Source organism: Phyllobates terribilis, unplaced genomic scaffold (genome assembly GCF_046119375.1).
Source record: "Phyllobates terribilis strain yellow unplaced genomic scaffold, ASM4611937v1 Scaffold_9__5_contigs__length_417890890, whole genome shotgun sequence".
Taxonomy (NCBI): Eukaryota; Metazoa; Chordata; class Amphibia; order Anura; family Dendrobatidae; genus Phyllobates; species Phyllobates terribilis.
The window spans coordinates 220,445,224-220,517,312 of NW_027362769.1; the positions used below are offsets into that span (position 1 = coordinate 220,445,224).

Genomic DNA, 72,089 nt, shown 5'->3' on the forward strand with positions numbered 1-72,089 from the left:
AAAATAAATGATGGTCCAACTAAACGCAAACCGGATGGAATAGCATGCCGCTGCAAGATGCTGTGGTAGCCATGCTGGTTCAGTATGCCTTCAGTTTTGAATAAATCCCCAACAGTGTCACCAGCAAAGCACCCCCACACCATCACACCTCCTCCTCCATGCTTCACGGTGGGAACCAGGCATGTAGAGTCCATCCGTTCACCTTTTCTGCATCGCACAAAGACACGGTGGTTGGAACCAAAGATCTCAAATTTGGACTCATCAGACCAAAGCACAGATTTCCACTGGTCTAATGTCCATTCCTTGTGTTCTTTAGCCCAAACAAGTCTCTTCTGCTTGTTGCTGTCCTTTGCAGTGATTTCCTAGCAGCTATTTTACCATGAAGGCCTGCTGCACAAAGTCTCCTCTTAACAGTTGTTGTAGAGATGTGTCTGCTGCTAGAACTCTGTGTGGCATTGACCTGGTCTCTAATCTGAGCTGCTGTTAACCTGCAATTTCTGAGGCTGGTGACTCGGATAAACTTATCCTCAGAAGCAGAGGTGACTCTTGGTCTTGGGGACACTTTCAAAGTTTGCCCAATTTTTCGGACTGACTGACCTTCATTTCTTAAAATAATGATGGCCACTCGTTTTTCTTTAGTTAGCTGATTTTTTCTTGCCATAATACAAATTCTAACAGTCTATTCAGTAGGACTATCAACTGTGTATCCACCTGACTTCTGCACAACACAACTGATGGTCCCAACCCCATTTATAAGGCAAGAAATCCCACTTATTAAACCTGACAGGGCACACCAGTGAAACGAAAACCATTTCCGGTGACTACCTCTTGAAGCTCATCAAGAGAATGCCCAGAGTGTGCAAAGCAGTCATCAAAGAAAAAGGTGGCTACTTTGAAGAACCTAGAATATAAGACATATTTTCAGTTGTTTCACACTTTTTTGTTAAGTATATAATTCCACATGTGTTAATTCATAGTTTTGATGCCTTCACTGTGAATGTACAATTTTCAAAGTTATGAAAATACAGAAAAATCTTTAAATGAGAAGGTGCGTCCAAACTTTTGGTCTGTACTGTATATATTTGCGGCTGAACAGTGAGCGACACACTCAAACTGTTTTTGTCTTTTTTTAAGATACAAATGGCCCAAAAGTGGATAATACAGAGGTTTGAACTGTGGAACTGCAAAACCACACTTCTGTTTCTCTGGCCTACACCAGACTATTTTCAACAGATATATTTGTGTCTGAAACATCAGGGAGAAGCTATTAGTTTTTTTTTTACGGCAAAAAATGCCAAAAGCAGGATAATAGAGATTTTTTACCGTGGAACAGCAAAACCACAGTTATAATTTACTAGTGTATACCAGACTTTTTAAATATATATATTTGCGGCTGATCAGTGAGCGACACACTCAAACTGTTTTTTTTACATACAAATGGCCCAAAAGTGGATAATACAGAGGTTTGAAGCGTGGAACTGCAAAACCAAACTTCTGTTTCTCTGGCCTACACCAGACTATTTTCAACAGATATATTTGTGTCTGAAAAATCAGGGAGACACTATTAGCTTTTTTTTTACTGCAAAAAATGCCAAAAGCAGGATAACAGAGATTTTTTACCGTGGAACAGCAAAACCACAGTTATAATTTACTAGTGTATACCAGACTTTTTAAAATATTTATATTTGCGGCTGAAAAGTGAGCGACACACTCAAACTGTTTTTTTTTAGATACAAATGGCCCAAAAGTGGATAATACAGAGGTTTGAACCGTGGAACTGCAAAACCACACTTCTGTTTCTCTGGCCTACACCAGACTATTTTCAACAGATATATTTGTGTCTGAAAAATCAGGGAGACACTATTAGTTTTTTTTTTACGGCAAAAAATGCCAAAAGCAGGATAATAGAGATTTTTTACCGTGGAACAGCAAAACTACAGTTATAATTTACTGGTGTATACCAGACTTTTTTAAATATATATATTTGCGGCTCAACAGTGAGCGACACACTCAAACTGTTTTGTTTTAGATACAAATGGCCCAAAAGTGGATAATACAGAGGCTTGAACCGTGGAACAGCAAAACCACACTTCTGTTTCTCTGGCCTACACCAGACTATTTTCAACAGATATATTTGTGTCTGAACTGTCACAGACACACTTTTTTTTTGGGAGGGGACACCAAAAGGTTAATAAGACGGGTATTTGTACAGTGTGAAGGAGGAAAAAAAAAGAGGATTTAGATGAAAAAAAAAGGATTTTTCCTGGCCCCCGAGACCTGGAGCTAAGTCCAGCAATTTCAGCAACAGGAGCACACAGGACTGTAATGCAGCGTTTGCTGGTATAACCACTGCGTCTCCTATACAGCCTGTCTGCCTGATATCTGGGATGGATATTAGTCCTGAGAAGGACTGTTTGTTTGATCTGGCAGCCTTTACAGACCCTACACTAACTATTTTGCAGTATATATCTCTCCCTAAATCAGCAGCGCTGTCCCTACACTGTCTGATCCCAGCCATCTGTGTGCAAGATGGTGGCGCCTGGTTTTAAATACTCGAGGTGACACTGTGCGGCCAGCCAATCAATGTAATGCCCACAACCAACATGGCTGCGGCATTACAGTGACTGGCTGGCAATCCCTGCATGTTCATTGGCTCTGTAAAGAGCGCCAAACATGCAGGGCGGAGACCCGAGCTCCCGCCCGAGTGACCCGGAAATGCTCGGAGCTCGCCGAACATCCCAAGTAGCGTGATGCTCGGGCGAGTACCGAGCAGTGTCGAGCTTGTTCGCTCAACACTAATTACAACAATATACTTGTTTCTTCAAGAGGGACCGTGGGCAGATATTACATTACATGTATAGAACTGTTATTTGCTCACTATACGTTAATGTTATTTGAGCTCTTTTAATATATGATTTAGGAAGAAAAGATATCATTTAGCCATGTAGATATCATTGAAGAAGTGAATCAGTAGTTGGTTCCTCTGGGAGTATATTCTTTGTTCACACTGACCTATCCCTTCCTTTATAGCTAATAGTCATCACTGTGCTGGTGGCTTCAAAATGTATTGCAGTCATTCATTATTTGCAGAAAAAAAGAAAACGAGTTTATTGAATTCTACAGAAATGACTGAGGCCATCACCCATTCTGGATATTATTTCTGCTCCTTCCATTTATCTCGCATTATGAGATGTCATATTTCAGCTCTGCTTGCACATTCTAGAAAGTTTTATCTTAAAATAACTTCCGTGAGATAAGTATGGCTGATAGCTTGGAAGACATTTCAACTCATTACAATGTCAGAAACCGACATAGTGTTTTGTGTGACAAGGGCAGCACATTATTTGTCCCCAGGCACTAATAAGTAGGGTGCCTTGCATCAGTTTATTTCATTTTCTGTACAGATATACATGTATTGTCTAAAGTTAGTACTGGTACCCCAAAGCCAAGTAGTGTGACTTACAAAAAATGGGGTATGGGTGAAAACTGCAAAAAAAAAAAGGCAGCAAATAGTGCCACGATGTATGTGAGAAAGGTGGTGCAAAAAGTGGGGTAAAGTTAGAAAAAAAAAACGCTCCAATTCAATTCTGGTGTAAATTGCTTTTGAAAAGTCACAAAATTTTGGAGCAACTTGTAGTTGTGTGAAAATTTTGCGACTTTTGGCATTTTCAATGGGAGCTGGGGCATGATGAGGGGCGAAGCGAGGACTTGATACCTCAACTCGTCTAATTCATGACAAGCTGTGATGTTCCGCAAAAGTGCATGCCACTTCTCAGACGCTCCAGGTTCATGAAGACTCCACCACACCCGCTCATCAAGAACAATGTTAAAATAGCCAGTCTTGATGAATTGGGACCAAAGTGTCTAAAGTAGGGCAGCATGGTGGCTCAGTGGATAGCACTACAGCCTTGCAGTGCTGGGGTCCTGGGTTCAAATCCCACCAATGACAATATCTGCAAGGAGTTTGTATGTTCTACCCGTGTTTGCGTGGGTTTCCTCCAGGTTCTCACTCCAAAGACATACTGATAGGGAATGGAGATTGTGAGCCCCAATGGGGACAGTGCCCATAATGTCTGTAAAGCACTGTGGAATTAATGGCGCTAGATAAGTGAGTAAAATAAATAAATAAATAAATAAATAATGATGAGCCAAATTTATCATCTAGCATGAGCCATTGTAATAAATAGTTTACCAGATATTACATGTGCCCCAGTGTCTATACTATACTGTAGATACTACAATTGTAAACAGGTTACTTGGATGCAACAGCACAGACAAGGAGGAGACAGTGGTGCTTAACCTACACTATTTATTTGACCAACGCAAAAAGAAAATCTATCTATAAGTGTCTGTGTATGTTTATATATATATACATACACAAGTAACACTACATTATGGGTAACAGCAGCAAGGTTAATACAGTATGTTATGACTAGTGTTGAGCGATACCTTCCGATATCAGGAAATATTGTATCGGATTGGATCGGACCGATACCCAAAAAGTATCGGATATCGCCTATTCCGATACCGGAAACCAATGCAAGTCAATGGGACACAAATATCGGAATGAAAATAAACCCTTTCTTTCCTTGTAGGTTAATTCTACATGAAGTAAAACAACTAAGAATAATGTAGAATGTATTACGCGAAAAGCCGGCAATTCTGCAACGGCATACACCGGTACCCGACAATTTAGAACAGAAAGAATAGAGAATCACACATAGATTAGATAGATAGAAACATGTCAGTCACATATATATGAAGTACAGTGACAGTGTTGCTTACTGTACTTGTCATTTAGTGTAAAGGATTTATTTAAAAATATAATAGTGTTTTCATGCACCGTCTCTTTAAAAAAGCCGGCCGGCAATTCAGCATCTGTACCCGACAATTTAGAATAGAAGGAATAGAGAATCATACATAGATTAGATAGATAGAAACATGTCAGTCACATATATATGAAGTACAGTGACAGTGTTGGTTACTGTACTTGTCATTTAGTGTTAAAATAAAGGATTTATTTAAAAAAAAAATTGGTGTGGGATCCCCCATAATTTTAGGCTCTAGCGGAGGTTAAGCAGACGGCTGGGGCAGATGTTTGAAGCCTGGGAAGTGGGTAATACCAATGGAGCTTCCCAGACTACTAATATGAGCCCCCAGCTGAATACCTAGCCTTTACTAGCTATTAAAATGGGGGACCCCCTGAAAAAAATGACGTGGGGTCCCCCCTAATTTAATAGCTAGCAAAGGCTAGGCAGACAGCTGGGGGCTGATATTAATAGCCCAGGAAGGGTGCCATGAATATTGGCCCCCTCCCAGGCTAGAAACACCAGCCGTCAGCCGCCCCAGAAATGGCGCATCCATAGGATGCGCCAACTCTGGCACTTAGCCTCGCTCTTCCACGCTGCCCTGGTGCGGTGGCAGGGGGTAATAGGGTTGGGGTTCATGTCAGCGCCAGCTGCCATGAAGCCCAGGTTAGTAATGATGGGCGTCTATAAGACACCCCCATTACTAACCTACAAAGGGTTAAAAAGAAAAAACACACTACACCCAGAAAAAAATAATTTATTTGAAATAAAACACACAATTTTATTTAATTCTTAGTTTACTAAAAAAAAAAAGTTACCTGTCCACGTTCCTGCGCTGATCTCCCATGCACAGCTGTCACATCTGGAGATGGTGACAGCTGTGCATGGCTGCTGTAAGCTCACACTGCCGGGAACACGTCCGCTCCCGGCAGCGGGAGCCACTGACTGAGGTCACCGGAGTGCATTCAGGCAGCGCAGCTCCGGAGACCTCCTTTACGGCACTGCTGTACCGTGGGAATTTCTCACGATACAGCAGGGCCGTAAAGGAGCTAACCGGAGCAGCGCTGCCTGAACTCCGGCGAACCCGCTTATGCAATGACGGGGCTGCTTTACGGCCCCAGCATTCTAGCGGCGGCAGCGGTTCAGAGCGGTCACACTCTATGTGGCTGCTCTAAACTGGAGATCATCGTGGGACACTCGTGGACTACTACGGAGGGGTAAGGATAAGGTTGTGGTTTATTATTTTATATTTTATTACAGGAGATCGATGGCTTCGGGGAATTAGGTGTCTAGGTGAGTATAGGTGTAGTTTTTTATTTTTTACTTTATTTTAGGTGGCGATCGGCGGGGACAGGTAATGTATGAACTAATTTATTGTAGGCAACCACTGGCCACCAATGACATGTATTTAAAATTTATTGGGGACACAGTAGGGCAATTTAAATAGCAGGATCAGGCTGATGGGAACTACTGCTCCCATCGAGCTGATCCTGCTGGCACGAGTGGACGGGGGACAGACATAGGCCGATGGGAGTAGTAGTGTCACATCGACCTATGTCTGCCTGCACGCACACACCTGCAGACATCGCACAGACACCGCACACACTCGCAGACATCGCACAGACACCGCACACACCCGCAGACATCGCACAGACACCGCACACACTCGCAGACATCGCACAGACACCGCACACACTCGCAGACATCGCACGGAGACCGCGCACACCCGCACACATCGCACAGACACCGCACACACCCGCAGACATCGCACACACCCGCAGACATCGCACAGACACCCCACACACACTCGCAGACACACGCACAGACACCCCGCACACACTCGCAGACACACGCACAGACACCCACACACACCAATCATGACGGGCTGATCGTCTGGGAGGTGAGGCTGACCTGTGCGGCCGTGGGAAAGTTCATGTGAGTTCATGCAATGCAGTCAAGCATGAACTCACGTGAACCCTCTGATCAGCATCACCTGATACCTCAGCTGTTCATTTGAAATAACCGGCGGGAAAGCGCAGCACAGAACGGGAAAGCTGGCGGTGAAGTCTTTTCACTGCCTGCTTCCCCACCCGGGTCCTTCGCTCCCCGCTTCTTGGTGCTGCGCTCCCCGCCCGGTCCTAACTTACGATCGGGATGGGAGGTGGCGAGGGGAGCGGAGGATCGGGGTGGGAGGCTGCGGGGAAGCAGTATGGGGCTGTGTGATTGTTTAAAAGCCGGCGGCTTTTTACCGCCCGCCGGCTTTTAAACGATCAGGAGAATTCTCCCACGCTGGGATGGCATTCTGATGACAGGCTGGATCTCAGCTGAGCGCTGCCATCCAGCTTGTCATACTTCAGAGACACTGCAGAGCGCAGGCATTATGGGAACTTCCGATTCCGGTATTCGATATTGTAAAAGTATCGGAATTAAGTATCGGAATTCCGATACTGCGAATATCGGCCAATACCCGATATTTCAGTATCGGAATGCTCAACACTAGTTATGACACTATCAGAACACAGCGATGTGACTAAATATAATAGGGGTAGATTAAGAGTAGCCAGGCCCCCGGACAGTTTAGAAGGCGTGGGCCCCCCCAGGGACCCAATGTATCACGCGGCATGTCACATGATCCCCTTTGATAGGTCATGTGAATAACACACAGATGCTCTGGTTCTCACCTGTAGATGGAAAATTAGAGAATTTTTTTTTCCATTATGTACAGCCCTATACATAACATAGCACTATATATAATAGAGCAGGGGTGAGAGATTAATTTTCCCGAGGGGCCACATGAGAGACCGTGACTGTTGCCTGTGAAGGCCTGAGCTGTGAGAAAGATCTGTGACTAATGCCAGTAGAAGACTGTAAGCAGTGCCAGTAGAAGATCATGAACAGATCCGAACCAGGCTCGGGAGACGATCCGGATGTAGCAGAGGATTGTTCCTATGGGCCGTTAATTCCAGCGTAGACGTATGGTACCTGGTGTGGGCTGGGGCCGCAATTCAGAGAACAGAGACCGCCAGTGTGACAAGCACACTGTATACCCAGTGACTCACATATCTAGGACTTGCGGCCTAGCGGGAAATGCTGGTGACCCCCGCTAGGGCCAGTGTAACAATCAGAGGAGCTTACAGAGACTCCAAAGGGGACGGGTCTAGTACTAAGAGTGACACTCGTTAAGCTGAGACATAAAGGCATTAACAGTCGTTTAACTTCTAAATAATAAGAACATTATGAACGAGTGTACAGTACAGACCAAAAGTTTGGACACACCTTCTCATTTAAAGATTTTTCTGTATTTTCATGACTATGAAAATTGTACATTCACACTGAAGGCATCAAAACTATGAATTAACACATGTGGAATTATATACTTAACAAAAAAAGTGTGAAACAACTGAAAATATGTCTTATATTCTAGGTTCTTCAAAGTAGCCACCTTTTGCTTTGATGACTGCTTTGCACACTCTTGGCATTCTCTTGATGAGTTTCAAGAGGTAGTCACCGGAAATGGTTTTCACTTCACAGGTGTGCCCTGTCAGGTTTATTAAGTGGGATTTCTTGCCTTATAAATGAGGTTGGGACGATCAGTTGTGTTGTGCAGAAGTCAGGTGGATACACAGCTGATAGTCCTACTGAATAGACTGTTAGAATTTGTATTATGGCAAGAAAAAAGCAGCTAAGTAAAGAAAAGCGAGTGGCCATCATTACTTTAAGAAATGAAGGTCAGTCAGTCCGAAAAATTGGGAAAAGTGCAGTTGCAAAAACCATCAAGCGCTACAAAGAAACTGGCTCACATAAGGACCGCCCCAGGAAAGGAAGACCAAGAGTCACCTCTGCTTCTGAGGATAAGTTTATCCGAGTCACCAGCCTCAGAAATCGCAGGTCAACAGCAGCTCAGATTAGAGACCAGGTCAATACCACACAGAGTTCTAGCAGCAGACACATCTCTTCAACAACTGTTAAGAGGAGACTTTGTGCAGCAGGCCTTCATGGTAAAATAGCTGCTAGGAAACCACTGCTAAGGACAGGCAACAAGCAGAAGAGACTTGTTTGGGCTAAAGAGCACAAGGAATGGACATTAGACCAGTGGAAATCTGTGCTTTGGTCTGATGAGTCCAAATTTAAGATCTTTGGTTCCAACCACCGTGTCTTTGTGCGACGCAGAAAAGGTGAACGGATTGACTCTACATGCCTGGTTTCAACCGTGAAGCATGGAGGAGGAGGTGCAATGGTGTGGGGGTGCTTTGCTGGTGACACTGTTGGGGATTTATTCAGAATTGAAGACATACTGAACCAGCATGGCTACCACAGCATCTTGCAGCGGTATGATATTCCATCCAGTTTGCGTTTAGTTGGACCAGCATTTATTTTTCAACAGGACAATGACCCCAAACACACCTCCAGGCTGTGTAAGGGCTATTTGACCAAGAAGGAGAGTGATGGGGTGCTACGCCAGATGACCTGGCCTCCACAGTCACCAGACCTGAACCCAATCGAGATGGTTTGGGGTGAGCTGGACCGCAGAGTGAAGGCAAAAGGGCCAACAAGTGCTAAGCATCTCTGGGAACTCCTTCAAGATTGTTGGAAGACCATTTCCGGTGACTACCTCTTGAAGCTCGTCAAGAGAATGCCAAGAGTGTGCAAAGCAGTCATCAAAGAAAAAGGTGGCTACTTTGAAGAACCTAGAATATAAGACATATTTTCAGTTGTTTCACACTTTTTTGTTAAGTATATAATTCCACATGTTCATAGTTTTGATGCCTTCAGTGTGAATGTACAATTTTCATAGTCATGAAAATACAGAAAAATGTTTAAATGAGGTGTGTCCAAACTTTTGGTCTGTACTGTATATAATAGAACGTTACATACAGTCATAGGCAAATTATAATGAGGGCAATCTGGGAGCCAAAACTAGGAGTGGGTGATAAATGCAGAATTGGTGACTTGTTTCTATTATACCTTTTCTCTGATTGTTCTGACGCACCCCTGGGCCTGTGTCGCGCAGCGTTGCGCACGCGGGAGCTTACCCGGAGCCGGATCTGTTGAGGGTTGTAGTCTCGTGGCGGTGACCCGGTCTGTGCCCAGGGAGTCAGACTAAGTGGCGCTGTATTAGCGGTAGATGTTGGACGACTACGCCACCCGTTGAATGCAGCGAAGGAGCTGCCGCTGCAGGGCAGACCGCTGAGGCCGGTGGTAGGATTGTGCAGCGTGATAGTATCACCCCCAACGGGAGGGGTATGGCCTCAGGGCAGCCGACGTGGATGATGGGGTAGCAGGAATCACTCAGAGACGATGCGGTGTAATTCAGGGTCTTTACTGGGGATAAAGATAGACCCTCCCGGAGTACTGGCTAGCGATCGGGGCCTGGTCAGTCCTTGAGCAGATGGGATCTCCCCTGGCCAGGCGGAGTTGTAGGCCTCCCAAACTGACTGTACTCTTCTGGCTACCTTGCTAGAGGCGGGTATAAGTAGCCCACGTCCCTGAGTGTACCGTGTGGTGCTCACCCGTATGGCCGGTGACTCGGGGCCTTCTAGTGGCGTCCGCTCCACGACGGCGGTGCTGGTCCCACGCGTGTGACCGTGCCTTCGGGTTTCTTGGCCAGAGGACCTGAAATCCCCTGCCGGGCGGTTTCTGCTGCTGGGTAAAGGTTAGTCCCCACAGCCTTGGACTCCGGGTCCGGTGATAGCTTCTCAGTCAGGGCGAGCTCTGCAGCTGCCAGCCCCTGACTCCTTATAGCACTGCTCCCACAGAGCTCCTGATGTTCTTTTCCTAGATCTGCTTCTCTTCTCTGTCTCTACTTCTTCTCTACTCACTAACCCTGCCTCAGCCCTAGGTTTATATAGGGGAAGTTCTTCCCCTCCCAGGACTGGGCAGGAGGTGTGGCATGCACAGGATCCCTGACCAAGAGACCTCCCACCTGCTCTCAGACATAACATTGCTGTTACTGTGGAAACCAGACCCCTGGGGTGCCACAGTTCCTCACCTAGTTTTGGCTCCTACTCCTGAGAAAAAATACTGACCGAATACTGACCAAATACTGATAGTGGGGCCATGGCCTAATGATCAGAACCCCAGTGATCAGGAGTTTCAACCCTGTACCATGGATAGGGGATGAATTCCAGTCTTGGTAAAAACTCTTTAGCTATGTTCACACTAAGTTTTTTCAGGAGTTCAAAACACACAATTTTATAAAAACAGAAACCTGTTCAGGAAATTCTCTGGTTTGGGGGAGTTTTTGGAGGAGTGTTTCTTTCCCTGAAGTTGTTTTGATGAGGTTTTGCAGAGTTTTGGAAGTTTTTTTTTCTGAAGCGATCTTTCCAGCCTTTTGATTGTACATTGACTAGTTAGTAGTGTTGAGCGAGCTTGCTCGTTTAACCCTTTAACCTAGCATGCTCGGGTGGTTACCGAGTAGCTTCGGTGTGCTCATATATTATGTTCAAGTCCCTGCGTCTGCATGATTCATGGCTGAAAGACAGCTTCAACACGTGTGAGGATTCCCTAATAAATAAGCAATCCCTGCATGGGTTGAGGAGGTCTAACGGCACACTGACCCTAATATGATCAAGTAATCAAGTATTGTGTCTAACAAATTAAAGATTACAACATCTATAATCATAATAATAATAATAATTTTTATTTCTATAGCGCCAACATATTTCAGAGCACTTTACATTTTAGTACATTAATAAATCAACAGAACAGCTGTCAGTACACGACTACATTACCAGAACTATTATCAGTAGTGATAAGTAAGTATGTCTCATTAATACTTATGGGTGCTCGCCGAGTATTTTGGCGTGCTCTGCATTTCTTTCACTGTTGCCGCAGTGGCATGTGTCACGGCTGTTAGACAGATGTGACACATGCAGAGATTGCCTGTCAAAGGGTTAATGAGACATACTCGCTCATCACTAATTATCAGCACATAAATACATCACCAGAACCACCGTCAGTACATGAATATATTATCAAAACCACCGTCAGTACATGACTACATCACCAAAACTACAGTCAGTACATGACTACATCACCAAAACAATCATCAGTACAGAAATACAGCACCAGAACCACCGTCAATACATGAATACATCACCAAGGTTAGTACAGCGATCACTTGCAATGTAGTTAGCCCCAGCATATACACTTATATAGCATGAAACTGTAACTCCCAGTATGTCCTTAACAATGGTAAAGAGATGATTGCAGTTGTTGTTACCAGTCATAATCAGACTGCAGACCATACAGGAACCACAGTACTGATTAGCTGCAGACAGTAGCCCAAGTAAACATTTAAAGAGTACCTTAACTTTTGGGAAATATCGTATATGTTTTAGGTCCACTAATTCTGAGCAGATTTGTGTGGCAACGTGTTCTGAGACCCCAATCAATTGCTCTAAAGACCTCTTAGAAGTGTACAGCTCAGGAGACAGGACTATGACTTTCTAGTGCATCTGCTATGCTCTGTGTGCTCTCCTGTCTCATGAGCTGCCCTTTTCTAAGAGGTCTTTTGAGCGATTGTTGGGGGGACTCAGGACTGGGTTCCCCACAGATCTGTTCAGAATTAATGTTCCTAAAACATATAAAATAATCTCTCAAACTTTAGTTAGGGCTCTTTCACAAGTCAGTATCTCCAGTATGAGTGGTGACAGTTTCCACACGTACCGGAGACACCGACACACACAGACCCATTCAAATGACACACCTCAGTGTGTTTTCACAGACCGTGTTTCTGTGTGCTCTACACGGAGACAAGTCCGTTTTTTTGCAGATACACGGTTTACAAAATGTACCACACAGATGACATCCGTGTGTCATCCGTGTGACACGTACCGGTACAGTTAGCTCTGTTCCCAAGCACCGGTGCTGAATGCTGCCCACATTATGGTTCCCTGACGGTGCTGTGATCAGCACCAGCAGGGACTATGATGAGGGTAGTAGTAGTCTTCTCCCGGTGTCCACCTGTGTAAAAATAAGAATAAAATAATAAAATCCATGTACTCACCTCTCCTAGGTGTCCCCGCTGTAATCCATGCGACCACTGCTGTAGAGGAGCCGGGGAGAATGAGCGGCTCTGGAGCTGCAGCTCAAGAGTGGTACTCTTTAAGGTGAATTTACAATACAGCCAATTCGGTCTACCTAAACAGGCTGTCAAATACCAGATGCAGAAGCAAAAACTTTGTTCATAAGGTGAAATTTTTCAGCTTACTTAAAGGAAGATTGTCACCTACAAAATGCCAATTAAACTGCATAAACCTTTATAATAGGGAATTTAGCCCAAATAAAAATCATACCAGGTGTATACAGTTTAATGTAACATTTGCTGAAAAATCCACGTTTATTTAATATGCAAATGAGGGTATGTTCACATGACGTCATTTTCAAGCAGTTTCCAACATGGAAAGCTGTCTGGAAAGCTTTCAAAAATTATTCAAAAAAATGAACATATGCACGTCTATGAAAAACTACTTATTCAGTCTTTTACTATGTCTTTCCACCACTGCAGGGCTTGGAAAGTCTGGAGCAATTAAAAGAAGTAACATGTTCATTTGGGTGACATCCGGACAGAAGCCCCTCGCTCTTAATGTACGTATAGTAAAAAGCCGCCACAAAAACTATGACAAACCGCTGGCAGATCCACTCCAAGAAGAAGCTGCCAGCTTTTTCTGAAGCGGCTTTGACTGAAAACTCTGGTGGCTACGCCACATGCACATAGCCATGAATAGCAAAATGGATTTCTCAGAAATTAATTGGAAGAGTTTTTCATGAGTTTTTGAAGCAGTTTTTAAGGGAGATTTTGAAGAAGATCCTCACTATAAAAAGTCCTAAAAAAAAATCAGTGTAAGACTATGTGCACATGGAGTTTTTCTAGGAGTTTTTGGAGCCGTAACGGAGCCAAAACTCTCCAAGTCCTCCTCCAAATCTCAAAATTCCTCAAAAATGTTAAGTTTCCGCTCGATGTGCACAGAAAGACTTTTTGCTCATCTTTTTGGGAGAGAGAACTGAGCAGAACTTCCACATATCTGAGGAATTTTGCATTTTTGAGTAGGATTTTACTCAGTTTCTGTTTCAAAATCTCCTAAAAAAACTCTTTATCTTTATGCCTAAACATACCCTTTATATCACACGTAGTTATCTAAGTTTCGTTCAGTAGGTAAGTTGTGGTCTGGGCATTATATGGATGCTAAAATCTGGCTGTACTATAGGCTATAAAACTGGCTTAAAAAATACTTCAGTTGTTTTTTACTTGCTTGACTGCATTTTTCCCCAATTTAAAATAGACGAGGTATTAATGATGACGTCTCCGGTCCCATGTGTATTCTGTAGGATTCATCAGCAGAACTTAGTCAAATGTATCTGTAAATCTCAGGCACCTGCACTGAAACATGACATAACTTCACAGAGACTAATTATCTAAACCATTTGCATGTCGAGTATTTGAGCGTCTCCTCACGATACACAAGCACAATTTAGTTTATGGTCGTGAAGGAGATCACAAATGGGTAAACGTTGTCCAACAAGTCAGTATTATGATGGGTTACTGCAATACTGTCAGCCCTGTAAACTTCGATGCTCGAACCTTCCTGAAGTTTGTATCAAGTTTAATCCTTGTTCACGTAAGTCGCATTTTTTTCTTTAATATTTTGAGGAAATGTGTTAAGGATTCTGTATCATCTCGTAGACATCGTTTGAGTTTATTATCTAGACTTCACCAGTTATTATTTTCTATTATTATTTTTTTGCAGTATTGTTAAAGCTTTGGATTCTTTTAGTTTTTGGATCACCCTCTTTCAGTGTGTTTTATCCTTTGCTTTATCACTGAGCTTAAAGGGGTTGTCTACTTTGTCTTTATTTTGTTTTAACAAATGTGCTGGGGACATGATTTTGTGGCACTTACTAATATATTAAAGTATTAGGCTTTCTCTCATCCGAGAACATTGGGCCGATTATACTAATCACACTCTGATCAGAGTTTGATCAGAGTGTGATCATAGCGTGATTCAATTTTCTTGACTGCGGAGAAGATGGAAAAATACATTTCTCCATCTTCTCCATTGTGTCACTCCGTTGAAATCAGACAGCAGTCGGATGTCAACCGAATGTGGTCCGATTTTTTTGAAGGACCCATTGACTTGCATTGCCGACTGCGATCCAATTTACGGATGCAAATCGTGCATGCTACAATTTTTTTTCCTTGGAACACTCGGTCCATTGAAAAACTCAGACAAGTGCACGGCCCCACAGAATAACAGTGGTCCACGTGCGATCCGATGTTTTGTCAGATCGCACTCGGATCAAAGATACAGTTGTCAACATGAGCCCTTACAGGTTGTTCTCCGCCTTACTTCTTAGTAAAACCTTCTCCACTGACTGCACAGCTCGTCCTGTTCTCAAGGTAGGCTGCTGATGGAGGAGCAGGTGATCAGACCTGTCCATCACCCTCCTCCAGTGGTCAAACAGTTTACATAGGAAAGCCGTTTTTCAGTTGGACGAGGCTTATGGCCAGGTCTGGTCACATGCCCATCCAATAAAATCTAATACCATTTTGAGAACAGAAGAACCGGTAATATTTATACATCAGTGAGTGCCACAAAATCGAGCTGTGGATCGGGCAGTGTGTATCAGCTGTCACTTTACCCTTAAACATTGAAAAATTATTTTTTTTTAGGAGTCACAGATTTTGCTGGTGATTCTTAGGTGATGTGCAGCAAATTGGGTTTGTTGCAAATTTTGACATCCCCATTTAACTCAATATGGAAAATATGTAGAAAATCTGCAATTGATTTAAAACATAAATTGAAGATGTTGTGGATTTAAAATTTGCACCATAGGTCAATTTTCATGTGGATTTTGCCTGTCTTAGTAAACTCTCTTCCACTTTGCTGCATATTTTTTTTTACTATATATTAACTATTAACTATATTAACTATTAGTAATCATTTATCACTAAATACAGTGAGGTTTACCGTATGTGACAGTAAGCATTTACTTTATTTACAGTAACTCATATGATGTCACAGATGTGATGTCAGAGGAATTTCCCCATGTGCAGGGAAGCCCTTTGGACTATAGGCAAATTGAATCTCACTTCTGCTCTGACATTCAGTGACAATTCTGTGCAGCAATAATATGAAAAACAGCTGTACAAGTTACAGAAGTTTCCATATAGCCAGAGCTTTAAATCCACCTGCTTTATATTGTGTTGGTTCTCCATGTGCTCCCAAAATAGCTTTAATTCATCCAGAACACTTCTGAAGGTCTCCTGTGGTACAAAATGAACAACTCATGCCACTTAGGCTCCACTGTCATATCCTGAAATAAACATAAAGAGATGAAAATACCACCTGGTTCCTAAGTGGCATTAAAATATATATTGTATATAAAATATATATATTACATGGAGAGACAGAAGGATTTGCATGAGCGACATCCGGAGAAGATCTGTGGTTAGTTCTCCAAGATGTTTGGAACAACCTCCCTTCCGAGTTCCTTCAAAAACTTTTGTTCATTCTGCTTGCATCTTGTTAATTGATAAGTATAAACTATTACTTCTATTTTTGAAAGAATCCTCACTTTCCTATATGTATATATATATATATATATATATATATATATATATATATACGCATATATATATATATCACACATACAGGAAGGTGAGGTTTTAAAAATAGAAGTGTTAATAGTTTATATTTAGCAATTAACAAAATGCAAAGAGAAAGAAAAAAAGATTTTGAAGGAACTCGGCTGGGAGGTTGCGCCAAACATCTTGGAGAACTAACCACAGATCTTCTGTGGATGTCGTTTGTGCAAACCTTTCTGTCTTCTGTCTTTCCATGAAATCCCAGACTGGATGATATTGAAATCAGAGCTCTGTGCAGGCCTTGTGTTTAAAGATTTGTAACCATTCAATGTGACAAATGTTATAACAGAGTGTCTAAAGGGAGGGAAATGGTTTTTCACATGTCTGTTCTCCAAATTGAAAATTTGCATGGTGAAATATACAGTATCACACCATGTATTATTTCATAATTAGGCAAATGTGCCATTCTGGTCTGGTTGTTGGACAATCCTAATCAATATTGTACTTAAGGCTAAATGGGCTCTGGGCTGTTAACTATTTTTCCCAAAACACATAGAGCCCGATTCATCAAGCAGTTTACACCAGTTTTCTGGCATAAAGCTGCTTAAAATGTCACAATTTTTTGTGCATCTTGCAAGCTTTACCAACCGTCCCTGCCACCTTTGTGATTGATCATGGCCAACATATTCATCATAATTTATGCCACAAGTGTGCATTTGACTGGAGTATACTGTTGCGATGCTGCACGGCAATTGAAAGATGAGCCAAATTTAGTAAGCGGCATTTGTGCGCCTTAATGAATTTGGTGCATTTTTCCTCCAGCACAATTTTCATCAAGACTGGCGTATAGAATAGCAGTGCTGATGATTTAGCACCATACTGTCTCTATACTTTATACGTAACACCTTAATAGAACTTATACCGATTTAAAAAAAATAAATAAACAAACAAACCAATAGGGCTTTATATCTTAAAAAAAGTAAAAAAAAAATATTCTCTTTCATATTCAATCCCTATGAATTTATGCAAACACAAATATATTTGCCATAATGCAGTTTTCATCATGACAAATCATTTTATATTATGGGATATAATGTGTCTGGGCATTGTATATGAATTTTTCTCATATCACAAACACTATAATTAGTAATTACTATGGTTCTCATTTATTAAAATTACCCTTATTACCCACAGCATCCCAATCATAATGCAGCCATTATTTTTTTCAGAGTAGTAGAAGAAATGATAACGGAACTTTGACTGCCTGAAACAACAGCCTAGTTGCCAACACTCCCAAATTTAACGGAACTGTTCAAAATTGTTAATGGCAATCCTGGCGAATATTTGTCCAAAGCTCTGTCCTGCCGATAAGGGTTGGCCGAAATTAATAAAGAGATAAGCAAATTGATTTGCCGGACAGGTCAGTATTCAGTGGGTACTGGACGGGAGCCCTGTGAACCTCCTCCTACCAGCCAGAAAACCCGGCTCCTTCAATAATGTCATGGATGTGTCACTCTTAAATAATAATGTTGTGCTACAAATTAATAAAAGCACCGGTAGGAGGAAGTTCACAGGGCTCCCATCCGGCAGCCATGGCCACTGGATCAGAGTCCTATGAATTGCTTTGTTCACCTCTATTCACCTTGTCTCGCTCCCATCCAGCATTCATCGCTGCTGCCTATGGGGTGGAGATGTTTGTTTGCAGTTAGAATTCCTGCTGCCAGTCCGCACATAGAAATGTTCCTGGATGAATCGCACAAGTTGCTATCGGTCTCACACATAGGTTGTTGTTCAGTGACAAGTCCCAGTCTGCTGCAATGTGAGGACCCCAGACAAAGCTATAGCAGGCGAAACATTCTCGTAGGAGTTTGTGCGACAGTGTGATGGATTGGCAGCTGTTTGCCTGCTGTACCATGTAGCATGGACTAATGTAATGGTCAGGATATGGAAGACCACTGCATATTCTGTGTCAGGTTATCTATTCTTCAGAACAATATGTTTTTTTATTTCTACTTCTAGTAAAGAATGGATAAAAAACACTTTATTGCTATGTATAAATCACATTGGAGCTATTCCACAGATATACAAAGTATGTTTGTTTGTGTGTATAGATATGGCATATCCCACCTCTAGAATAGGGGTTCTGTACCCCCATCTCATGGTATATGTGATTTGATAGTTGGAGGTGTATGCATGGCTCCCTCCATTCATTTCTAACAGTGGACGAAGCAGTTACCTCCTTATGCACATCCCGGGATGGCCATGATAGAGATAGATGCACATCCCACCTCTGAGGGGGAGCACCTACTGTACCAGATATTTAAGTAATTTCCTGTAGATAGGTCATAAATCTCTTAGATGATACATTTTAAAAGCATTAGCCAATTTTTGTTGATGACTCATTATCAGGCCAACTGCACTAAAGTTCATAACTAGTCCCATTCAGAAAAGTCTGATAACTGAAATTGTGGCGCCCATGAGGGTTCAGTCGCCACAGAGGTACTGCATCTCAACCAGAGGTGTGGTGCCCCACTCTCAGGTAAGGAAGGAGTACTGCCCGGGACCCACCCACCTGCATCCAACATTACACCATTCCAGACCAGCAGGCGGGGCAAGATGCACTGGCTTATTGCTGAGCCCTGTCCCTGGTTGGAAGTGGGGGGAACCATGTAGTGGGTGTGGGTGGAGGAAGCAAAACAAGGGAGCACCTTCAGTAGGAGTATAAAAAGGGAACCATCTTGAGGGAGACCGTCCAGTCTGAGAGGAGAAGGAGTGGGAGCAGGAGCTCTGTAGGAGCTCTGCTCAGAAAGAGAGGAGAGAGGAGCGGGCCTAGACTGAGAGGCCCAGGAGGACAGGCTGGAAGAGGACGGGAGCAGAGGGAAGGCTCCATGAAGAGAGAGGGTCCCAGGGGCATGGCGAGTGCGGAAGCCACCCGTGTGCCCGAATCTACAAGAATGTGGAGGGATCAGGCCTCAAAGGGGACCGGCCCCTAACTAGTGGAGAACAACCAGGCTCAGCTAGAAACCGGAGGATACTGTACTTTCAGGGTGCAGCTGCTCACTACCGCAACTATATCGCCAAAAAGGTGGCCGCATAGGATTCATGGGACTGCACGTTGCCCGCCAAAATCCAAGGCTACCGGCTTGGGACACTGGTTGCGAGGCGCAGGGCAGGAGGGTGAGAGCCAGCGCAGGAAGACGACCAAGGAAGGCACACAGAATGGGGTCCCGTTAAGTATTCCTGAAATACCTGGGAGATTGCTGAACCCCTCCCTTGGTGAACACAGGACGGCGTGGGAGGTTACCCTGGCGCTGGTAACCTGGAGTCTGACAACTGTGAGTAAATCTGAAGACTGCACCCCACTGTGTCCTAGAATTATTATCTGCGCCATCACCTGCATTACACTGCACTAACCACATCTACCCTATAGTATCACTACATCCTGCCCTGGAGCTAAGCTCTGCCTGTGGAGAGCTGAACTAATTCTGCTGCATCACCATCAGCTCCAGAGGGTCTGTACCGCAGAGGCGGCCCCATATAGCCGCATACCACAGGTGGCATCACAAACAATATATATATAAAAACTATATTCCCCTTTCAATAATCCCCTTTTATTGACCGCCCTGGGTCATGGACGGGGTCACTGTCACTGTGACATCCCCAGCACCAACCGGCCCGGCACCGAGTACCCCACGGCCCAGGGCGCACGTCAAAATCATAGAGTGGAAATATCAATATTCTAGATTCCAAGTATTCTGAATATTAGTAACCCTAAACATCTGTTTGGATTGACACCGTGTGGGTAAAATGTATAGTGACCCCTGTTTGCCGATTCCTTGCTTGCTTATTATGTACAACAAAGTGTTTTAGGCAACCAAAAGAGCCAAGGGCTGCATAACTGCACTTCAGTCATAGAATGATAGAATGTTAGAGTTGGAAAGGACCTCCTGGGTCATCGTGCTCAATGCAGGAGTCACTAAACCATCTCAGATGTCTGTCCAGCCTCTGTTTGAAGACTTCCATTGAAGGAGAACTCACCACCTCTCGTGGCCGCCTGTTCCACTCATTGATCACCCTCACTGTCAAAAGTTTTTTCTAATATCTAATCTGTATCTTCTCCCTTTCAGTTTTATTCCATTTCTTCTCATGTTTCATGTGCAAATAAGAATAAGGATGATCCCTCTACACTGTGACATCCCTTCAGATATTTGTAGACCGCTATTAAGTCTTCTCTTAGTCTTCTTTTTTGCAAGCTAAACACTCCCAAATCCTCTAACCGTTCCTGATAGGACATAGTTTACAGTCCTCTTACCATCCTGATAGCGAATCACTGAACTTGCTCCAGTTTTTCAATGTCTTTTTTAAAATGTGATGCCCAGAACTGGACACAGTATTCCAGATGAGGTCTGATCAAGGAGGAGTAGAGGGGGATAACTGTTCCTTGTAGGACATAGTTTTCAGTCCGCTCACCAGTCATATCTCTTTAATACTTACACACTCCATAAAAATCATTGCGCCTGCTGTTAGTTCTACTTCTAATTTTCCTTTTATTATTTTGCATAGGGACTACAAATTACCCAGTGACGCACAAAGAGGTCCCGCCAACAAGTGACGGGCGCACAATCATATATGAAACAAAAGGTAATGAGGAAGATGAAAATATTTTGGAATACTTCCAAAATGTCTTTGACTAAAGATTTCAGTTTGACGTGTATGCATGTTAGAGTTGGAAGGGACCTCCAGGGTCATCGTGCTCAATGTAGGAATCACTAAACCATCTCAGACAGATGTCTGTCCAGCCTCTGTTTGAAGACTTCCATTGAAGGAGAACTCACCACCTTCGTGGCCGCCTGTTCCACTCATTGATCACCCTCACTGTCAAAAGTTTTTTCTAATATCTAATATGTATCTTCTCCCTTTCAGATTTATTCCATTGCTTCTCGTGTTTCATGTGCAAATGAGAATAAGGATGATCCCTCTACACTGTGACATCCCTTCAGATATTTGTAGACTGCTATTAAGTCTTTTCTTAGTCTTATTTTTTGCAAGCTAAACATTCCCAAATCCTCTAACCACTCCATATAGGACATAGTTTACAATCCTCTCACCATCCTGATAGCGAATGTCTGAACTTGCTCCAGTTTTTCAGTGTCTTTTTTAAAATGTGATGCCCAGAACTGGACACAGTATTCCAGATGAGGTCTGACCAAGGAGGAGTAGAGGGAGATAACTGTTCCTCGTAGGACATAGTTTTCAGTCCGCTCACCAGTCATATCTCTTTAATACTTACACACTCCATAAAAATCATTGCGTCTGCTGTTAGTTCTACTTCTAATTTTCCTTTTATTATTTGGCATAGGGACTACAAATTACCCAGTGACGCACAAAGAGGTCCCGCCAACAAGTGCCGGGCCCACAATCATATATAAAACAAAAGGTAATGAGGAAGATGAAAATATTTTGGAATACTCCCAAAATGTCTTTGACTAAAGATTTCAGTTTGACGTGTACGCATGTTAGAGTTGGAAGGGACCTCCAGGTTCATCGTGCTCAATGCAGGAATCACTAAACCATCTCAGACAGATGTCTGTCCAGCCTCTGTTTGAAGACTTCCATTGAAGGAGAACTCACCACCTCCCGTGGCCGCCTGTTCCACTCATTGATCACCCTCACTGTCAAAAGTTTTTTCTAATATCTAATATGTATCTTCTCCCTTTCAGATTTATTCCATTGCTTCTCGTGTTTCATGTGCAAATGAGAATAAGGATGATCCCTCTACACTGTGACATCCCTTCAGATATTTGTAGACTGCTATAAAGTCTTTTCTTAGTCTTCTTTTTTGCAAGCTAAACATTCCCAAATCCTCTAACCATTCCTAATAGGACATAGTTTACAATCCTCTCACGATCCTGATAGCGAATGTCTGAACTTGCTCCAGTTTTTCAGTGTCTTTTTTAAAATGTGATGCCCAGAACTGGACACAGTATTCCAGATGAGGTCTGACCAAGGAGGAGTAGAGGGAGATAACTGTTCCTCGTAGGACATAGTTTTCAATCCGCTCACCAGTCATATCTCTTTAATACTTACACACTCCATAAAAATCATTGCGTCTGCTGTATGTTAGTTCTACTTCTAATTTTCCTTTTATTATTCGGCATAGGGACTACAAATTACCCAGTGATGCACAAAGAGGTCCCGCCAACAAGTGCCGGGCCCACAACCATATATAAAACAAAAGGTAATTAGGAAGATGAAAACATTTTGGAATACTCCCAAAATGTCTTTGACTAAAGATTTCAGTTTGACGTGTACGCATGGTACTATTCAGAAACAGGCATATTGATTTATAAAAAAAAAAATACTATATGCCTCGTAAGGATTGATAATGAGAAATACAGACTGATTTCATAACACATCCTCACGATCATAAAACTGCCAAAATCCTGTTTAATTGGCCAAAACATGATAAAATGTTAGCAAACAATTACGTGTGCACAGTGTCGAACTGGGGTGCCAAGGGCTCACCAGTAACCAACCGCAGGCTCCACTTTTCAGCTACATGAAAATGAGACATTATCCTCAATCACAAATTTATATAACAATGAACTGGGTAGATTAATAATTAATAAGATGCTGCCTTTGTCTGTAGTGGTGGCCCACTGGAGGATTCTCGCGTTCTCCTGTGGGCCAGTCCAAGCCTGTAAGTTCCTTCCTATCCACAAGTCTACTAACCTTAATGACATCATAGATCTTCCCGTACCAGCTCTGCTCTGTGTAATGCGATCCCTCAGTTGGGCTGAAATCCACCACTTTCATGCAGAGTTTCTGAACAGTTTCATAATTATCCTACTTTATACTGTAATAATTCATTAGTTGTAATGGCAACAAACATATTTTCTTTGCGTGTTGATAACGTGTTTTGGCACCAATCCGAGTACTGCCACGCTGGATTTATCCCAGAAAATATGGCACATATATGCAAACTGATATCATGTAATTATGACGGATTCCTGTGTATTAAGATTTTTTATTATATATTTTTTAGGTCCCGATAATCCTTTGGTTACAAGTAACTCAAACTACATAATTTGGCTGGTGTTGGTTCTGGTTGTTGTGGTGTCAGTAGTATTAATTGTGACGATTATGCTGCACAGAAAGCGGAAGCTGCATGCAGGTAAGGAGACTTATGTTAGAACCCTCCTGTTTGTTTTTTCCATCTTGTGTTTTGCAGTCACGTGACCATCTGCCTTTATATTCCAGCTCCGCCTTTTTGGCTGTGCTGGACTTCAGTGTTGTTCGACTGTTTTGCTAGCCATGTGCTTCTGTGCCTATACCTCTCAATTCGCTTGATCCTTTTGGGACCTCTAGTACCTTTTCGTCAGTTTATCTTTTGTGTTCTGCAACAACTTTCTCTGTTCAGGAGGTGTCCCATTTTTGTCCCAGTTCTTAGTTCTTTTAGGGAACCCTTCCCTTTATTCTATAGGTCTTCGTTCAGACTAGCCTAGGACTAAGGCGGGTCTGTTCGCTAGGAACAGGCAGCCCGCTACATCGTAGGGATTCAGCTTAGTCTTACTGTAGGGTAAGCTTTCCCCTTCTTTCCTTAGTACTTGTTTACAGATCATAACAACTTACATTTATCATGCTATCTACAAATTGTAGCACATGAAATGTAACTTCTTGCTGAATGGCCTGATAAATTGTCATAGCTCAAAATTAAAGGGTTTTTCCACAACTGGACCACCCCATTTCAGTGCCCCCAGTATGTTGCATAAAATAAAAAAAAAACATAAATACCTCCCCGACTGGTGCCACCACTCTAATGACGGCTCTGCGTCCTTGGCTATTTAGTGACATTGTGTATGTCATGTGAGTGCTGCAGCCGATCAGCTGATGGAAATGTGAAGGCTGAAGGCAATAAACAATAAAACAAAACCTAAAATAAAAGCAAAATGAATATATACCCTGCTGTAAGTAAAAAGCAATAGTGAATATAAATAACATAGGATACTTAGTAGTGATGAGCGAGTATGTTTTGTTAACCCTTTCGCCGAGTATGCTCGGGCGAGCACCGAGTAGTTACACCTGCTCGATGTTATGTTTGAATTGCTCCCATGTGCATGATTTGCGACTGTTTGACAGCTATAATACATGTGAGGAATGTCTATTTCTTACACATTCCTCACATGTATTAACCCCTTAATAACATCTGACGTACTAATACGCGTCTGTGCCCTGGGACTTAAGAGCCAGACCCGTATTAGTACGTCATGGCGATCGCGCGCCCACACAGGCTGTGCGGGCGCGATCGCCGCCGGGTGTCAGCTGATTGTCACGGCTGACACCCGATACTATGTGCAGGGAGCGGTCCTGCACCGCTCCCAGCACATTAACCCCCGCGATGCTGCGATCGAAGTCGATCGAAGTCGATCGCAGCATTGCGGGGGCAAGGGGAGGTGATCGCAGATACTCACCTCCTCTTCCGGCTTCCAGCGCTGTCTGAAAAGGCTTCCCGGGTGTTGCCATGACGACCCGATGTCGTCATGACAAAATCCGGGTCACCAGACAGCAGGAAGATTGTTTGGACATGCGCAGTGCATCTCCAAACAATCTTCTCCCTGTCTGGCGCTGACAGCCTGCATGGCACAGGGATGGTGCTGCATTCCTGTGCCATGCAGGCGATCAGAGAAAAAAAAGTGAAAGTCCCAGAGTGGGACAAAGTAATAAACTATATAAGCTTCCAGAAAGTGAAAAAAAAAAAAAAATTGCAAAAATATAAAAAAAAAATAAAAAAAATAATCCACCAAAAATAAAAATATAATGTACCCATCAATAAATATTATTATAAAAAAAAAACAAAAAAAACAATAAAAGTACACATATTTGGTATCGCCGCGTCCGGAACAACCTGACCTATAAAACTGTCCCACTAGTTAACCCTTTCAGTGAACATGGTAAAAAAAAACCGAAGCAAAAAACAATGCTTTATCACCATATCGCCAAGCAAAAAATGGAATAACACGCGATCAAAAAGACAAATATAAATAAAAATGGTACCGCTGAAAACGTCATCTCGTCCCGCAAAAAACAAGCTGCCATACAGCTCCATCATCCGAAAAATAAAAAAGATATAGCTCTCAGAATAAAGCGATGCTAAAAAATATTTTTTTCTTTAAAATTGCTTTTATTATGTAAAAGTGCAAAACATAGAAAAACGATATAAATGTGGTACCGCTGTAAACGTACTGACCCGAAGAATAAAGCTACCTTATCAATTTTACCACACGCGGAACAGAATAAAAAAAAAAAAAAAAAAGCAATTCCTGAATTGTTGGTCTTTGTTTATTCTGCCTCCCAAAAATCGGAATAGAAAGCGATCAAAAAATGTCACGTGCCTGAAAATGGCACCAATAACAATGTCAAGTCATCCTGCAAAAAACAAGCCGTCACATGACTGTCTGCCAAAATCTGGAAAAATTATAGCTCTCAAAATATGGCGATGCAAAAGCTAGATTTTACAAAAAATGCGTCTTTTAGTGTGTGACAGCTGTCAGTCATAAAAACTCCATATGATTCTGGTATTGCTGTAATCACACCGACCCGAAGAAAAAAGTCGTCTAATCACTTATACCGCACAAGGAACGGCGTCAAAAATAAACTCTTGGGTTAGGATTGGGCTAGGGTTAGGGCTGGGTTTGGGGCTAGGGTTGTGCTAGGGTTAGGGTTGTGCTAGGGTTAGGGTTGTGCTACGGTTAGGGTTATGCTAGGGTTAGGGCTGGGGTTAGGGCTGGGGTTGTGATGGGGTTGGGATTTTTTTCAAAAGTAAGAAAAAAAGATGACGATATGGCGACTAGTGTTGAGCGCAAGTGCTCGCTACTTGAGTTTGCATCGGGTGCTCTGGTATGCATTGAGTATCGTGGGTATTTGAGTGACATGCTCGAGTCTCTGCCCCATATGCTTCGCGGCCAAAAAAACTTTACGGGGATTGCCTGCCATGCACGAGCGATCCCCGCATGTTTTTTTTTGGGTGTCTAATAACCGTGAAACATGCGGAGCAGGGACTAGAGCATGTCACTCGAGCACACGCTGTACATGGTGCATACCTGAGTACCCAATGCAAACTCAAGTAGCGAGCACTTGCGCTCAAGACTAATGACAACTTATTCAATATGATGACCTAATGTAAACAAATTCTGTGTCGTACCTCTGGGTTCAAAATGTTCACTATACACCTTAATAAAATCCTTGGGGGGTATAGTTTCCAAAATGGGGTCACTTGTGGGGGAGCTCCACTGTTTAGGCACATCACGGGCTCTCCAAACGCGACATGGTGCCCGCTAACAAATTGAATGGAAAATCGTCTCAAATTGTTAGCGGACGCCATGTTGCGTTTGGAGAGCCCCTGTGTGCCCAAACATTGGAGCTCCTCCACAAGTGACCCCATTTTAGAAACTAGACCCCCCAAGGCACCTATCTAGATGCATAGTGAGCACTTGGAACCCCCAGGTGCTTCACAAATTGATTCATAAAAATGAAAAAGTGTTTTTTTTTTCACTTTTTCATTTTTATGAATCAATTTGTGAAGCACCTGCGGGTTCCAAGTGCTCACTATGCATCTAGATAGGTGCCTTGGGGGGTCTAGTTTCCAAAATGGGGTCACTTGTGGGGGAGCTCCAATGTTTGGGCACACAGGGACTCTTCAAATGCAACATGGTGTCCGCTAACAAATTGTCGGCTCAAATTGTTAGCGGACACCATGTTGGGTTTGGAGAGCCCCTGTGTGCCCAAACATTGGAGCTCCCCCACAAGTGACCCCATTTTGGAAACTAGACCCCCCCCAAGGCACCTATCTAGATGCATAGTGAGCACTTGGAACCCCCAGGTGCTTCACAAATTGATTCATAAAAATGAAAAAGTGAAAAAAAAAACACTTTTTCATTTTTATGAATCAATTTGTGAAGCACCTGGGGGTTCCAAGTGCTCACTATGCATCTAGATAGGTGCCTTGGGGGGTCTAGTTTCCAAAATGGGGTCACTTGTGGGGGAGCTCCAATGTTTGGGCACACAGGGGCTCTCCAAACGCAACATGGTGTCCGCTAACAATTTGAGCCGACAATTTGTTAGCGGACACCATGTTGCATTTGAAGAGTCTCTGTGTGCCCAAACATTGGAGCTCCCCCACAAGTGACCCCATTTTGGAAACTAGACCCCCCCAAGGCACCTATCTAGATGCATAGTGAGCACTTGGAACCCCAGGTGCTTCACAAATAGATTCATAAAAATGAAAAAGTGTTTTTTTTTTCACTTTTTCATTTTTATGAATCAATTTGTGAAGCACCTGGGGGTTCCAAGTGCTCACTATGCATCTAGATAGGTGCATTGGGGGGTCTAGTTTCCAAAATGGGGTCACTTGTGGGGGAGCTCCAAAGTTTGGGCACACAGGGGCTCTCCAAACGCAACATGGTGTCCGCTAACAAATTGAATGGAAAATCGGCTCAAATTGTTAGCGGACACCATGTTGCGTTTGGAGAGCCCCTGTGTGCCCAAACTTTGGAGCTCCCCCACAAGTGACCCCATTTTGGAAACTAGACCCCCCCAAGGCACCTATCTAGATGCATAGTGAGCATTTGGAACTCCAGGTGCTTCACAAATAGATTCATAAAAATGAAAAAGTGTTTTTTTTTTTCACTTTTTCATTTTTACAAATCAATTTGTGAAGCACCTGGGAGTTCCAAGTGCTCACTATGCATCTAGATAGGTGCCTTGGGGGGTCTAGTTTCCAAAATGGGGTCACTTGTGGGGGAGCTCCAATGTTTGGGCACACAGGGGCTCTCCAAACACAAAATGGCGTCCGCTAATTATTCAAGCATATTTTACAATCAAAAAGTCAAATGGCGCTCCTTCCCTTCCGAGCCCTGCCGTGCGCCCAAACAGTGTTTTTTCCCCAAATATTGGGTATCTGCGTGCCCAGGGGAAATTGCACAACAAATTTTGGGGTCCATTTTTTCTTGGTACCCCTGTGAAAATAAAAAAAATTGGGTCTAAAATAACATTTTTGTGAAAAAAGTTAAATGTTCATTTTTTTCTTCCACATTCAAAAAATTCCTGTGAAGCACCTGAAGGGTTAATAAAGTTCTTGAATGTGGGTTTGAGCACCTTGAGGGGTGCAGTTTTTAGAATGGTGTAACTTTTAGGTATTTTCTGTCATAAAGACCTCTCAAAATGACTTCAAATGTGATGTGGTCCCTAAAAAAATGGTTTTGTAAATTTTGTTGAAAAAATGAGAAATCACTTGTCAACTTTTAACCCTTATAGCTCCCTAACAAAAAAAAATTTTGGTTCCAAAATTGTGCTGATGTAAAGTAGACATGTGGGAAATGTTATTTATTAACTCTTTTGTGTGACATATCTCTCTGATTTAAGGGCATAAAAATTCAAATTTTGAAAATTGCAAAATTTTCAACATTTTCGCCAAATTTCCGTTTTTTTCACAAATAAACGCAAGTGATATCGAAGAAATTTTACCACAATCATGAAGTACAATATGTCACGAAAAAACATTCTCAGAATCAGGGGGATCCGTTGAAGCGTTCCAGAGTAATTACCTCAAAGTGACAGTGGTCAGAATTGTAAAAATTGGCCTGGTCATTAACGTGCAAACCACCCTCGGGGCTTAAGGGGTTAAAGCTGTCAAACAGTCGCAAATCATGCACACGGGAGCGATTCAACCATAACACCGAGCAGGTGTAAATACTCGGTGCTCGCCTGAGCATACTCTGCGAAAGGGTTAACAAAACATACTCGCTCATCACTAATACTTAGTAAACATTGTTTTTGATTAAAAAATGCATACATGTCATCCCACCAGCACCAAGGTGACCCAATCGGGACGGTCCTAACTTCTGGTATTAAAACCTTACCATGTGTCAAAGTGATGCTGATGTGAATAAGGGCCAAGTAGGACCGGGGCCCAACTGTGGACACCCAGCAAGGGAAGCTATAAAAACATAAGACCATAAACAATGTCACAGATTGTCAAGAGAGTGAATAGGCCGCAGCGATGGTACGGGAGGTAAGTATGTTTTTTTTATTAATTTTACTCAGCACAATGGGGACATTGAAAAATGGATGTCCCCTTTAATACACTATATATGTATCTACATACATATTGTATGTAAATTGATGTAAAGGGATAAAGAAAGTTTATATGTTGATTAAAGGTGTTAAAAAAAGGTAGGGTATGTGATGAAATAGTAGAAGAATCTAAAGTCACTGGCAGTAATGCACCTCGCTCCAGTACAGACTACATTAGCATCACTAGAATGGGGAACCAAAACTTCTGCTTTGTTTTCTAAATAGGAAAGAGTTTACTTCTGCCTCCTTGTGTGGGCACCAACCAGCGCTGTGAATGAGGAGGGCTGGGTGTTTGGTTCAGTTGAAGTACAAAGCCTGCCCCCTTCTAAGTTCCTACATCAGTCATTACATGGAAGGGGTCTTCACTTTTAAAATAAGCCAAAGAGCTGTTTTCATACACATCATTAGTCATGGGCCAACACAAGGAGGTTGGAAAAATCACTCTTCAATGTAACAAACAAATTGGTAGTGAAAGTTATGGGACACTGGAGCCTGGCACTGATATTATGAGAATGGTGCAGCTTTCATAACCACACTGTATCGGTAATAGTGTTGAGCAAGTATGTTCTGTTCCGAGTATGCTGGGGCCGAGCTCCGAGTATTTACCGCTGCTCGGTGATATGTTTGAATCACTCCGGTGTGCATGATTTGACAGCTTTATTACATGTGAGAAATGTGTAAGAAATAGACATTCCTCACATGTATTAAAACTGTCAAACAGTTGCAAATCATGTGCACGGGAGCGATTCAAACATAACACCGAGCAGCTGTAAATACTCGGAGCTCGGCCCGAGCGTACTCGCCGAAAGGGTTAACAGAACATACTCGCTCATCACTAATCGGTAAGTTATTAGAAATTATGTTTTTAAAAGACCACAATACATTTATCTCCAAAATAGTTAATGATGCTACCAGATCTTTATAGAAGCTCTTTAGCAGCTATGCAAGTGTCACTCACTAGTATCGCTAAGTAATGAGGTTTCTCTTTAAGACATACCAATCTCAATCAATTTGTGGTTCAGATCATGCCGTGTGAATTGTGTTCTAGAGTGGATCTGGCATTATTCTCATAGATACACAGTATGCACAACATATTCTACATCCAAGCACTACAAGTATCTAACCTACAGTGCTGGCCAAAAGTATTGGCACGCCTGCAATTCTGTCAGATAATACTCTGTTTCTTCCTGAAAATGATTGCAATCACAAATTCTTTGGTATTATTCTCTTCATTTAATTTGCTTGCAAGGAAAAAACACAAAAGAGAATGAAGCAAAAATGAAATCATTGATCATTTCACACAAAACTCCAAAAAAGGGCCGGACAAAAGTATTGGCACCCTCAGCCTAATACTTGGTTGCACAACCTTTAGCCAAAATAACTGCAAACAACCACTTCCGGTAACCATCAATGAGTTTCTTACAATGCTCTGCTGGAATTGTAGACCATTCTTCTTTGGCAAACTGCTCCAGGTCTCTGATATTTAAAGGGTGTCTTCTCCAAACTGCCATTTTGAGATCTCTCCACAGGTGTTCAATGGGATTTAGGTCTGGACTCATTGCTGGCCACCTTAGAAGTCTCCAGTGCTTCTCTCAAACCATTTTATAGTGCTTTTGGAAGTGTGTTTTGGGTCATTGTCCTGCTGGAAGACCCATGACCTCTGAGGGAGACACAGCTTTCTCACACTGGGCCCTAATTATGCTGCAAAATTTGTTGGTAGCCTTCAGACTTCATAATGCTATGCACACGGTCAAGCAGTCCAGTGCCAGAGGCAGCAAAGCAACCCCAAAATATCAGGGAACCTCCGCCATGTTTGACTGTAGAGACCGTGTTCTTTTCTTTAAATGCCTCTTTTTTTTTCCTGTACACTCTATGTTGATGCTTTTTCCCAAAAAGCACTACTTTTGTCTCATCTGACCAGAGAACATTCTTCCAAAACGTTTTAGGCTTTCTCATGTAAGTTTTGGCAAACTCCAGCCTGGCTTTTTTATGTCTCGGGGTAAGAAGTGGGGTCTTCCTGGGTATCCTACCATACAGTCCCTTTTCATTCAGACATCGACGGATAGTACGGGTTGACACTGTTGTACCCTCGGACTGCAGGGCAGCTTGAACTTGTTTGGATGTTAGTCGAGGTTCTTTATCCACAATCCACACAATCTTGCGTTGAAATCTCTCGTCAATTTTTCTTTTCCGTCCACATCTAGGGAGGTTAGCCACAGTGCCATGGGCTTTAAACTTCTTGATGTCACTGCGCACGGAAGACACAGGAACATTCAGGTCTTTGGAGATGGACTTGTAGCCTTGAGATTGCTCATGCTTCCTCCCAATTTGGTTTCTCAAGTCCTCAGACAGTTCTTTGGTCTTCTTTCTTTTCTCCATGCTCAATGTGTTACACACAAGGACACAGGACAGAGGTTGAGTCAACTTTAATCCATGTTAACTGGCTGCAAGTGTGATTTAGCTATTGCCAACACCTGTTAGGTGCCACAGGTAAGTTACAGCTGCTGTTAATTACACGAATTAGAGAAGCATCACATGATTTTTCAAAGGGTGCCAATACTTTTGTCCACCCCCTTTTTTAGGCTTGGTGTGGAATTATATCCAATTTGGCTTTAGGACAATTCTTTTTGTGTTTTTTTCATTGAAGACAAATTAAATGAAGAGAATAATACCAAAGAATTTGTGATTGCAATCATTTTCAGGAAGAAACTGAGCATTATCTGCCAGAATTGCAGGGGTGCCAATACTTTTGGCCAGCACTGTATCTGTTACTCAAAACATTCCCTCTGTACCTTTTGACATGTCCTCCATGTGTAGTGGGGGTTTATCACTCTCTATATGACTTCTGTAGCATTTGATTTGTCCTCCATATGTAGTGGGGGGTCTGTCACTCTCTATCTGACTTCTGTCGCATTTGATTTGTCCTCCATATGTAGTGGGGGATCTGTCACTCTCTACTTTCCCTCTGTACCTTTTGACATGTCCTCCATGTGTAGTGGGGGTCTGTCACTCTCTGACTTCTGTAGCATTTGATATGTCCTCCATGTGTAGTGGGGGGTCTGTCACTATCTGACTTCTGCAACTTTTGACATATCCTCCATGTGTAGTGGGGGGGTCTGTCACACTCTATGTTTCCTCTGTACCTTTTGACATGTCCTCCATGTGTAGTGGGGGGTCTGTCACTCTCTATCTGTTTTCTGTAACTTTTGACATGTCCTCCATGTGTAGTGGGGGTCTGTCTCTCTGTATCTGACTTCTGTACCTTTTGACATGTCCTCCATGTGTAGTGGGGGTATGTCACACTCTATGTTTCCTCTGTACCTTTTGACATGTCCTCCATGTGTAGTGGGGGGTCGGTCACTCTCTATCTGATTTCTGTAACTTTTGACATGTCCTCCATGTGTAGTGGGGGTCTGTCTCTCTGTATCTGACTTCTGTACCTTTTGACATGTCCTCCATGTGTAGTGGGGGTATGTCTCTCTCTATCTGACTTCTGTACCTTTTGACATGTCCTCCATGTGTAGTGGGGGTCTGTTTCTCTCTATCTGACTTCTGTACCTTTTGACGTGTCCTCCATGTGTAGTGGGGGTCTTTCTCTCTCTCTATCTGACTTCTGTACCTTTTGACGTGTCCTCCATGTGTAGTGGGGGTCTTTCTCTCTCTCTATCTGACTTCTGTACCTTTTCACGTGTCCTCCATGTGTAGTGGGGGTCTTTCTCTCTCTCTATCTGACTTCTGTACCTTTTGACATGTCCTTCATGTGTAGTGGGTGTCTGTCACTCTCTATCTGCCCTCCTGATTAGAAAGTTGCAAAGCTCTGCAACTATGAAGGGTCCTTTCTGCATAAACACCATACACTGACTTTTTTTTACTTGTTTTTTTTTCTCACTTTTTTGTTATTATTATTGTAACTGTTGGACTTCAAAAAGAGGGGGTAGATGTATCTTGCAGGTAACCAGGAGTAGTTGGCTGAAAACAGGTAGACTCTGTAAAACTTGAGTTGACTTGTTTGCACTTTGCAGCCATGAGAGCAGAAGAAGAAGCCTCAACATTAGCATGACCCTCCTGCCCAGGGCAATCTCAACCTTTTCTTTCACATGTAAGGGTACATTGACAATACACTTGCTGTGAATGCAAAGGTATACATCAAGAGTATTTCCCAACATACGCCTCTGACAGATGTCTCTGGCTTATAGACATACAGTCACCTATGTTGCCAATAGACTCCCATGCTAAATAATTTGTACATGATTCATCTGTATAGAATAGCGTGGTCCACTACACTATTCTATACAGCAAAAAAAGGTACACAGGCATACAATTAGGCTAGGGCTACACAGGGACTTTGGCCTACAAACAGGTTGCGGAGCCAAGGATACATCGCAGTGTAATGCAAGTGAATGGAGTCACACCGCGACCCCTTGAGTAATGTGACAAGCAAGTCATAAAAAATCCAACAAGGTCCAACTTTTTGCAACTTCTTTGTCATGGTTATCATACTCTAGGAGGTCACGTTGCGACCCCATTCCCCTGCATTACGTTGTGATGTAGCAGTGGCACATAGTGATCTGTCCCTATGCGACCTGTACTGTCTAGCCCCAACCTCATCCCTACACACTTCAGTAATGTAGGGGCGACTAAATCATAGTTACAATTCATAACAGATAAAGAGCTACCATTATAAAGGTGGAGAAGAGCTCATGCACTCTCTCTGAAGACACTGTTATTGTATTTTACGTGGAATGTATTTTACTATATGTATTTTACCCCCTTGTGGGCTGCAGTGTCCTATTAAGCAGAAAGGACAGGGTTAACAGTAGGGCTGGTCCATAGTTGGGGAGGAGCAATAGGGACCTGTGTGTTAGTTCCTGGTTGAGAGTCAATTTGGGAGTTTTTAGTGAGCAAGAGAGAAGAAAGGACACCCTCAGAGAAAGGTAATCAGTCCTGGTGTGTATGTGGCAGCCAAGACAAGCAAAAGAGAGCAAGTTTCGGAAAGTGATCTTCAGTGGTGGCAGTTCCGCATAGCAGGCAAATTGGGGCACTTAACTGGAAAACCTAAAGGAAGCAGTGGTGTTAGCCAGACCTGGAGATCAGCAATGAAGGAATACGGGGTCAGCCAGGCTGGGGCACGTTAGTAAGGTGGTAGCTAGTGAGAGTCTCACAAGAGTGCAGCTAGGGTGCAGTGTCTCACAAGAATGCAGCTAGGGTGCAGTGGTCACAGTGCAACACATTGACCCATTTGGCCCTGCACCAGGAAGATGGAGTTACCCAATTTGACTGTAACGTTCACCATAAGTAATGTGCCACCATCCATAACCGCCACATATGTGCCTCTGTCCTGCGAGACAGAAGAAAATGTAGTTGAGAACTGTACCTGCTACTATCTGTATATAGTTCCAACATCTAGTAAAGAAGAGTTTATGCTTCTAAAACGGTCTGGTTTATTCTACAAGAATGTGAAGGATCCCCAGCTCTACCATGACAAAGCAGAGTCCATCTTGAGAGTGACGTTTATTGTAAAGAACATTAGTGCACACACCCTAGGACCCATCTCTTTGTTGTTTAGGGCTTCTGAAGTAATCCTCGGCCAGGGAAGTTCCTTACACCAAAAGTAGCATAGTTGGCAGGATGATGTTTCCCTGAAAGAAGAATTTGGGGTAAAGAAGACCCGTGGCAAAGATGAGAGGGCACCTGTAGATAGATGGCCCAAGGTGGTGGACAGAAGCACGTGTCCAAAGATGGTGACGGCTAGTAAGCTGAGAAGAAGATTCACCTTTCGCGGGAGTGGATGGAGCCTTGGAGCGTGAAAATGTGCCCAGCCCACTGGAATGTTGGCCCAGAAGAGGGTATGCACTGCAGCCTGGACCCGGCCCAAGATGAGAGGGTACGGTGAAAAATGAAGAACGGCGAGTGCAGGAAGTGTGACACATGACACAGAGGATGCCTCTTCCAGGGTTGGCCGAAAAGGACCGCGTGGAAGTTGGAGCCAGCGCCATTCTGCAACGGTAAGAAGAGGCAGAAGCAGCAGTGATGCGCTCCTGTGAAAAAGAATATGGAGGCCCAATACCCAGCAACATGTGAAGCGAAGGGAGATGACTGGAATGAAGAGAGCTCCCAAGTCAAAGCCTAGCGAGTGGGCTAAGCAGGCCCAGTTTAGGGTTCTAGAAGATGGATGTATCTCAGGAAAAAGCTGCCTGCCACAAAGATAGGTCGTGGAGAAAAAGAGATCGGTCCAACCTAAATGGGCAGCAGAGGAGAAGGTGGTCGGGGTGACTAGGTCACCAACCAGGCCAGTTCAACAGTACATTCAGGTGACCACTTATGGCCCGCCCTAGTAAGTTGCGGTGGGATGCCACAGGTAAGAGGATCCAGGACAGATCGGGGATCCAGGACAGATCGGGTATCCTGACCAACCATGGAAATAAGAGAGACCATTTTCCTCGGCAACCTGAGAGAAGTTCAGGGCAGTCTGTTCCAAGCCCTCTGGAAGGCTGTGAAGTGGGTATTCATCCCTCCGCTGCACTGAGAGCTGTTGAGATAATAAAAAAAGTAGAGTTATTAAAAATAAAAAACACAAATGCTATAGTTTTTAGGTGTGCAAAGTACTTACCAATCAAGGGTGCATTAAAGGTGCACAAAATAAGGAGCATTGACTCAGACAGTGGGCTTCATTGCGCTTGTGAGAGGAGATTCACTGAATTAGGCACACTCTTCTGAAAGCACGCAGTACAGCTTTCGGTGTTTTGAGGTAACTCAGATCGAAAGCTGTGGGAATTCTCAGATGATAAATCTGTCGGTATTTGCATAACATTACTTCTGTTCTATAGTGAAGAAACTTTGACAAATAATCCATCAGATTCCTACTTGCTGTTCACTATGTACGTTTATGTTTTTTAATACCAAAAAAGTTGTGCTGAAGCAAAAGTTTATAATTTCATTTACTTAGAGGCATTTTTAATTTTGTTGTGGCAGCATCTGTTTGCAAAAGTGACAACAAGAAGTGCTGGCATAAAGGTTGTGACCTTTAGAAAAGCTAATTGATAAGTGACAACCAATGACCTCTGTTACTACGTTCCTCCAAGCACTGCCCAAACAGACAGTAGTTTGGACTAATTAGCGTCTGGTTGACCAGTCATGAGTGGTCAACGGACCACTCAGCAGACAGGTTTGATGGCTAATCCATGCTCATGATGCTGTTCTTAAATCTCCCTGTGACAATCAGCTGACACCCGGTGGCGATCAACCCACTTGTGTGCGGGCCCGATCGCATTACGAGTAATAGTACGTAGCTGATCCATAAGTCCCAGGGCGCAGCTACGTACTATTACTGACGTCATTGGAAAGGGGTTAAAAAGGTCCCTTAGTCTGTTTCAGTAGGCTCCACAATCATGGGGAAGACTGCTGACTTGACAGATGTCCAGAAGGCAGTCATTGACACACTCCACAAGGTCCCATAGTTCCAATTTTCATTTGGAAATCAAGGTCCCATAGTCTGGAGGAAGAGCGGAGAGGCCACAATCCAAGCTGCTCGAGGTCTAGTGTGAAGTTTCCATAATCAATGATGGTTTGGGGAGCCATGTCATCTGCTGGTGTAGGTCCACTGTGTTTTATCAAGACCAAAGTCAGAGCAGCTGTCTACCAGGAAATTTTAGAGGATTTCATGCTTCCCTCTGCCGACAAGCTTTTTGGAGATGGAAATTTCATTTTCCAGCAGTACTTGGCACCTGTCCACTCTGCCAAAAGTACCAATACCTGGTTTACACACAACAGTATCACTGTGCTTGATTGGCCAGCAAACTCGCCTGACCTTAACCCCATAGGGTATTGTCAAGAGGTAGAGTTATCTATTTCAAGTGTTTATTTCTGTTAATGTTGGTGATTATGGCTTACACCCAATGAAAACACTAAAGTCATTATCTCAGTAAATTAGAATACTTTAACAACAGCTTGAAAAATGTTTTTAAAATCCGAAATGTTGGCCTACTGAAATGTATGTTCAGTAAATGCCCTCAATACTCGGTCGGAGTTCCTTTTGCATCAATTACCTCCTCAATGTGGCGCGGCATGGAGGCGATCAGCCTGTGGCACTGCTGAGGTGTTATGGAAGCCAAGGTTGCTTTGAAAGCAGCCTTCAGCTTGTCTGCATTGTTGGGTCTGGTGTCTCTCATCTGTTTGTAATGACTCTATATAATACTGTATATGAGTTTCACTTTTTGTATTGATCAACTGAAATAAATAAACTTTTTGATGATATTCCAATTTAGTGAGATGCACCTTTATTTGGATCTAATTCTGTCATTATCTCCATCTCTCTGGTACCAATCCAGCTAGTTTAGTTAATTCCTGCAGTTTACTCCACTGGTTAGCAGCTACTCAGTAGACACAACCCTGGGCCCCTGCATCAAAGACCAGATACCTGTATAGAAGTTAAAGGGTGAAAACCAGGAAACTGTCATGCTCTGACAAGAGTAGTGGCAAATGCCAAGTTTGGCCATGGAGACCCATTATGAATTAACAGATTTGTTACTTATGCACTTTTTGTTGTCACTTTTGCCAAAAATGTCTGCCGTAGCAGAGAGAAAAAAATGCCAATATCACTTATTTATAAATCTTAACTTCTGTAAATTCTCTGATTTACGGTACTTATATCAACATGATTTGACATTTTTATGGGAAATTGTCTTTAGGATGAAGGAACCATTGAAATAAAATTGTCCCAACCTAATGTTTTCCTATTTATTTTCCCACTATACTAACCATATGGTATATTATCTCTTATTATGGGACCTTAGGTTATTTAGTTTATATTTACCTTGTATTATTATGTTCTCAGGTTCTTTTGGCGAGGTCTGTGGCAAGATCACTACTAAAAGCAGTTTGAAAGGTGCAGATTTAGAACAAGCTTCATGTGAAGAAATAAAGAAACCAGTGGCAGAAAATGAAGACGTAGTCATTCCAGGGGGTTACAACATCTATGGCAACGCTCTGTCTGATTATTTGTTTCCTTTGCCGGCTGTAGAGGAAGGAGCAGCTATTCTCGTCACCACAAAAACATCTGCTTGTATTAATCCTGGACCAGGTGTGAGGGGCGAAGCTTTTATAGAAATATAACATCTCAATGTTCTGCCATGGATGAAGACACCAGAAGACACCAAATGCTTTGTACCTGTTGTACGTGTTATTACTATGTTAGGCCACAACAATACATTGTTATTACCTCCTTTGCAGAATTTCCATTTTTAATGTATTACTTTATCTAAAACTTGATGACAAATCACTGTCGGTATCATTTTTTTGGGGGGGAGGCGGAGGAGCAGTTGTGTATGGGAATGCTCCATGGGAAAAAGATCTGCAAATTAATTCTCACCCAGAAAGAAAGAGAACATTGCTCATGCCTCCTACTGGAGGTATCTACCCTATAAGAGAAGGTTCAACTCTTTAAAGAGTCTTGAAATCTGGCTAGAGTTGCCAAAATCCAATCTGCTGACAATGTTTTCTGGGTACATGCCACTCATCAGTGTAGAACAAGGTTTAGATGATAGGCCGAGATGCCCTTTATGCATTTTATGGGTGAGGGGCTGGATTGTCAAAGGAGACCAACTGTTTACAGGCTCATGGCAGTGTTCCAAGGGTAGATAGAGCTAATTTGCAGACTTTTTCCAAGAATTCTTTAAGAGCTAATCTGCATATAGTATGCATTGCAACTCATTTAAGCCATGCTTGATGTTCTCCAGACAAAGTGGAGGCTAGGCTTTCCTTCATCTAAGTGAAAGGTTCAGCTTGCTGCTTTTTACTTCTATATTTAAATATCCAGACTAAGGCAAAGTGGATTGTTGGCCCCTTCACCACCATCTGGAATGCATGACTGAGTACCCTCCCTAGCTGGCTGCCTGCTTCATAAATGGGGGTACACTTTGCGGGAAAGGTTTCATCCAACATGTGAAGAAGAATCATAACTTTTAGCTTGTCAGGGAACTATACTGCACATTTCCTAAAAGTTATTTACAAGGTGTCTACAATATATTTTTATTTTAACATTACCTTCCTAACTTGAGTAGTCCAGAAATTAGGATTCTAAGTGCTTAAGATGAGTAATGGTAGATGATGCCATGAATATTCTATTACATTGTCCCAGGAGCTGCAAAACAAAAAGGTGTTGTTTTCTGTGGACCATACTTCATTCTTCAGTGTTACTATACATTATTGTGTTGCACTTGGGTGACTTAAAAGGGTTGTCCAATTACTCGAACAACCCCATCTCAATCCATATGTTTTCTCCCAGTAAAATAATAACACTTATACTCTCCTGCGAGACCGACATTGTTCGAGCAGTGTCGACACTGGCTCTCCCAAGGATCTCATGATATCGTTACGTCACGCGATCTCTGCAGCTAATCAGCGGCCATTTCACTCTCCCTGCCTTCAGACAAAGCACATACATCCGGAGGAAGTGAGAGCTGCTGCTCTCTCACTTTCTCCGGATGTGATTGGCCACAGGGATCGTGTGACGTAACAATGTCACGCAATATCTGGGAGAGCCAGTGCTGAAACCCCTGGAATACTGTCGCCACCGAAGGTGAGTATAAGTGCTATTATTTTACTGGGGCAAAGATATTGATTCAGAAAGAGTTGTCCGAGTAGTGGACAACCTTTCTAAGTTATCACTGCAGCACAAAGTGTTCTGCTCAACCGAGTGTTTCCAGCAGGTGTCTGGCCCTCTGGCACTTCTGTTCTGCACAGTCCATCTTGACCTTGTTTTATTTTACTTCTAATGTACATATACTGTAAGTATGGTATATGACCTGACCAATATTTTTTTTAAGCTTTATGTTAAGTACGGTAATTAATAAGCTACAATGCTCTATATTAAATTGTTATCCATGCAGGCATATGGTATTTGCATGTATGTCCCTACAATTGGACATGTGGGTCCTTGTAGAAAGAGATAAGATCCAGCAGTACAACTCATGCCTTGTTAAAAGGCAGCAAAGCAACTAAGAATAAATCAAACAAAAGTTAAAAGTTGCAAAAGCGTTTCAGAGCTATGTCCTTAACCATTGCATTTGGGTTCTTTACCTTACATTTATGGTTTATTAAGAGTTGATTATGACGCGCCCCCTGGGCCATGTTTGAGGAATACCCGGAGCCGGATCTGTTGGGGGTAGTAGTCCTCGTGGCGGTGACCCGGTCCGTGCCCAGGGTGTCAAACTCAGTGGCGGATTTTAGTATAAGTTGTTATATTGTTCGACTACGCCACCCGTTGAATGCGGTTACGAAACCGCCGCTGCAGGGCAGACCGCTGAGGCCGGTGGTACAGTTGTGCAGCGTGGGTAGTATAACCCCCAACGGGAGGGGTATGGCCTCAGGGCAGCAGACGTGGATGATGGGGATAGCGGATTTGCACGCAGGCACCAGGAACCACTCAGAGACGGTGCGGTGTAGTTCAGGGTCTTTACTGGTGACAAAGATAGACCCTCCCGGGAGTACTGGCTAGCGGTCGGGGTCTGGTCAGTCCGTGAGCAGACAGGATCTCCCCTGGCCAGGCGGAGTTGTAGGCCTCCCCAACTAACTGTACTCTTCCTGGCTACCTTGCTAGAAGCGGGTAAAAGTAGCCCACGTCCCTGAGTGTACCGTGTGGTGCTCACCCGTAAGGCCGGTGACTTGGGGCCTTCTGGTAGCCTCCGCTCCACGACGGCGGTGCTGGTCCCTTGCGTGTGACCGTGCCTTCGGGTTTCTTGGCCAGAGGACCTGAAATCCCCTGCCGGTCGGTTTCTGCTGCTGGGTATGGAACAGTCCCCACAGCCTCGGACTCCGTGTCCGGTGAGATCTCTTCAGTCCGGACGAGCTCTACAGCTTCCAGTCCCGGACTCCTTTTATCACTGCTCCCACAGAGCTCCTGTTCTTATTTTCCCTGTAACTGATCCACACCAGACCAGACTGTGTCTCTGTCTCTGTCTGTGTTCTTTTCTAACCCCACCTCAGCCCCAGTTTATGTAGGGGAAGTTCTTCCCCTCCCAGGACTGGGCAGGAGGTGTGGCATGCTTAGGATTCCTGACCAGGAGACCTCCCACCTGCTCACAGACGTAATATTGCTATTACTGTGGTAACCAGAACCCTGGGGTGCCACATTCCCCCCTAGTAAAATTTAGTACCCCGGGACTAAACATATTTTTGAAAACATAACAGGGTATAAACAGGAACAATACAATAAGGAAAAACACGTTAGGGTGGTTACGGAGTGTCCGCAACCGGGTGCAATTTTTGAAGCAAAAGGGTGTCCGTTTCACCAAAGAACAGGGAGCCGTAACCAGGTAGGGGTCTGTCCTGCCCCGAGTCTTTAACAGTCTTTAGTCCGTTCCTGGGTTACGCTCCAAACATATATACAACAGAGTTCTAGTAAATCCACAAAAGATACCTATAAAATAACTGGAAAAACATAATTATTTACAAGCAACAGTAAACAGGTAAATACCAATAAAACAGTCTAAACACTTTAGATCCTCCAACGTACGGGCAACTGGCCTCTAGTGGCTCTAGTGGACCTACGGAGCTCACTAACTGGTCCTGCACTACAGGGTGTAGGAGCTGTCAAAGGTAAGCTGGGCAGCTGTCTACGGACTCTTTGGCTCACTAGGGGCACGGCAGGCTCACTACAAGCAGAGGGTCGATTCTCCTGGTCTGCTTGTGTGGGGTCTTCTGCCTCCTGGACCGGCTGCTCTTCCAGCTCTACCTGTTTTTCCGTAGGCACTTGGGATGCTGGCTGGAGGAAGGTGAGGACGGGTACCACAACAGCGCCATTTACTTGTGTCCAAGACCGAGGGAAGTCTCCGAGTACAGTACTGACCATCTCTTCCCTTTTCTCTGCGGGTCGAGGGTTTTCTTGATCTTCTTCAGGGTTTCGTAGCTGCTCGGGACACTTCTTCAGGTGATCTCGGGAGACAATGGCTGTGGTTTCTCCTCCATCCTTACTGATTGTGCAGACTTTCGGGTTTTCATGGCTTGATGGCAGTACGGTGTACGGGTCCTTCTCCCACTGGTCGTCCAACTTGTGGAGCTGTCTTTTCCTCTTCAAGACCTGCTCTCCAGGTACCAGGGGAACAGCGGGAGCATACTGGTTGTAAGTCTTCTCCTGTCTTTCTCTTGCTTGACGGAGACTTCGCTCAACGCTCTCCTGTACTTTCCGGTACTGCTGCTGCCTCTCTGTGTCCCAGTCTGCTTCTGGTGAAGTGTCCTCGGGTGTCAGGACTCCCATATCCAGATCAACAGGCAGCTTACCAGGTCTTGCTCTCATTAGGTAAGCCGGGGTACAGTTGGTAGAACCTACCGGGATGTGGTTGTATAGGTCCACCAGATCAGGCAGTTTCTCAGGCCACAGACTGCGTTCTTCCAGGGGCAATGTTTTCAGAAGGTCTATCACCACCTGGTTCATCTTCTCGCAGAGTCCATTGGTTTGCGGATGATAGGGTGTTGTTCTTATCTTCCGGCAGCCATACAGAGTGCAGAACTCCTGGAAGACTTCCGCTTCAAAGGCAGGTCCTTGGTCCGTCAGCACCTGCTCTGGGTATCCGTGTGGACGGCAGAAGTGCTGCTGGAAGGCTCTAGCTGCTGTTTGAGCCGTTAAGTCCTTGACGGGGACTACAACCAAGAACCGGGAGTAGTGATCCACGATGGTTAACGCATAGACGTAGCCACTTCTGCTGGGGGTCAGTTTTACATGGTCCAAGGCTACCAGTTCCAACGGCTGCCTGGTGACGATGGACTGCAGGGGAGTCTTCTGGCTGGCACGGTCCTTCCTTCTTAGGTTGCATGGGCCACAGTCTCTGCACCACCTCTCGATGGTTCCTCTCATGCCTACCCAGTGGAACCGCCCGCGCAGCAGGAACTCCAGCTTCTTCCATCCGAAGTGCCCAGCTCCGTCGTGGTATGCCTCCAGTACCATAGCCGCGTCTCTTCTTGGCACCACTACTTGCCAGATCAGTTCATGCGTCCGGGAGTTAACCATTCTGCGGCACAACTTCCCCTTGTAAAGGAACAGTCGACTCTTCTCAGCCCACAGTTGCTTGGTCTCCTCCGGAGCGTCTGGGTCAAGGCGGGCATCTGGCTGAGTCAGCATCTCCTTCACCCGTCGGACGGCGGGGTCACTGTCCTGCGTTTCCGCCCAGTTGTAATGAGGTAAGGGGTTGAACGTAGCGGATTGCTTACCCCTTACACGGTGGGAATACTGGGTAGTCCCATGACGGTGAAACGCGGGGAGTTCAACTTCTTCCAGTTCCCCTGGATCTTCCCCTACGTCCGGTAGGTTTGGCATTCTGGACAAGGCATCCGCGTTGGTATTGGAGCGTCCTGCCCGGTATTTAATCGTGAACTCATAGTTGGACAGGCGGGCCATCCATCTCTGCTCCAGGGCACCGAGTCTTGCAGTGTCCAGGTGTGTCAACGGGTTGTTATCCGTGTACACAGTGAACCGGGAAGAGGCGAGGTAGTGCTTAAAGCGTTCGGTGACTGCCCACACCACTGCCAGGAACTCTAGCTTGAATGAGCTGTAATTCTCAGGGTTTCTTTCGGTGGGTCGCAGTTTTCGGCTGGCGTAAGCAATTACCCGTTCTCTCCCCTGCTGGATCTGGGACAGTACGGCTCCTAGCCCGATGTTACTTGCGTCGGTGTAGAGGATAAAGGGCTGGCTGTAATCAGGGTACGCCAGGATTTCATCCCCCGTGAGGGCCATCTTCAGCTGGCGGAAGGACTCTTCTTCCAGCTTCTCCCATCTGAAGGGCGGCTTCTGGTTCTTGGCCTTCCTGGACTGGCCTATCAGGAGGTCCTGCATAGGAGCTGCCTTTTTGGTGAAACCGGGAATGAATCTTCGGTAGTAGCCTACCAACCCGAGGAACTGCCGCACTTCCTTTACGCTGGAGGGTCTTGGCCATTCCTTAATCGCGGTTATCTTATCAGGGTCGGGAGCCACTCCATCAGCACTCACCACGTGTCCCAGGTACTGCACTTTTGGTTTTAGCAGGTGACACTTCGACGGTTTCACCTTCAGACCGTAGTTTGCCAGGGCTTCAAACACTTCCGCCAGGTGTTTCAGGTGGTCCTCGTAGGTTTTGGAATAAACTATAACATCGTCCAGGTACAGCAGGACCGTCTCAAAGTTCCGGTGTCCCAGACAGCATTCCATCAATCGTTGGAAGGTTCCTGGTGCGTTGCAGAGTCCGAACGGCATGCAGGTAAACTCGCTAAGTCCCATCGGGGTGGTGAATGCGGTCTTCTCCTGGTCCGCCTCTGCTACAGGAACCTGCCAGTACCCGCTAGTGAGATCCAAAGTGGAGAAGAAGTTAGCAGATTTTAAAGCAGCCAAAGACTCGTCTATCCTTGGTAAGGGGTACGCATCTTTGTGTGTGATACGGTTGATTTTCCGGTAATCTACACACATTCTCATGGTGTTGTCTTTCTTTTTAACCAAGACTAGTGGAGCTGCCCAGGGGCTACAGCTATCCCTGATTACCCCAGCCTCCTTCATGTCTCTAAGCATCCCCTTGGCGTGTTGGTAGTGTGCAGGGGGTACGGGACGATACCTCTCCTTTATGGGAGGATGGTCTCCCGTGGGGATGTGATGTTCCACTCCCTTAACTCGCCCGAAGTCTAGCGGGTGTTTACTGAACACTCTCTCGTATTCCTGGAGCACCCGGTAGACTCCCTGCTTTTGGTGAGCGGGTGTGGAGTCAGTACCCAAATGCAGTTGCTGACACCAGTCCTCCATTTGTTGTTTAGAGCCGTTACCTTCCTCTGGATGAGATGGAGGCAAGAGTTCCACGGACTGTACAGAATTTTGGTTGATGGTATACAATTTGGCTAGCGTAGCATACCGGGGCAGGTACACTTCCCTCTTCCCGATATTTATTATGCGAACGGGCACCCTCCCATGGCGTACATCAACCACCCCCCGTGCCGTCAAAATGGTGGGCCTACTATCTGAGTAGACTGGTTCTACCATTGCCTGGTAATCTCTACCTCTCAGACCAATAGCTGCCCGGCACCAAATCATCATTTCACTTTTCGGGGGCATGGCAATAGGGAAAGGGTCACACATTCTCACGCTACCAATCTCACCACCGGAGAGTTCCACCTGTTGCCGTCACATCAGTGCCCGGATCTCTTTTTGGAGCACTCGCTGCTGGCCGGAGCTGGCGCTCTTGGCAACCTGCTGTAAAATAAGAATCACCTCTGCAAGACAATTTTCAATCACATTAGTTCCTAGAGTTATCTTTGGGTGACTCTCGCGCTTGTCAATGTCCACAATGATCAGTCCCTGTGCTGCCAGTTCGACTTTACCGATTTTAATGGTCATCTCTTTAAATCCGATCTGTGGCACGGGCTGACCATTGCTGGCGATGATACTCAAGTCGTCGTCTGGGTAGCAGGTTATATCCGAGTCATTCCAGTACTGCTTGAAGAGCACGTACGGGATGGTGGTGACCTGTGACCCGGTGTCAAGTAGGGCACTCATAGGAATGCCATCCAGTACTACAGGCAAGACTGTACGTCCTCCCACGTATTTGTCACGCCAGTTCGATGGGCCTGGTGATCTTATTCCTAGGGGTTGGCCCTCTACCCCAGGTTGTGCCAGTTTAAAGGACAGTACCTTGCCATATGTCCGGGTTGATTGCAGCGGCGGCAGATGGGTTGTCCGTCCTCATTGTATCGGTCGCTGGGTCTTCCTCTGGCCGGTGGGGTCCTCCTTGGTCGGCGCCACGGGATATCCTCCGGTCCGGATGCCAGCTGGATCTTCCCTGGAGTAGAAACCTGTAAAGACTGCACAGTTCGGGTTAGCGCGGCAACGCTTTTAGTTAGCTCTTGGACCTGATGGTGCAGGTCTGTAGCCGGGTCATTGTTTAAAGCCTGCGCATCAGCTCCCACAGGCCCTGCCGACAAGGGCGCCGCCTCCTGGTGGTAAATGGTAGCAGGGCGTTTGTGGGTCACAGCGCCACCTGGTGCCGGTTCTCGGAGCACCCGGATGGCTCTGTCCTTGAACTGTGCAAAGTCCAGATGAGGGTCCTGTAAGGCCATTGCTCGCAACTGGGTTCAGTGGGCATTGCAATGTAGACCCTCTATAAACTGTTCAGTCAACAGCTTGTCTTCGTTTCCCACGCCGTCAGGGTCGGCCTGCTTAATGGCTCTCAGGGCCTCTTGTAGGTTTAGTGCATAGTCCCTTATATTCTCATGTGCTCGCTGCTTGCACCCGTAGAATCTAAGCTTGATCTCGGCTGAGGTACGGGTATCAAAGGTGTCCTTCAGCCGGGCTAGTATCTCTGCGACAGTCCTCCTCCTCCCAAGTGGCCAGGACTTTACCTCCCTTTGGGCTGCCCCTGTTAATTGAGCCACCAGGATGCTCACTTTTTGCTCTTCTGTGAGGGGGTACACCTGGAAGAGGCTATCCAGCCTTTCTCTGAAGTCATTTAGGGTATGTGACTCCCCTGAGTACTGGGGTAGCCAGGCTGCCCCCGGGATGTAGGGCATGGTGAAAGGCATGACCGCAGCAGCGGTGGTGCTGGCGGTGGCTGTGGCAGTGAAGCTCTCCTCCGTATCCGACATCCTCCTCCCCCCTAGTGGACCGTGGCCTACCTTGCGATGATCCTCTTCCGTAGGCCGCGGCTCCGCAGTGGATCGTCAGGGTTGAGGACCTTCCGTCGCGCTCCTGTGACGTCGGCGTCTGCTGGGCTCCTTCCAGGACCTTACGCAACGTCCGGACGTGAGGCGGGGCTTCAGTTCTCGCGCGCTTTCGGAGTCCACGCCCCTCTTCTTCCCGCGCGGCGTCCTCGAGATGGCGTCCAACGGCGGGAAAACTCCACGGATGGCGGGAAGAAGGCAAAAGATGGCGTCGGATGGCGGGAAAACTCCACGGATGGCGGGAAGAAGGCAAAAGATGGCGTCGGATGGCGGGAATCTTCACCACAGGTAAGTTTAACAGTCTTTTTCAGGCACGCAGTACCCGGTGGTTGCGGGCACGAAATCCTGCCGACTACGCCAAAAGTTGACGCGCCCCCTGGGCCATGTTTGAGGAATACCCGGAGCCGGATCTGTTGGGGGTAGTAGTCCTCGTGGCGGTGACCCGGTCCGTGCCCAGGGTGTCAAACTCAGTGGCGGATTTTAGTATAAGTTGTTATATTGTTCGACTACGCCACCCGTTGAATGCGGTTACGAAACCGCCGCTGCAGGGCAGACCGCTGAGGCCGGTGGTACAGTTGTGCAGCGTGGGTAGTATAACCCCCAACGGGAGGGGTATGGCCTCAGGGCAGCAGACGTGGATGATGGGGATAGCGGATTTGCACGCAGGCACCAGGAACCACTCAGAGACGGTGCGGTGTAGTTCAGGGTCTTTACTGGTGACAAAGATAGACCCTCCCGGGAGTACTGGCTAGCGGTCAGGGTCTGGTCAGTCCGTGAGCAGACAGGATCTCCCCTGGCCAGGCGGAGTTGTAGGCCTCCCCAACTAACTGTACTCTTCCTGGCTACCTTGCTAGAAGCGGGTAAAAGTAGCCCACGTCCCTGAGTGTACCGTGTGGTGCTCACCCGTATGGCCGGTGACTCGGGGCCTTCTGGTAGCCTCCGCTCCACGACGGCGGTGCTGGTCCCTTGCGTGTGACCGTGCCTTCGGGTTTCTTGGCCAGAGGACCTGAAATCCCCTGCCGGTCGGTTTCTGCTGCTGGGTATGGAACAGTCCCCACAGCCTCGGACTCCGTGTCCGGTGAGATCTCTTCAGTCCGGACGAGCTCTACAGCTTCCAGTCCCGGACTCCTTTATCACTGCTCCCACAGAGCTCCTGTTCTTATTTTCCCTGTAACTGATCCACACCAGACCAGACTGTGTCTCTGTCTCTGTCTGTGTTCTTTTCTAACCCCACCTCAGCCCCAGTTTATGTAGGGGAAGTTCTTCCCCTCCCAGGACTGGGCAGGAGGTGTGGCATGCTTAGGATTCCTGACCAGGAGACCTCCCACCTGCTCACAGACGTAATATTGCTATTACTGTGGTAACCAGAACCCTGGGGTGCCACAATTACAGGGAATGTATTTTTAACAATTAAAATCTGACATTAAAACATTATTTTTTTTCTTATCTGTTTCAATTTTCTAATTGTCATTTTATTTAATTTCATTATCTGTACATGATTATGCAGCTGCCATCTTGTTTGTGCAATTAGTTAGAGATATGCTTTACTGCAGCTACATGGACTATATACACAAATAGTTTAGAGATTACTTTTAAATGAGAGGTTTTTTTTAGACATGCTGATTGACCTGTGCAGAGAGGAAGGGGGAGGAGGTGAGCTGAGACCACTACTGATTCTGAATAGTGTGATCATGTGTTATCTATATATACAGTGCTGTGCAAAAGTTTCTGGCAGGTATGGAAAAAATGATGCAAAGTAAGAAGCTTTCCAAAACAGAAGGGTTAATAATTTATTTTTATAAATTAACAATTCGCAAGGCCTTGTTTCCATGTCGAAGGTATGGCCTCTTGGTTGCAATTGTTCCATGGAGACCATTTATAGCCAGACATTACCAAACAGTAGATACGTGTAGCTGAGTCCCACTGGTTGCTGCCAGTTCTGAGCTGATGGCACTGCTGAACATCTTCCAAATTAGCACAGCCAGTCTGATATTGATGACCAAATCTACAGGGTGTCCAGTTTCTATGTTTAGTCTTATCAAAATAGATTCATTAGTGTGTTATGTAATTTTAATGTATTTGGGGTTGACCTTGTGGACAAGAGCAGCACTGTTTTTTGAAGAAAGTAGACATGTTTTTCTAACGTGACCCTACCCTTTCACTCCCTCCCAACCTTAGATGTAATATTACGTCTTACTTGGGAAGGTGTTTCCACAAATGGATATACCTGTACATGATGATGATCACGCAGGTGTAGCACCCCGAGCGCTCGGCTGCTACAGGTGTATTGCACCTCAAACCAGAGGTGTGATATTCCACTCCCGGGTAAGGATGGAGTGTGGACCAGGACTCGTTAGGCTGCATGCACCACACACACCCTATTTCCGAGGGACAGGTCAACGGTGCTCCCACGAGACAGGAGTGCAGGCACGACAGCATCTGTCCCTGGCTGGAGTGGGGAGGGGAAAGTACACCCAGTGGTGTAGGAGCAGATAGGGGTGGGTCTCTGGGCATAGGTAGGAGCCCATTGGTTGCTAGTCACCTGGGCTCACACATAGAGGGAGGTATATAAGGTGGGCACCATCTTAGGACAGTGTTCAGTTCGGTTCAGTTCAGTCAGGAGTTCAGCCAGAGAGGGCTGACAGGGAGCTGTGGCTCAGTCTGGGCCCAGCTCCAGAGGCAGGCTTGGAGTGGAGGCCAGAAACAGCAGAAAGAGAGAGGAGAAGGAACGGAAAGGAAAGTAAGAAAGGAACTGGAACAGAGGAGAAAGGAAGCAAGGAACACAGAGAAAGGCCCAGAGACGCGAGTAAAGAAGGAACCCCATATGCCCAGGAGATACAGGGTGAAGGGTTGGCAGAGCAGGGTACTGGAACACAAATTAGTGGAGGCAACAGATTCCTCAGCCAAAGACCGGAGGTCGTCACCACATCTTGGTGCGACCCCCCACTACATCCACCAGGAAAGCATGCCGCATAGGGTCAGGGAAACCGGAGATAGGTTTCGCCAACAGAAGGCCCGAGGGAGCTGGACAAAGGTGGGTCACTGGTGGGGACGGCCAGAGAAAGGAAAGGAAGGGAGCCCTGTGCCACGCTCTGGAATTGCCTGGGAGTTGGTCGAGTCCCTTGCCTGGTGGACGCAGCACGGCTTGGGCAGTCATCGCCTGCAGGATTGACACGAATAACAACTGTGAGTAAAGCATTGGAAACTGCAACCGCACGTCTCTGTGTTTCATCGCCGCACCAGCACCATTAGTACTGGGACGCTCACACCATCACTCCCACCATCTTCCACACTAGCTGCCCTGAGGCAATACTTCTCCCGTGGGGAGTTATTCCATACTTGGCTGCGCATACAACATCAGCCTCAGCAGTCTGCAGCGCAGTGGCGGTCCCCACTGACCGCAATCCACGGGTGACTTAGTCGGACACTTGTTACAACATTAAGACTGCCACTGGTTTGACCACCTTGGGCACGGACCCCGTCACCGCCACGGAAGACTACAACCCCCAGCGATCCGGCTCCGGGTATCCCCTGCACAGCACAGGCCCAGGGGGCGCGTCACAGGCACAAGAGCACAATCACTGAGGAAGCTCAGCCTGCTGACCTGTTGCCCAAACAGCCGTGATCAGTGCCATGCTCTAGCTACTGCAGTCAATATGATTGCTCCATCTAGATGGTTGTGAGATGAAGCGATCACCTTCTTTAACCTCATTGCCATTGTGCTGCAATCATGGGGTGAGTTGAATTTTAGTTTTGTAGTGATTCGCAAGACAATGAGGACCCTTGACGTTGGTTGCGAGCATGCATATTTTGGCCAAAATATTGACCAATACCTCAAGCATTTTAAACATCTTTTTCATTGAACATTTTCTTTCCTTGTGTAGTGCACTTATATAGTGCTGGATGATCTGATCTAATAGTATGAATGTTACTAAGCCATAAACTAATCACTACACTTATCTGTGTGACTGGCGCCCTATACATGTGCATTTATAATATTAGGCAACCACCCCCTCCATGAATGGTAGGTGTGTGAATGGTTGTTTCATTAGTATTTCACACTTATGCTGCCTCAGCTTTTATCATGAGGCATCCTGCAGTGCACTTATTTTTGTGCCTTGCTGTTGTTAAATACAGCTGCTATATTGCTTCAATTAACCATTTACTTGCTGGAAGATACCAGTCTGCACTACCTCTTTGTTATATCTTTGATTAACCAATGCCCTGCTGGAAGATGTCGAACTCATTGCTGTGATTAACTGAATCAGTGCAAGAAGATACCAGCTTCCTATAAAGCTACTATTCCCATTTAACGGCATTTAACATGACCACGGCGGAAGGACGTCATAAGTCCCGCCCATCGTTGCCCATGTTACATGACCGCGGGTCGCCGATGTGTTGGCATGACGACTCGGGGTCTGCAGGAGACCCCTGTGGTTGTCATTGCCGGAATGCTATGAGCGTCGCCCGGCGGTTGACGCTCATAGCCAGTGAGCATTTCTGCTGCATACAGGTGATCTGATGATCGCAGCTTCTAGACTCCCATGGAGACTATTGAAGCAGGTAAAAAGTTAAAAAAAATGGATTTTTTCTTCACCACTTAAATAAAAGTGAACCAATACATGCTTGGTATGTACAAACTCTTAATGACCTCGAGAATCATAATGGCAGCTCATTTTTAGCATTTAGTGAACATGATAAAAAACAAACAAAAAACAACTGTGGAATTGCACTTTTTTTTTTGCAATCTCACCGCACTTGGAATTTTTTTCCTGTTTTCCAGTACACGATTTGGTAAAACCAATGGTGTCGTTCAAAAGTACAACTTGGCCATATTGAGAAAAATAAAAAAGTTATGGCTCTGGGAAGAAAGGGAGCCAAAAACGAAAGCACAAAAAAAAAACGGAAAATGGCCCGGGGGTGAAGGGGTTATAGCAAATCCTGAAAGTAACTATAAACTTGTAAAAAAAAATAAAATATACCAAGAACATAAATGATAACATAGATAAACATATATCTTGTGTGGCACATAGAAATGTGTATTGTTCAGAAATCGAGAATTTCCAATGGTGACATACCTGCTGCCCTGTGATGATGTACAGGCACAGCCTTTGACAAATTTCACACTGCATTTTGCATATCTCTTCGCCTGAGCAAGTTCTTAGTTTTGCTCAGTTTTTCTTTCCTATCTTCCTTTTAACAAAACAACTACAGCGAATTCATGACTCACCCGAGCAGATTAATAAAGCACATCTGCTTATCTCACTTTGTGCTTGTTGTCTAATTTGAGTGATTTATAATTCATAGATCTGGTATTACATTATAGTTTCAGATGTTTTGTGGCAAGGCCAATTATTTTTAATAGTGTCATGACATTATTATATTTTATTTTGCATGTCTAACAATATTTGCAGAGATTATATTACTTTCATTACATTTTTAAAGTGAATGTTCCCTAGTGTCCTTACATCTTTGATCGCTACTCTGGACAGCAGTCTGGACACTATTGAGTTGTATATTAACTGCATTATACTTTAGTCACTTTAGAGGGCGCCATCTCATTACATAAACTAATGTTTCACTTTTAGATTGTAAATAGAAGCTTGCCATGTTCCTCAGTCATGGTCTAAAGAGGAGAATTAAATACGCAAATTGTCTATTCAGAGAGGAAGAGGACTAGAACTTTAACGCCACCCATTGGAAGCGATCCTAAAAAGTCAATATCGACCCTTTAACAAGCCTTGTCACATGACTTAGGATAAAAGCCAAACCAGAATCTCAATTTGCAAACACGGTGATTCGAGATGTTGCCCCTCATGAGTGCAAAGTATGAGATTTAGTTTGGCTAGGTGAGAGACTCTGGACTGTGTTATAAGGGGTAACGTTTCTACTCATGGAGAGTGACATGTCAAGCCTGGCATGTCGGAGTGAGGAGATTTATAAGCCATACATGCTCCTCCGGGAAATTAAATATGCAAATTTTATGTTCAGAGAGGAAGAGGACTAGAACTCTAGCGCCACCAATTGGAAGCAGCGATCCTAAAAGTTAATATCGGCTCTTTAACGAGCCTTGCAATATAATAATAATAATAATAATAATAATAGTTTATTTTTATAGCGCCAACATATTCCGCAGCACTTTACAAATTTTAGGGGGGACTTATACAGACAATACAGAATAAGCATATCTCATATCGAACGGAGTGAGGGCCCTGCTCGCGAGCTTACAGTCTATGAGGAAGTGGGGGAGACACAAAAGGTAAAAAGTACATATATTGTATAATGCAGCCTTGATATACTGAATAGGATAAATAATAATACATGGACTGGTCGCCAGCCAGTATGTGTGCAGTCCTGACAGAGGCTTTTATGTGCATGGTTGGTTTGAACCCGAAGTTGAAGAAGATTTTAATATGGGGGAAAGCTGGGATGGACAGAGTGTGTTTAGGTGATACGCCAGTCTAAAGAAATGTGTTTTTAGGGTTCGCTTGAAACTGTGGGTATTGGGAATTAATCGAACTGTCCTGGGTAGTGCATTCCAGAGAATTGGCGCAGCACGCGAGAAATCTTGGAGACGGGAGTGGGAAGTTCGGATTATGGAGGATTTTAGTTTCAAGTCATTTGCAGAACGGAGGGCACGTGTAGGGTGGTAGACTGAGACAAGGGAGGAGATGTAGGGGGGTACTGAAGCATGGAGCGCTTTGTGGGTAAGCGTGATAAGTTTAAAACGAACTCTATATTGGATGGGCAACCAATGCAATGACTGGCACAGGGAAGAGGCATCTGAGTAGCGGTTGGCGAGGAATATGATCCTGGCTGCTGCGTTCAGGACGGATTGGAGAGGGGAGAGTTTAGTAAGAGGGAGACCGATTAGTAGAGCGTTGCAATAGTCAAGACGAGAATGAATAAGAGCGACAGTAAGAGTTTTTGCCGAGTCAAAGGTGAGAAAAGTCCTGATTCTTGAGATGTTTTTGAGGTGTAGATGACATGAACGAGCGAGTGATTTGATGTGAGGAGTGAAAGAAAGATCTGAATCAAAAATGACCCCAAGACAGCGGGCTTGTAGCTGGGGAGTAATGGTTGAGCCACAAACGAAGATGGCAATATCGGGCACAGGTAGATTAATGGAGGGAGGAAAGACGAGGAGTTCAGTTTTTGACAGATTCAGTTTTAGGTAGAGGGAGGACATAATGTTAGAAACAGCAGAAAGACAATCACTGGTCTTTTGTAGTAATGCAGGGGTGATGTCCGGAGCAGAGGTGTATAATTGGGTGTCATCAGCATAGAGATGGTACTGAAAACCGAATCTACTGATTGTTTGTCCAATAGGAGCGGTGTATAAGGAGAAAAGAAGGGGGCCTAGGACTGATCCTTGAGGAACCCCGACAGTAAGAGGAAGTAGGGAGGAGGAGGAGCCGGCAAAAGACACAGAGAAGGAGCGGTCAGAGAGATAAGAGGAGAACCAGGAGAGAACCGTGTCCTTGAGGCCAATAGTGCGGAGCATAGTGAGGAGGAGCTGATGATCCACAGTGTCGAATGCTGCAGAGAGATCCAGTAGAATCAGCAGGGAGTAGTGACCATTAGATTTAGCTGTTAGTAGATCATTAGAGACTTTAGTGAGGGCAGTTTCAGTAGAATGTAAAGAGCGGAAACCAGATTGTAAAGGGTCAAGAAGAGAGTTGTCTGAGAGATAGCGGATTAGACGGGAGTGGACCAGGCGTTCCAGGAGTTTAGAGATAAAGGGAAGATTGGAAACAGGTCTGTAGTTGGCCGTGCAGTTCTGGTCGAGGGATGGTTTTTTAAGTAATGGTTGTATGCTGGCGTGTTTAAAAGAAGAGGGAAAGATACCAGATGAGAGGGAAAGGTTGAAAATTTTAGTTAGGTGAGAGGTGACAGCTGGAGCAAGGGACTGAAGGAGATGTGAGGGAATAGGGTCGCTGGTGCAGGTGGTAGGGCGAGAAGATGCAAGGAGCCTGATCACTTCATCTTCCGTGACTGGTTCGAAGTCAGAAAATGAGCAAGATACAATGTGGCGGGGGGGAGCATGCATAACATTTGGGGATTGGGAGAAAATTTCCTGTCGGATATGGTCAATTTTTTCTTTGAAATAGTTAGCCAGATCGTCAGCGCTGAGGTCGGTGGTCGGGGCCTGTGCTGTTTGATTGAGGAGAGAATGAAACGTGTCAAAGAGTCGTTTAGGATTATTGGAAAGTGAGATGATGAGGTTGTTAAAGTAGGTTTGTTTGGAGAGGTGAAGGGCAGAGTTATATGTTTTCAGCATAAATTTATAGTGGAGGAAATCTTCGGGCAGATTTGATTTTCTCCACAGCCTTTCAGCGCACCTGGAGTACCTCTGGAGAAGACGTGTTTGAGGCGTGTGCCAGGGTTGTCGCCGTCTATGCCGAATTGTTCTTTGTGTAGGAGGTGCGGCTTCATCCAGGGCGCATAGCATTATTTTGTTATAATGCTTCAATGCAGATTCGGGACATGAGAGGGAGGAGATTGGGGCCAATGATGATTTCAACTTTTTTATAAATTTCTGGGTGTTAATGGCGCGTAAATTTCTATAAGTGTGGACGGTGGGAGTGTCTTGAGTAGAGTCACAGTTCTTGACAGAGAATGAAAGAAGATTATGGTCAGAGAGTGGAAGGGGAGAGTTAGTAAAGTCATGTACTGAGCAAAGCCGGGAGAAGATCAGGTCCAATGTGTTCCCGTCCTCATGTGTAGGAGAATTAGCAAGCTGTGAAAGGCCGAAGGAGGAGGTTAATGATAAAAGATGCGTGGCAGATGGGGAAAGAGGATCGCCAATTGGGATGTTAAAGTCTCCCATGATTATCGTGGGGATGTCGCAGGATAGAAAATTTGTAAGCCAGGCAGCAAAGTGATCCAGGAATTGACGGAGGGGACCTGGGGGGCGATAGACAACCGCCACTCGCAGGGAGAAGGGCCGGTAGAGTCTGACTGTGTGGGCCTACCAGGTACCCGATCCACCTGTTAAGCGATCGGTGGTGGCAGTATACCAGTATTTATGTGATATTGTGGTTTGAGGGTGGCTGGTCGGAGGTATATATACGTTCCTGGAAGGAACTGGTGGTATATATACGTCCTGTCACATCACGTGCCGCAATAGTCGACATAAATGAGAGCAGCGGCACCCGTGCTTATCCTCTGTCAATCCTCGTGTTTGACCAGCAGGATAAGGGGGCGCCAGAGAGCTGCACGGTCTGACCCAAGAGTGGGTGTTGTTTTCGTGACAAATATGATTTAGGATAAAAGCCAAACCAGAATCTCAATTTGCAGAAACAAACAGTGTTTTGGCGTGTTGCCTCTAATCAGTGCAAAGTATGAGATCTGATTTGGCTGGGCGAGGGGCTCTGGGCTGGGGTCTAAGGGGTAGCTCTTCTCTTTGTAGAGAGTAACAAGCAAGAAATTAAATGAAAGGAATACTTCCAACAAAGCTTTATTTATAGACGTCCAATAGGGAGGCAGTTTATAAATAAATAATCTTTTTATTTCTATAGCGCTAACATATTCCACAGCAGTTTACAATTCAGACAATTTACAGACATTATCGGCACTGTCCCTGTTGGGGCTCACAATCTAGATTCCCTATCAGTATGTCTTTGGAGTGTGGGAGGAAACCCATGCAAACACAGGGAGAACATACAAACTCCTTGCAGATGTTGTCCTTGGTGGGATTTGAACCCAGGACCCCAGCGCTGCAAGGCTGCAGTGCTAACCACTGCACCACCGTGCTGCCTATAGTTTAAACATTGCGCAACAGTAGAACGTTTCCAAAAATACATACAGTCTTTAGTCTCTCCACCTGTCTTGGTGTACCTGAGCACGTGTCGACAGGTGGTATTATTCACTGACAATTACTTGTCTCCAGTTCCAGTGAGACCTACATACATACACGTCGGTACTTGCATCTGCTCTTTGCATAAGTTGCTTTTTTGTCTCTGCTCTGTATACTCTCATGATGCACAATTGGATGGGCCAGTTCAGATAAGCTTGCATTCTCCCTCAGCTCTGCTCACCCAGACAGTTGGCTCTTACAGATCCTTCAGGCAGTATGCAAACGTCCTTCACTTCCCCACACCCTTGCTCCTATGTGCTCTCGAGGAGACATTCACTTAAAGGGGTATTCCCATCTCCAAAATCCTATCCCAATATGTAGTAGGTATAATAATAATAATATTAGCAAATATCTCCAATTAGAAATGTAGTATAGTATTTTTGATTCGCTATCTCTCTTACCTCATGTGCAGGCATCGCAGGACCTTAGGTATCCCACTTCTCCGTTGCGGGCCACACTGCCTGTGAGCTACTCTGTGATCCCTCTTCTTCACTCCTGCTCTAAGCTCCGTACTAGCAGGCGGTGCGAACCTATAATGGGTACTGCCGTCTTGGGTGCATCTCCAGGCTCTAGTTATGCCGCTGTGCTGCCGGGCTTCTGCTTGTGGCCAGAAAACTTGCAGTCTCCTGTCCCCCAGATTCGGTTGCTGGGACGTGCAATCCCTGTACAACCCAGGACTCTCGCATCCTCTGCTCCGCTGCCTGGGGTGAGCTCTTCACGTGCTCTGCTCCCCAGAACTTTCTCCTTCTCTCCCTCTGCTACTTTCTCCTCCTCTCCCTTCCCTCTCACACTCACTGACTAACTCCTCCCCCCAACCAGAAAAGGCAGCTCCCCAAAAAAGGGTGTAGAGCTCCCTCTTCAGCTAACGGATCAGAACTTGTGTGTGAATGTGGGGTTTACCTGACGCGGGGAGCTCCTCCTGCTTGCAAGAGTAATATCACCTCCTGTGAAGGAGGCAGCACTACTGTGGCAACCGGCCCATGGGGCGCTACATTCCCCCCTAGTGAAGCACAGTACGTCCCGGACTGTAAAGACATAAGGTACAAGTTAACATGAACAGTTTCTTCCCTTTTGGGGAGGCACATTTCTTAAACGATACATTATTATCAAAGAATGCAAAAAGTACAAAAACATCATAAAAATGCAAAATATAAATCATTCAACAATGTGCCCGTTATAACGCCTATTCAGAGCGTCACCTCACAGGTTTGTAGTGCAGCATGGTGGGAACCACCCCAAACCACCTCAAACTTCATCCCTGGGCGTGGCTACAGGGCACACAGACCATGGTTTGACCTGGTTCTTCGGCCATGCCGACAGTTTTTTTTTTTTTTAGGTCAGGGTTGAATGCAAACCACCTTTTTTTTTTTTCTTTTTCATTGTCCTGGCCACACCTAGTCCTATGGCCCAATTGTCCATTAACAGGTTAGTATGTACACTTATTCAATTTAGCTTAGAAGTTCATACAGTAGCCTCTGTAGGTAGTTTACGCGTAGTGATTACTGAGTCTTACACTACTTAGTCCGGTTGGGCACAAGGTTTTTCAACATTTTAACTTAATATGTACATCTGCTAATGACGCACCCCTGGGCCTGTGTCGCGCAGCGTTGCGCACGCGGGAGCTTACCCGGAGCCGGATCTGTTGAGGGTAGTAGTCTCGTGGCGGTGACCCGGTCCGTGCCCAGGGAGTCAGACTAAGTGGCGCTGTATTAGCGGTAGATGTTGGACGACTACGCCACCCGTTGAATGCAGCTATGGAGCTGCCGCTGCAGGGCAGACCACTGAGGCCGGTGGTAGGATTGCGCAGCGTGATAGTATAACCCCCAACGGGAGGGGTATGGCCTCAGGGCAGCCGACGTGGACGATGGGGGTAGCAGGAACCACTCGGAGACGGTACGGTGTAGTTCAGGGTCTTTACTGGTGACAAAGATAGACCCTCCCGGAGTACTGGCTAGCGATTGGGGCCTGGTCAGTCCTTGAGCAGATGGGATCTCCCCTGGCCAGGCGGAGTTGTAGGCCTCCCAAACTAACTGTACTCTTCTGGCTACCTTGCTAGAGGCGGGTAAAAGTAGCCCACGTCCCTGAGTGTGCCGTGTGGTGCTCACCCGTATGGCCGGTGACTCGGGGCCTTCTAGTAGCTTCCGCTCCACGACGGCGGTGCTGGTCCCATGCGTGTGACCGTGCCTTCGGGTTTCTTGGCCAGAGGACCTGGAATCCCCTGCCTGACGGATTCTGCTGCTGGGTAGGAGTTAGTCCCCACAGCCTCGGACTCCGGGTCCGGTAAGAAATCTTCTCAGTCAGGGCGAGCTCTGCAGCTGCCAGCCCCTGACTCCTTGTAACACTGCTCCCACAGAGCTCCTGATGTTCTGTTCCTATATTTGCTTCTTTTCTCTGTCTCTACTTCTTCTCTACTCACTAACCCTGCCTCAGCCCCAGGTTTATATAGGGGAAGTCCTTCCCCTCCCAGGACTGGGCAGGAGGTGTGGCATGCATAGGATTCCTGACCAAGAGACCTCCCACCTGCTCTCAGACATAACATTGCTGTTACTGTGGAAACCAGACCCCTGGGGTGCCACATTCCCCCCTAGTGAAATTTAGTACTCCGGGACTAAACATATTTTAGAAAAACATAACAAGATATAACAATAACTATACAATAAAGAAACACATAAAGGTGGTCACGGCATGTCCGTAACCGGGTGCAGTCTTTGAAGAAAGCAAGGTGTCCATTTCACCAAAACAGGGAGACGTAACCAGGTAGGGGTCTGTCCTGCCCCGAGTCCTTAACAGTCTTTAGTCCGTCCTGGGTTACGCTCCAACTATGTACACAGGATTCCCGGTAAATCCACCAAAGACTCCTATAAACAACTAGAAACACATAATTATACACAAGCAACAAGAAAAACAGGTAACCACGAATAAAACAATTTATACACTTCAAATCCTCCAACGTGCGGGTAACTGGCCTCTAGTGGCCCTAGTGGACCTACGGAGCTGACTGTCTGGCCCTGAACTACAGGGTGTAGGAGCTGTTAAGGGTAAACTGGGCAGCGGTCTACGGGCCCTTTGGCTCACTAGGGATATGGCAGGCTCACTGCAAGCAGAGGGTTGATCCTCCTGGTCTGCTGGTGTGGGGTCTTCTGCCTCCTGGACCGGCTGTTCTTCCAGCTCTACCTGTTGCTCCGTAGGTGCTTGGGATGCTGGTTGGAGGAAGGTGAGTACGGGTACCACAACTGCACCATTGACTTGAGTCCAAGACCGAGGGAAGTCTCCGAGCACAGTACTAACCATATCTTCCCTTTCCTCTACGGGTCGATGGTCTTCTTGTTCCTCTTCAGGGTTCCGTAGCTGTTCAGGACACTTCTTCAGGTGATCCCGGGATACAATGGCTGTGGTCTCCCCTCCGTCTTTACTGATGGTACAGACCTTCGGGTTCTCGTGGCTTGAGGGCAGTACGGTGTACGGGTCCTTCTCCCACTGGTCGTCCAACTTGTGGAGCCGTCTTTTCCTCTTCAAGACCTGCTCTCCGGGCACCAGGGGAACAGCGGGAGCATACTGGTTGTAAGTTTTCTCTTGTCTCTCCCTAGCCTGACAGAGACTTCGCTCCACGCTCTCCTGTACTTTCCGGTACTGCTGCTGCCTCTCTGTGTCCCAGTCTGCTTCTGGTGAAGTGTCCTCGGGTGTCAGGACTCCCATTTCCAGGTCAACAGGTAACTTACCAGGTCTCGCCCTCATTAGGTAAGCCGGGGTACAGTTGGTGAAACCTACCGGGATGTGGTTGTATAGGTCCACCAGATCGGGCAGCTTCTCAGGCCACAGACTGCGTTCTTCCAGGGGCAACGTTTTCAGAAGATCCCTTACCACCTGGTTCATTTTCTCACAAAGTCCATTAGTTTGCGGATGATAGGGTGTCGTCCTTATCTTCCGGCAGCCATACAGATTGCAGAATTCCTGGAAGACCTCCGCTTCAAAGGCAGGTCCCTGGTCCGTCAGCACTTGGTCCGGGTACCCGTGTGGACGGCAGAAGTGCTGCTGGAAGGCTCTAGCTGCTGTTTGAGCCGTTAAGTCCTTGACGGGGACGACAACCAAGAACCGGGAGTAATGATCCACGATGGTTAACGCGTAGACGTAGCCACTTCTGCTTGGGGTCAGTTTTACATGATCCAAGGCTACCAGTTCCAACGGCTGCCGGGTGACGATGGACTGCAGGGGAGTCTTCTGGCTGGCACGGTCCTTCCTCCTCAGGTTGCACGGGCCACAGTCTCTGCACCACCTCTCGATGGTTCCCTTCATGCCTACCCAATGGAACCGCCCGCGCAGCAGGAACTCCAGCTTCTTCCATCCGAAATGCCCAGCTCCATCGTGGTATGCCTCCATCACCATGGCTGCGTCTCGTCGTGGCACCACTACTTGCCAGATTAGTTCATGCGTCCGGGAGTTAACCATCCTGCGGCACAACTTCCCCTTGTAAAGGAACAGTCTACTCTTTTCTGCCCACAGTTGCTTGGCTTCCTCCGGAGCGTCTGGGTCAAGGCGAGCCTCTGGCCGAGTCAGCATCTCCTTCACCAGCCGGACGGCAGGGTCACTGTCTTGCGTTTCCACCCAGTTGTAGTGAGGTAAGGGGTTAAGCGTAGCGCCTTGCTTACTCCTTACCCGATGGGAATACTGGATAGTCCCATGACGGTGAAACGCGGGGAGTTCGACTTCTTCCAGTCCCTCTAGATCTTCTCCTACGTCCGGTAGGTTTGGCATCCTGGACAGGGCGTCCGCGTTGGTATTGGAGCGTCCTGCCCGGTATTTGATGGTGAACTCGTAGTTGGACAGGCGGGCCATCCATCTCTGCTCTAGGGCACCGAGTCTTGCAGTGTCCAGGTGTGTCAACGGGTTGTTATCCGTGTACACGACGAACCGGGAAGAAGCGAGGTAGTGCTTAAAGCGTTCGGTGACTGCCCACACCACTGCCAGGAACTCTAGCTTAAATGAGCTGTAATTCTCAGGGTTTCTTTCGGTGGGTCGCAGTTTTCGGCTGGCGTAAGCGATTACTCGCTCTTTCCCCTGCTGGATCTGGGACAGCACGGCTCCTAGCCCGATGTTACTTGCGTCGGTGTAGAGGATAAAGGGCTGGCTGTAATCCGGGTACGCCAGGATTTCATCCCCCGTGAGGGCCATCTTCAGCTGGTGGAAGGACTCTTCTTCCAACTTCTCCCATCTGAAGGGCGGCTTCTGGTTCTTGGCCTTCCGGGACTGGCCTATCAGGAGGTCCTGCATAGGAGCTGCCTTTTTGGTGAAACCGGGGATGAACCTGCGGTAGTAGCCTACCAACCCGAGGAACTGCCGCACTTCCTTTACACTGGAGGGACTTGGCCATTCCTTAATTGCGATGATCTTATCAGGGTCGGGAGCCACTCCGTCAGCGCTCACCACGTGTCCCAGGTACTGCACCTTTGGTTTCAGGAGGTGACACTTGGAGGGTTTCACCTTTAGGCCGTAGCTTGCCAGAGCTTCGAACACTTCCGCCAGGTGTTTCAGGTGGTCCTCATAAGTCTTAGAATATACGATGACATCGTCCAGGTACAACAGGACCGTCTCGAAGTTTCTGTGACCCAGACAGCACTCCATTAATCGTTGGAAGGTTCCTGGTGCGTTGCAGAGTTCGAACGGCATGCAGGTAAACTCGCTAAGTCCCATCGGGGTGGTGAATGCGGTCTTCTCCCGGTCCGCCTCTGCTACAGGAACCTGCCAGTACCCACTAGTGAGATCCAAGGTAGAGAAGAAGTTAGCAGATCTTAAAGCAGCCAAATACTCCTCTATCCTTGGTAAGGGGTACGCATCCTTGTGTGTGATACGGTTGATTTTCCGGTAATCTACACACATCCTCATGGTGTTGTCTTTCTTTTTGACTAAGACTAGTGGAGCTGCCCAGGGGCTACAGCTATCCCTGATCACCCCAGCCTCCTTCATGTCTCTAAGCATCCCCCTGGCGTGTTGGTAGTGTGCAGGGGGTACGGGTCGATACCTCTCTTTTATGGGAGGATGGTCTCCCGTGGGGATGTGGTGTTCTACCCCCTTGACTCGCCCGAAGTCTAACGGGTGTTTACTAAACACTCTCTCGTACTCTTGAACCACCCGATAGACTCCCTGTTTCTGGTGTGAGGGAGTGGAGTCAGTACCCAAATGTAGTTGCTGACACCAGTCCTCCATTGTTTTCTTAGAGCCGTTACCTTCCTCCGGGTGAGATGGAGGCAAGGGTTCCACAGATTGTATAGCATTTTGGTTAATGGTATATAATTTGGCTAGCGTGGCGTACCGGGGCAGGTACACTTCCCTCTTCCCGATATTGATTATGCGAACGGGCACCCTCCCATGGCGTACATTAACCACCCCCCGTGCTGTCAAGATGGTGGGCCTACTGTCTGAGTAAACTGGTTCTACCATTGCCTGGTAATCTCTACCTCTCAGACCAATAGCTGCCCGGCACCAAATCATCATTTCACTTTTTGGGGGCATGGCAATAGGGAAAGGGTCACACATTCTCACGCTACCAATCTCACCGCCGGAGAGTTCCACCTGTTGCCGTCGCATCAGTGCCCGGATCTCTTTTTGGAGCACTCGCTGCTCGCCGGAGCTGGCGTTCTTGGCAACCTGCTGTAAAAGGAAAATCACCTCTGCAAGACAATTTTCAATTACATTAGTTCCTAGAGTTATCTTTGGGTGACTCTCGTGTTTGTCAATGTCTACAATGATCAGTCCCTGTGCTGCCAGTTCAACTCTACCAATTTTAATGGTCACCTCTTTAAATCCGATCTGTGGCACGGGCTGACCATTGCTGGCGATGATACTCAAGTCGTCGTCAGGGTAGCGGGTAATATCCGAGTCATTCCAGTACTGCTTGAAGAGCACGTACGGGATGGTGGTGACCTGTGACCCGGTGTCCAGTAGGGCACTCATAGGAATGCCATCCAGTACCACAGGCAAGACTGGACGTCCTCCCACATATATGTCGCGCCAGTTCGATGGGCCTGATGATCTTTTTCCTAGGGGTTGGCCCTCTACCCTAGGTTGTGCCAGTTTAAAGGACAGTACCTTGCCATATGTCCGGGTTGATTACAGCGGCGGCAGATGGGTCGTCCGTCCTCGTTGTATCGGTCGCTGGGTCTTCCTCTGGTCGGTGGGGTCCTCCTTGGTCGACGCCACGGGATGTCCTCCGGTCCGGATGCCAGCTGGATCTTCCCTGGAGTAGAAACCTGTAAAGACTGCACAGTTCGGGTTAGCGCAGCAACGCTTTTAGCTAGCTCTTGGACCTGATGGTGCAGGTCTGGAGCCGGGTCATTGCTCAAAGCCTGCGCATCAGCTCCCACAGGCCCTGCCGACAAGGGCGCCGCCTCCTGGTGGTAAGTGGTAGTGGGGCGTCTGTGGGTCACAACGCCACCTGGTGCCGGTTCTCGGAGCACCCGGATGGCTCTGTCCTTGAACTGTGCAAATCCCAGATGAGGGTCCTGTAAGGCCATTGCCCGCAACTGGGTTCGGTGGGCATTGCAATATAAACCCTCTATAAATTGTTCAGTCAACAGCCTGTCCTCGTCTCCCACGCCGTCAGGGTCGGTCTGCTTAATGGCTCTCAGGGCTTCTTGTAGGTTTAATGCATAGTCCCTTATACTCTCATGTGCCCGCTGTTTGCACCCGTAGAATCTGAGCTTGATCTCGGCTGAGGTGCGGGTATCAAAGGTGTCCCTCAGCCGGGCCAGTATCCCTGCGACAGTCCTCCCCCCAGGTGGCCAGGACTTTACCTCCCTTTGGGCTGCCCCGGTTAATTGGGCCACCAGGATGCTCACTTTTTGCTCTTCTGTAAAGGGGTACACCTGGAAGAGGCTATCCAGCTTTTCTCTAAAGTCATGCAGGGTATGCGATTCCCCTGAGTACTGGGGTAGCCAGGCTGCCCCCGGGATATAGGGCATGGTGAAAGGCATGACCGCAACAGCGGTGGCGCTGGTGGGGGTTGAAGCGGTGAAGCTCTCCTCCGTATCCGACATCCTTCTCCCTCCTAGTGGACCGTGGCCTACCTTGCGATGATCCTCTTCCGTAGGCCGCGGCTCCGCAGTGGATCGTCAGGGTTGAGGACCTTCCGTCGCGCTCCTGTGACGTCGGCGTCTGCTGGGCTCCTTCCAGGACCTTACGCAACGTCCGGACGTGAGGCGGGACTTCAGTTCTCGCGCGCTTTCGGAGTCCACGCCCCTCTTCTTCCCGCGCGGCGTCCTCAAGATGGCGTCCAATGGTGGGAAACCTCCACGGATGGCGGGAAGAAGGCCGAAGATGGCGCCGGATGGCGGGAAAACTTCGCGGATGGCGGGAAGAATGTAGAAGATGGCGCCGGATGGCGGGAATCTTCACCACTGGTAAGTTTGAACAGTCTTTTTCAGGCACGCAGTACCCGGTGGTTGCGGGCACGAAATCCTGCCGACTACGCCAAAAGTTGACGCACCCCTGGGCCTGTGTCGCGCAGCGTTGCGCACGCGGGAGCTTACCCGGAGCCGGATCTGTTGAGGGTAGTAGTCTCGTGGCGGTGACCCGGTCCGTGCCCAGGGAGTCAGACTAAGTGGCGCTGTATTAGCGGTAGATGTTGGACGACTACGCCACCCGTTGAATGCAGCTATGGAGCTGCCGCTGCAGGGCAGACCGCTGAGGCCGGTGGTAGGATTGCGCAGCGTGATAGTATAACCCCCAACGGGAGGGGTATGGCCTCAGGGCAGCCGACGTGGATGATGGGGGTAGCAGGAACCACTCGGAGACGGTACGGTGTAGTTCAGGGTCTTTACTGGTGACAAAGATAGACCCTCCCGGAGTACTGGCTAGCGATTGGGGCCTGGTCAGTCCTTGAGCAGATGGGATCTCCCCTGGCCAGGCGGAGTTGTAGGCCTCCCAAACTAACTGTACTCTTCTGGCTACCTTGCTAGAGGCGGGTAAAAGTAGCCCACGTCCCTGAGTGTGCCGTGTGGTGCTCACCCGTATGGCCGGTGACTCGGGGCCTTCTAGTAGCTTCCGCTCCACGACGGCGGTGCTGGTCCCATGCGTGTGACCGTGCCATCGGGTTTCTTGGCCAGAGGACCTGGAATCCCCTGCCTGACGGATTCTGCTGCTGGGTAGGAGTTAGTCCCCACAGCCTCGGACTCCGGGTCCGGTAAGAAATCTTCTCAGTCAGGGCGAGCTCTGCAGCTGCCAGCCCCTGACTCCTTGTAACACTGCTCCCACAGAGCTCCTGATGTTCTGTTCCTATATTTGCTTCTTTTCTCTGTCTCTACTTCTTCTCTACTCACTAACCCTGCCTCAGCCCCAGGTTTATATAGGGGAAGTCCTTCCCCTCCCAGGACTGGGCAGGAGGTGTGGCATGCATAGGATTCCTGACCAAGAGACCTCCCACCTGCTCTCAGACATAACATTGCTGTTATTGTGGAAACCAGACCCCTGGGGTGCCACACTAACTCTTATAATACTCTATAAACCATGCTTGTAACGAACTGGGGTCTGACCTAGTGTACTACGCTGTGATCTACTAACACTGGTGGTTCTGTTGACCCTTCTTGATCTGAGGTGTCTACTGCTGGTGTGGTAGGCTCACTTTGGGCTACACTACGGTTAGTATGACGTAGCACAGGTAAGCTTGGTAGTCTTCTATGACCTCTTTGACTCACCATGGGCACGACAGACTCGCCGCTAGCAGGGGGTAGATTCTCCTGATCCGCTGCTGATGAGGCATCTGTTTCTGAAGCCGACTGGTCTTCACGAGGACCCAAGGTGTCTGTTGTTTCTCGTGTAGTCATCGGTGGAAATGTCAAGACTGGTACTACCACTGCCTGGTTTACCTGAGTCCAAGACTGAGGAAATTCTCCTAATACGGTGCGGACCTTCCGTTCAACCTCTTCTATCTGTTGAGGAGTGTCTTGACCTTTACCTCTGTCACACAGTTGATCCGGGCACACCTTCAGGTGGTCTCTAGATACAGTCGCAGAAGTTCTCCCTCCATCTTTAGTAATGAGGCAAACCTTACTGTTATCAAAGTGCGAGGGCAAGATGGTATACGGCTCAGCCTCCCACTTGTAATCCAGGTTATGAGTTCTCCAGGGGCTTGCTGATTGTAATCTTTCTCTTGTTTCTGTCTGGCTCACAATAGACTCTCTTCCACACACTGTTGGACTTTACAGTACTGTAGCTGTCTTTCAGTGTCCCAGTCTGTGTCTAGCTGTACTGCTGCTGGTATTAGGACACCCATGTCCAGATCGATGGGAAGTTACCCGGTCTTGCCCGCATCAGGTAAGCTGGGGTACAGTTGGTCGAATTCACCGGAATCTGATTGTACAGGTCCACCAAGTCTGGTAACTTTTCGGGCCATTGGTTGCGCTCTTCCAGAGGTACGGTTTTCAACAAGTCAATCACTACTTGGTTCATCTTTTCGCACAGTTTGCGGGTGATAAGGTGTTGTCCGAATTTTCTTACAGCCGTACAGGTTGCAGAATTCTTGAAATATCTCCGCTTCCAAAGCTGGGCCTTGGTCTGTTAGGACTTGCTCAGGATAGCCATGAGGTCGACAGAAGTGCTCTTGAAAGGCTTTAGCAGCTGTCCTCGCCATCTGGTCCTTGACTGGTACAACTACTAGGAAACGGGAGGAGTGGTCCACAATCGTTAAGGCGTAGGTGTATCCCGACCGACTCGGAGACAGCTTCACATTGTCCAGGGCCACGATTTCAAGTGGTTGTCTTGTGTTGATGGGTTGTAAAGGGGCACTCTGGCTCTCTGGCTACCACGATCTCTTCGTCTTAGATTGCATGGGCCACACTCTCGGCACCACCTCTCGATGGAACTTCTAATGCCCATCCAGAAGAAACGCTCATGGATCAGGACCTCCAATTTCTTCCACCCGAAGTGTCCTGCTCCGTTGTGGTAAGCTTCCAGGACCATCGGCACATCCTTCTTTGGAACCACTACAGCCCCATTATTGCTTTTCCCAGCCCCATCAGCACCATCATTGCTCTCCCTAGCCCCATTATTGCTCTCCCCACCCCACCATACCATCATTGCTCTCCCCAGCCCAATCAACCCCATTATTGCTCTTCCCAGCCCCACCATCCCATCATTCCTTTCTCCCTCCCCATTATTGCTCTCTTCAACACCACCATCCCATCATTGCTCTCCCCAGACAAATCAGTCCCATTATTGCTCTTTACTGCCCCATCAGCCCCATCATACCTCTCCCCAGCCCCATCAGCCCCATTATTGCTCTCCCCAGCCCTACCATCCCATCATTCCTCTCCCCAGCCCCATTATTGCTCTCCCCAGCCCAACCATACCATAATTGATCTCCCCAGCCCTATAATTGCTCTCCCAAGCCCCATCAGCCCCATCATTGCTCTACCCAGCCCCATGATTGCTCTCCTCAGCCCCATTATTGCTCTCCCCAGCCCCATCAGTCCCATCATTGCTCTCCCCAGCTCCATCATTGCTCTCCCAAGCCCCATCATTGCTCTCCCTAGCCCTTACAGCCCCATTATTGCTCTTCCCAGCCCCACCATCCCATTATTGCTCTCCCCAGCCAAATCAGCCCCAATATTGCTCTTCCCAGCCCCACCATCCCATCATTCCTTTGTCCAGCCCCATTATTGCTCTCCTCCACGCCAACATGCCATCATTGTTCTCCCCAGACCAATCAGCCCCATTATTGCTCTTCCCAGCCCCATCATTCCTCTCCCCAGCCCCATCAGTCCCATTATTGCTCTCCCTAGCCCCACCATCCCATCATTCCTCTCCCCAGCCCCATTATTGCTCTCCCCAGCCCCAACATCCCATAATTCCTCTCCCCAGCCCCACCATCCCATAATTGCTCTCTGTCACCTCACCTTCCCAACGTTTCAGTAAAACAAACCAAAAAAAAAGACAACAACTTACCTCAGCTCGCTCCCCTGCAGCATCCTCCTGGTTGCCGGCAGCATTCTGCCTGACCCAAGAGCGCACTGCATGATGACGTCATCAAGCTGCGCGCGCCTGGGTCAGGGAGAAAGCAGAGGACGGATCCCTCCAGCTCCGCTGCTATTCTTCTCCTGTCAGCAGCGAAGCTGTAGGGATCGCTCCCTGGGCGCCGTGTGCAGGGAGAAGCTGGACTACTATGGGGCCCCAACGGCTCACGGGCCCCATAGCAGTCGCGTGGCCTGCTGCCATTGGTGGTATGCTACTGCCTGTAATTATAGCAAGAGAGGAGCCAGCTCTGAAGTCGTGCCCCAGAGGAGGGGAGGCTGCACCACAGAGAAGATGGTGCATTCAGCAGGTTCTTCTCTCTGAAGACTGTACAGTGGGTACGGAAAGTATTCAGACCCTTTAAAATGTTCACTCTTTGCAGCCATTTGGTAAATTCTAAAAAGTTCATTTTTTTCTCATTAAAGTACACTCTGCACCCCATCTTGACTGAAAAAAACAGAAATGTAGAATTTTTTACAAATTTATTAAAAAAGAAAAACTGAAATATCACATGGTCAGAAGTATTCAGACCCTTTGCTCAGACACTCATATATAAGTCACATGCTGCCCATTTCCTTGTTATCCTCATTGAGATGTTTCTACTCCTTCATTGGAGTCCAGCTTTGTTTAATTAAACTGATAGGACTTGATTTGGAAAGGCACACACCTGTCTATATAAGACCTCACAGCTCACAGTGCATGTCAGATCAAATGAGAATCATGAGCTCAAAGGAACTGCCCAAGGAGCTCAGAGACAGAATTGTGGGAAGGCCCAGATCTGGCCAAGGTTATAAAAGAATTTCTGCATTACGCAAGGTTCCTAAGAGCACAGTGGCCTCCTTAAATGGAAGAAGTTTGGGACCACCAGAAGTCTTCCTAGACCTAGCTGTCCAGCCAAACTGAGCACTCGTGGGAGAAGAGCCTTGGTGAGAGAGGTAAAGAAGAACCCCAAGATCACTGTGGCTGATCTCCAGAGATGCAGTAGGAAGATGGGAGAAAGTTCCACAAAGTCAACTATTACTGCAGCCCTCCACCAATCGGGCCTTTATGGTAGAGTGGCCCGACAGAAGCCTCTCCTCAGTGCAAGACATATGAAAGCCCTCATAGAGTTTGCTCAAAAACACATGAAGGACTCCCAGACTATGAGAAATTAGATTCTCTGGACTGATGAGATGAATATAGAACTTTTTGGTGATAATTCTAAGTGGTATGTGTGGAGAAAACCAGGCACTGCTCATCACCTGCCCAATAAAATCCCAACAGTGAAACATGGTGGTGGCAGCATCATGCTATGGGGGTGTTTTTCAGCTGCAGGGACAGGACGACTGGTTGCAATTGAAGGAAACATGAATGCGGCCAAGTACATATATATCCTGGATGAAAACCTCTTCCACAGTGCTCTGGACCGCAGACTTGGCATAAGGTACACCTTCCAACAAGACAATGACCCTAAACACACAGCTAAAATAACAAAAGAGTGGCTTCAGAACAACTCTGTGACCATTCTTGACTGGCCCAGCCAGAGCCCTGACCTGAACCCACTTGAGCATCTCTGGAGAGACCTGAAAATGGCTGTCCACCAACATTCACCATCCAACCTAATGGAACTGGAGAGGATCTGCAAGGAAGAATGGCAGAGGATCCCCAAATCCAGGTGTGAAAAACTTATTGCATCATTCCCAAGAAGACTAATGGCTGTACTAGCTCAAAAGGGTACTTCTACTCAATACTGAGCAAAGGGTCTGAATACTTCTGACCATGTGATATTTCAGTTTTTCTTTTTTAATAAATTTGCAAAAATTTCTACATTTCTGTTTTTTTTTCAATCAAGATGGGGTGCAGAGTGTACTTTAATGAGAAAAAAAATTAACTTTTTAGAATTTACCAAATGGCTGCAATGAAACAAAGAGTGAAAAATTTAAAGGGGTCTGAATACTTTCCGCACCCACTGTGCCTCCATGTGCAATCATCTGCAGGGAGGGTAAGTCCATGTGTAATGTGTGGGTATATACGGTAATTATATGTATGTGACGCGCCCCCTGGGCTTGTGCTGTGCAGGGGGATACCCGGAGCCGGATCGCTGAGATGCTGGGGGTTGTAGTTCTCCGTGGCGGTGACCCGGTCCGTGCCCAGGGCGGTCAAACCAGTGGCAGTCTTAGGTAATAACAATGTCCGACAACGCCACCCGTGGATTGCGGTCAGTGGGGACCGCCGCTGCGCTGCCGACCGCTGAGGCTGATGTTGTTTGCGCAGCCGAGTATGGGATAACTTCCCACGGGAGAAGTATTGACTCAGGGCAGCTAATGTGAGAGATGATGGGAGTGATGGTGTGAGCGTCCCAGTGCTAATGGTGCTGGTGCGGCAAGGAATCACAGAGACGTGTGGTGCATTTCAGGGTCTTTACTGATGGTACAAGGCAGACCCTCCCGGGAGTACTGGCTAGCATAAGGGGCCTGGTCAGTCTGTGAGCAAGCAGGAGTTCCCCTGGCCAGGTGGAGTTGTAGGCCTCCCCGTTTATCTGCACTCTTCCTGGCTACCTTGCTGTCAGCGGTTACAAGTAGTCCACGTCCCTGAGTATACCGTGTGGTGCTCACCCGTATGGCTGGTGACTTGGGGCCTTCTGTTAGCCTCCGCTCCTGGATGGCGGCGCTGGTCCCTTCTTTGTGACTGAGCCTCCAGGCTTCTATGGCCAGAGGACCTGGAATCCCCTGCCGGCTGGTTTCTGCTGCTGGGTATATATATCAGTCCCCACAGACTCGGACTCCTGTGTCCGGTTTTAGTAACTTCAGCCAGGGCGAGCTATATCTCTGCTCAAAGCCCCTGGCCTTCTGCTGCTGCTCCTACAGAGCTCCTGATGTATCTTTCCCTGTCTGCAGCTTCATTCACTAATCCCGCCCCAGACCCAGTTTATAAGGGCAGATTCCTCCCCTCCCAGGTCTGGGCGGGCCGTGTTGCATGCTTAAGGTCCCTGACCAGAGAAACCTCCCACTTGCTCTCAGACATAATATCTCTATTACTGTGGTAACCAGACCCCTGGGGT

The 72,089-nt window shown here is 46.4% G+C and overlaps 1 protein-coding gene across 3 annotated transcripts; it reads left to right on the forward strand.

Moving 5' to 3' along the window:
* The first annotated feature begins 14,206 nt into the window (after positions 1-14,206).
* TNFRSF17 (TNF receptor superfamily member 17) lies at positions 14,207-39,753 on the forward strand. Of its 3 annotated transcripts, XM_073645729.1 has the most exons (6): positions 14,207-14,428; positions 20,959-21,036; positions 21,755-21,832; positions 22,556-22,633; positions 23,441-23,569; positions 38,360-39,752. In XM_073645729.1, the coding sequence occupies exons 1-6, from the start codon at positions 14,311-14,313 to the stop codon at positions 38,635-38,637; spliced, it is 759 nt and encodes a 252-aa protein (XP_073501830.1). In that variant the 5' UTR covers positions 14,207-14,310; the 3' UTR covers positions 38,638-39,752. The 3 variants fall into 3 exon arrangements, with proteins under 3 accessions (XP_073501830.1, XP_073501831.1, XP_073501832.1); XM_073645730.1 differs by lacking the exon at positions 22,556-22,633 and having other exon boundaries at positions 38,360-39,753; XM_073645731.1 differs by lacking the exons at positions 21,755-21,832; positions 22,556-22,633 and having other exon boundaries at positions 14,208-14,428.
* The last annotated feature ends 32,336 nt before the right edge of the window (positions 39,754-72,089 follow it).

Coding starts and splice junctions, on each gene's coding strand:
- TNFRSF17 (XM_073645729.1), top strand. CDS start 14,311: ATGGGTAAACGTTGTCCAACAAGTCAGTATTATGATGGGTTACTGCAA. Junction 21,833..22,555: donor AATCATATATAAAACAAAAG/GTAATGAGGAAG, acceptor TATTCGGCATAG/GGACTACAAATTACCCAGTG. Junction 22,634..23,440: donor AACCATATATAAAACAAAAG/GTAATTAGGAAG, acceptor TATATTTTTTAG/GTCCCGATAATCCTTTGGTT.